The 54,073-nt window shown below is 36.8% G+C and overlaps 1 protein-coding gene across 1 annotated transcript; it reads right to left on the bottom strand.

Annotated features, from left to right (window-relative positions):
• Positions 1 to 12,651: 12,651 nt before the first annotated feature.
• Positions 12,652 to 38,237, bottom strand: LOC135195910 (hemicentin-2-like). The gene is made up of 7 exons (XM_064222770.1): positions 37,846 to 38,237; positions 24,292 to 24,412; positions 19,797 to 20,008; positions 18,753 to 18,963; positions 16,274 to 16,401; positions 15,234 to 15,408; positions 12,652 to 14,669 (listed from the first exon to the last, which is right to left on the bottom strand). The coding sequence occupies exons 2-7, from the start codon at positions 24,338 to 24,340 to the stop codon at positions 14,482 to 14,484; spliced, it is 963 nt and encodes a 320-aa protein (XP_064078840.1). The 5' UTR covers positions 24,341 to 24,412; positions 37,846 to 38,237; the 3' UTR covers positions 12,652 to 14,481.
• Between the last annotated feature and the right edge of the window lie 15,836 nt (positions 38,238 to 54,073).

Raw genomic sequence — 54,073 nt, 5'->3', positions numbered from 1 at the left:
ACGAGCGACCCGCTTCAGTCTTACAAGGTGAACAAAAGGATTTGTCAGCTGCCAGGAAACGGATTTCATCTCTTGAAATGCAGCTGGAAGTCCTACGGCGAGAAAGAACAGAACTCGCTGAAGCCCTCAGGATCCGAAATGAGGACGAGTATCAGACACAGAAACGGCTGAGGGACAAAGTGGAGGAGGCAGAGTTGTTAAAAAACAAGAATAAGGACTTGGCAGAGGAGAACGCAGAACTGAGGAGACAGAACGCCGAATTGTTGTCGGAAATGGAAAAAGTGAGGCGTTCCACAGGAGGACACCGAACGCATTTCTTTGACCGTCAAAATAAGAGGCTCCTGCAAGAACTTCAGAGGGAAAGAGACATCAATGATTGCCTGAGAGATCTCTGCAAACTACAAAAAGGTGAAATTGAGGCTTTAACGCGCCTTGCAGAGATGGCTCATAGCAGTTCAGGGACGACTCCGAAAACCAAATTGACGCAAAAGGAACGGAGAAAGCTCTTGAAGGAGGAAAAAGATAAAAGGATCAAGGAGAAGGAAATGGAGGCAAAGAAGGATCCAGCGAAGGATGAAAAACAAGGCAAAGAGTTATCTGAAGGAGTCGAAGATGATCTTTGCTCACAGCTTAATGCTACTGACGAAGATACCACTCAAGTGAAGTCATCTGATGAGAGAAAGGAAATAACGCAAGAGCAAAGCCTCTCTCGAACAGAATCACTGAGAAAGGAAACATCAATGCCTTTGGAAAACAAAGTAGAAACTGTCATCGGAGAGCATGAGGCAATTACGATAAACATGCGCGAAAGAGGAATTCATACAAGGGATATGGAGATCCTAGCCAATGCCTTGAAGAACAACATTCCAAACCTCATAAGAAAAGCCTGGTTTAAGATTTGCCGACAGATCGAAAACGCAGGCAAAAGAATTAGGAACAGATTAGAAAACTGGTATCAAGGAAAACCAGTCTCTATGTCCAGCAAACTCACGACTCCAGTGCAGTCAATAACTCTGAGGGGATGTGAGAAGAAATTCCGAGAGATGAAGAGACTACGTCAAGGGGAAAGGAAACTCGTCAAGGCTTTAAAGCGCATGAACATTCCAGTGGTCAACTTGGCCGATGTTCCTCTCTCGTCCAAAAAAATTGGCAGCGGCGCGTTTGGTACGTGCTATCGCTACCATTTCGACGACGTGGAGAAGCCTCTCGTCATTAAGGTCTTCGGGAAAAGCTGTGGGCGTCAAGCAGCTCTCCTTGAATTACTGGCAGAAGTAACTAATCTGATAGCATTAAGGAGCATCGAAGGTGTGCCCACAGTTTACGCTGTGTCCGCAGTACCACCATATGGCTTCGTCATGACCGATGCTGGTACGATGAACTTTAACGAGTGGCAATCACAAATGGCCGAACACCCGATGGAAATAATGTCAGTGTTAAAGAAGATTGCTGAGATCATCGCAGATATTCATCGTCGGGGGATAGCTCATAACGACCTGCATGTGAAAAATATTGTGATTAACAGAGAGACAAATGAGCCTACAGTCGTGGACTTTGGTCTTGCAGGCCCAATTGGTAAAAGACGATTCGGGAGCAGTGACTATGGGGAATCATTCTTCGATAAAAATCTCGTCGGGTGCCTCATCAGGGACTGTGCAAAAGACAAGGGAATGCCAAAGCCAATCCAAAAAGATTTGCTCAAAATCAGTGAATTTTGCCGCATAGGTTCTCATCCGGTTTCAAAAATTGCTGACTTACTAGGAGTCGTTTTCAACAAATATAATGACACCTACGCCATACCCAAGGAAGATGAAGACATCTAGATATCAAGTAACTACAGGATGCAGATATGGTAGGTTGTTTTTGTATGCACCGCCATCTCATTCTCCGAATTCCCCCCTCCCACCCATTGGGAAAGTTCAACCCCTGTAGAGGGAAAAAAGGCCCACACATCCTTCTCCCCCACCTTGATGGGAATAAAGTGGCAACCCCTGGAAAAGCCAGTGTTCAAAGCCGCCTAACCCACCTCCCTTTCCCCCCCCTCCCCTCCCCCTCCCCCCAAACTTGGGAATGCTGAAAAACCCCGTGTCAACCTCTGGCGCAGTGTAAAACCCAAAAGTAAGTTAATGCCCGCCATACCTCCCCTACCCCTCCCCCCCCTTTTCCCCCTCCCCCCTCCCCCAAACGGGGAAGTGGCAACCTCTGGCGCGGTGTAAAAACCCGTAAGTTAATGCCACCACCCTAATCCCTCCCCCTCCCCCTCCCCCCGGGCCCCTCCCCCTCCCCTCCCCCAAATTGGGGCCCCCCAAAAGTGGCAAACCTCTGGCGCGGTGTAAAAACCCGTAAGTTAATGCCACCTACCCATCCCTCCCCTCCCCTCCCCCTCCCCCCAAAACGGGGAAGTGGGTCAACCTCTGGCGCGGTGTAAAAACCCGTAAGTTAATGCCACCTACCCATCCCTCCCTCCCCTCCCTCCCCCCTCCCCCCCAAAACGGGGAAGTGGCAACCTCTGGCGCGGGTGTAAAACCCGTAAGTTATGCCACCTACCCATCCCCCTCCCCTCCCCTCCCCCTAAAACGGGGAAGTCCCCCAACAACCTCTGGCGCGGTGTAAAAAACCCTAAGTTAATGCAACCTACCCGTCCCTCCCCTCCCCTCCCCCTCCCCCCAAAACCGGGGGAAAGTGGCAACCTCTGGCGGGTGTAAAAACCCGTAAGTTAATGCCACCTACCCCATCCTCCCCTCCCCTCCCCCTCCCCCTCCCCCCAAAACGGGGAAAGTGGCAACCTCTGGCGCGGTGTAAAAACGCCGTAAGTTAATGCCACCTACCCATTGGGCCCCTCCCCTCCCCTCCCGCCCCTACCCTCCCACCCCCAAAAACGGGAAGTGGCAACCTCTGGCGCGGTGTAAAAACCCGTAAGTTTTAATGCCACCTACCCATCCTCCCCTCCCCTCCCCCTCCCCCCCCAAAACGGGAAGTGGCAACCTCTGGGCGCGGTGTAAAAAACCCAAAACCCGTAAGTTAATGCCCACCGCTACCCATCCCTCCCCTCCCCTCCCCTCCCCTCCCCCAAACGGGAAAGTGGCAACCTCTGGCGCGGTGTAAAAACCCGTAAGTTATCCACCTACCCATCCTCCCCTCCCCTCCCCCTCCCCTCCCCCTTCCCCCCCAAAAACCCGGGTTAAAGAAATGGCAACCTCTTGGGCGGCGGTGTCAAAAACCCCAACCATAATGTTAATGCCACCCTACCCCTCCATCCCCTACTCCCCTCCCCCTCCCCCCCTCCCCCCAAAAACGGGGAAGTGCAACCTCTGGCGCGGTGTAAAAACCCGTAAGTTTATTGTTCCAAGCCTTAAAACCCATCCCTCTCCCCTCCCCATTCCCCCTCCCCCCAAAACTGGGGTAAAGTGGCAACCTCTGGCGCGGTGAAAAATAAAAACCCGTAAGTTAATGCCACCTATCCCATCCCTCCCCTCCCCTCCCCCTCCCCCCCAAACGGGGAAGTGGCAAACCTCTGGTCGGGTGTTAAAATGCCCGGGTAAAAACCCTAAAGTTAATGCCGAAAAACCTACCACCTACCGTCCCCCCCTCCCCTCCCCCTCCCCCCCCAAAACGGGGAAGTGGCAACCTCTGGCGCGGTGTAAAAACCCGTAAGTTTAATGCCACTATCCCATCCTCCCCCTCCCCTCCCCCCCCTCCCCCAAAAACCCAAAAACCCCGAAACAGGGAATTTGGACAACCCACCCTCTGGCGAAGGTGTAAAAAACCCGTAAGTTAATGCCCGCCTACCCATCTCTCCCTCCCCCTCCCCCTCCCCCCAAAACGGGAAAGTGGCAACCTCTGGCGCGGTGTAAAAAACCCGTAGTTAATGCCCCTACCCATAACCCCCCTCCCCTCCCCCTCCCCCCAACAAGTGGGCACCTCTGGCGCGGTGTAAAAACCCGTAAAAGTTAAAGCCACCTACCCATCCCCTCCCCCTTCCCCTCCCCCTCCCCCCAAACGGGGAAGTGCAACCTCTGGCGTGTAAAAACCCGTAAGTTAATGCCTACCCACCCCCTCCCCTCCCTCCCCCCCCTCCCCCCAAAACGGGAAAGTGGCAACCTCTGCGCGGTGTAACCCGTAGTTATGCCACCCCATCCTCCCCTTTCCCCTGCCCCCAAAACGGGGAGTGGCAACCTCTGGCGTCGGTGTAAAAACGTAAGTTAAGCCTACCAAACCCTCCCCCCTCCCTCCCCCTGGGGCCCCCCCCCCCAACGGGAAGTGGCAACCTCTGGCGCGGTGTAAAAACCCGTAAGTTAATGCCACCTACCCATCCCTCCCTCCCCTCCCCCCTCCCCCCGGCGAAGAAAGCAACCTCTGGCGCGGTTGTCCCCCCCAAAACCCGTACCCCCCCCCCCCCCCCCGTAATGCCACCTACCCCCTCCCCCCCTCCCCCTCCCCTCCCCCCCCCCTCCCCCCAAACGGAAAGTGGCAACCTTGGCGCGGTGTAAACCCGTAAGTTAATGCCACCTACCCATCCCCCCCTCCCCTCCCCCTCCCCCCCCCTTCCCCCCCAAACGGGGAAAAAGTGGCAACCTCTGGGCGCGGCTGGTAAAAAAAAGTAACCCGTAAGTTAATGCCACCTACCCATCCCTCCCCTCCCCTCCCCCTCCCCCCAAAACGGGGAAGTGGGCAACCTCTGGCAAAACCCGTGTTAAAAACCCCGGGGTAACCTTTAAAAATGCCCACCTACCCATCCCTTCCCCCCCTCCCCCTCCCCCCAAACGGGGAAAGGTGGCAACCCTCCTGGCCCGCCCCCGGGTGTAACCCCTAATTTAAAAAATGCCACCTACCCATCCCTCCCCTCCACCGGCCCCCTACCCCCTCCCAAAATGGAAAGGTTGGCAATCCCCCCTCCTGGAAAAATGGAAGGTGGGGCAACCTCTTGGCGCGGTGTAAAAAACCCTTAAGTTAATGCCACCTACCATAAAAGGGCCCTCCCCTCCCCTCCCCCTCCCCCCAAACCTGGGAAGTGGGCAACCTCGGCGCGGTGTAAAAGAAACCCGTAGGTTAACCCAAAAACTGGGAAGTGGCCAACCCTCCCTGGGAAACCTCTGGCGCCGGTGTAAAAAACCCGGGTAAGGTTAAATGCCGCCTACCCATCCCCCCTCCCCCTCCCCCTCCCCCTCAAACGGGGAAGTGCAAACCTCTGGGGCGCGGTGTTTAAAAAACCCTAAGTAATGGCCACCTACATCCCTCCCCTCCCCTTTCCCCCCCCCCCCGAAAACCGGGAAAGTGGCAACCTCTGGCGCGGTGTAAAAACCCTTAAGTAATGCCACCATATCCCTCCCCTCCCCCCTCCCCCTACCCCCAAACGGGGAATGGGGGGGGGGGCAACCTCTGCGCGGTAAAAGCCGTAGTTAATCCCCCACCTAACCCCATCCCCCTCCCCTCCCCCCCCTAAACCCCCTCCCCCCCAAACGGGAAGTTGGCAACCTCTGGCGCGGTGTAAAAACCCGTATTTAATGCCACCTACCATCCCTCCCCTCCCCTCCCCCTCCCCCCAACGGGAAAGTGGCAACCTCTGGCGCGGTGTAAAAACCCCGTAAGTTAATGCCTACCCCATCCTCCCCTCCCCCCTCCCCCTCCCCCAAACAAGTGGGCAACCTCTGGCGCGGTGTAAAAACCCGGTAGTTTAATGCCGCCTACCCCACCCCTCCCCTCCCCCTCCCCCCCCCTCAAACGGGGAAGTGGCAACCTCCGCGCGGTGTAAAAACTCTAAAGTTAAGGGATTAAAGAAAACACCTCTGAAGGGATAAGGAGAATAGGATACCTGAAACAATTAAATTGCTTCTGTCAACACGTGCGACACACAAAGGACTGATCAATGTGGTGATGCCGCCAATTCTTCAGGCTTGCTTAATATAATTCTTACGTTCACTGAATTCTCTCAAAGGGCAAGAAGTGACTGAATTACTTAACAGAAAGTCATTTTATTGAATGAGAGGGTGTGAAACACAGACACCGAGTTACATTATCTCCCTTAGTAAATTATTTTAGCGATTGCTAATACTGGAAGGTCATTCAAGCAATGAGCACTAGTAAATCAGAATCAAGAGAACCACAGCTCTTAAATTAGATTAGCCTCTTAGAACAGGGGAGCACTGCTGGGGTGATAACAAGGGATAACTATGAACGTTTGCACTGACTACAAAGATGGAAAAAATACAGTAAAAGAGACAAAAGTGACTGCCAACTACACTCGTACTTTACCGTCTTTGATCGCTGGTCTCCACTTCTTAAAGGGTGCCTATGAAGGAAGGGAGATGCACTCCAATGCCATCAGGTAGGGTCAAGATTGCTGCCACATGTAACACAAAGGACAAGGGACAAGGGAGCAGCCCGTAGATACGGGGAGCTCTGAATTTGGCTGGGTGTAGGGAGTGTCTGAGGGCGCTACTCTTTCGGTGACCTCTTTTATTTACTTCGTATGCCCTCCGGCGGCTTCTTGATTAATTCTCGGCTTTAGGGAGCTGGTGCTGGCAGTTCAAGTTCTGAAAGACGGGCAGGTGGCAGAACAGGCGAAGAGAGAGAGAAGCTCAGATCGAAGAGAGAGGGAAAGATTTCCATTACGGAGTGCCAATATGGGGAAAATATATAATGATATATATTTATATATTTGTGTATTTTGTATATGTATGTATGTATATAGTATTACTGTGTATGCTTTGTAGAGCGAGAAGGAAAACTTATAATAATAGAAGAAAAAAGATCACGGCTAACTTGTTACATTACTCAAAAGGCTGATTTTGATAACCTACGTTGAATTGTTCTTAATTTTTTTATTAGTCTCTGACACACCTTTCTTGAGCAATAAATATTGCTGAAAAAAATACCAGCTACGAGGAGAAAAAACATAATAACCTTGTGAATATTAAAAGTAGTTGTAGCAAAATAGTTGTTCCAGTTTTGGTTACATATTGAAACTGAATTAATTGAATATTTAGTGATATATCTTTCAATTATGACGGTCAAGGTGAAATCATTCGTTCATGAATTAGGAATATATTGTATCAAACAAAATATGACCTCCTTATGAACAAAAGTATTTAGTCTGAATCATTTTTTAGAAACTATCTCTTGATTTATAGCTTACCATTCCGGCTTAATGTTACCTGTAAATTTAAATGTATATCAATAGCGGCTGCTCGAAAATAAATAAATGACTGTGAATGAGTGAAAAAGGGGAAACAATAAAGGTTGGAAAGGGATGAAAACATAAAAAAAAATAGCTACCCGGCTACGCCTGAAAATGAACATCCATCATGCTGAGAACACTCGAAATAGAGCGAGTAATATTGCGCGCTTTATCTTCCCACTGCGTTAATATAGTAGCTACTATATACGTATATAGCCTGGGAACTTCTGGATTATAACGTGACTCACCGCACACTTCTCAAGGGGAGAAAAACATGTCTCTTTCACCATTTCGAGGTCTGCAATTTTATATACATACATATATACATACATACATACACACACACACACACATATATATATATATATATCATATATATATCTATATATATATATAAATCATATATTATATATATATGATATATATATATATATATAATATATATATATAATATTTTACTGTATATATATATATATTATATATATATATAGTATGTATATATATATATATGTGTTATATGTGGCGTATGGGTGTGTGTTCTGCTTTATTTCAAGGTGGGCATTTGTATTTTGCATATATATACTGAAGTGATTTAGTATGCGTATATTTTATTAGTTTCTTTAAATAGGAACGAAGGTGAATTTAGTATTTATTTTTTTTATATTTATTGTCAAATTATTGATGTATGCATGTATATATCTCAGTATGTACTTGTGCGCGTAGTGTCGAAATATTTATGGCAAAAATAATTTCGGTGAGTTTTCCGATTTTAGAAATATGTTTGTATATTCGTATAAGAAAAAAAACCTGTGAACAAATACATGGGTATGTAATGAGAAATATTCCATTACAGTATCAATTTATGGAATGTTATAAGTAACCTGTTTGTGTGAAAAATGAGGAAATAAGGTAAAGCATGAATATGAATAGGGAAACACAACCAGGGCATATGTGAAATAACCAATTCGCTTATGAGCATTTGATCCCAGAGGGCCAGTACTAAACACGGTGAAACAGGGATTCATCTACACTATTTCGCCGTGTTTGGTACTAGTCCCTTGGTGTCAAACGTATTACGCCAAGTTTAGCACTAGTATAGTAGATTCACATCAGCCGTGCATTTGATGTCTAGTCCAGTCCCTTACGACCCTCCTGATTGGCTGTTGATAAGCCAATCGCAGGGCTAGAAACTCTGTCTCTCTCGAGAATTTACATAGGCAGGATGTATGTTCCACCTCTCCTGAAAGACGTATACCTCAGGAGAGGTGGAACATCGATCCTACCCATGTGAACTCTCGAGAGAGACTGAGAGTTTCCAGCCCTGTGACTGGCTTATCAACAGCCAATCAAATGCACGGCTGATGTGAATCTACTATAGCTCCTGGGGGATCGAATGCACTTAGGGACATTTGATCCCCTAGGGGCTAGTACTTAACACGGCGAAACGGTGTAGATGAATCACTGTTTCTCTGTGTTTAGTTCTAGCCCTCTGAGTTCAAATGTTCCTAAACGAATCGGTCATTTCACATACTCCCTAGGGATTCCGTGAAATCCATGATTTCACGTAATTCCTGTAACATACAAATTTAAAAAAGCACACACACGGGCAAGGAAACAGAAATTGTGTTGGGGAAACTATTCAACCAGTATTGACTCCTAATACATAATATGTAGGTTTGTTCTAAGAGAGATTATTAGGGCTATATCTTATCAAAAAGCAAATATACCGAAGCATTTAACGCTAGTGAACACCATCTCAATCTCACTTCTCTCGTATCTAGAGTAATATTCCGTGAACGCAATGCATAACCTGTTAGCACTTTGGCGATTAAATAAAAACATCAGAGCTCTTGTCACATCCGTAAAATATAAGTGTTTATAAAACAATGTACGTTTATTGAAGATTAACTTATGTTGAAAATGAAGTTTTCTGAAAATGAGCATGTGTCCTGCGTAATTGGATGATGTTATTTTATCTTATAGGCGAGCTCTATCTGGAGGTTATTAACAATAGCTCCTTTACATGTACGAAGTATGTCAGGTGAGATCATTGTTTAAAAACAGCTGTACATTAATTTTTTAACTGGTTTTGAATATTTTTTTATGGTCTTTTTTCATACACGGTACATGACAAGGCTCATTTTCGTGTGACAGACCCATTCATTCAGGATTCGTTTATGAAAACCAATCATTGGAACATTTTTTGTTTCATAAAATTATAAACACAGAAAGAATACTTGAGCATAACAATCGAAATGGCAAATAAAAAGATAGATTTTTCTTACAAGTTGCTTGAATATATCATATGATTTTGTAATCACTCTAAATTTAAGCCATAGATCTTTTTTTTATTCATGATGTTTCATTCAAAAAATCCGGAGCTATGCCCTATATTCGAAAATGTTCCTGATTTTAAGATTGGGGAACATTTTCTGACTAGGAAAAACGCTCATGGGGAGAAACGCTTAGGGATAGTAAAGCACTTAGGTACCGATACAATATTTTATTTTTTCCTTGGACACTGTAACTTGAATATTCATTAAAATATACACAATTCTCATCCTTGAGAATCTGATATACAAACTTTGATTTACACAAAAAATTCACGTGTCCTCTCCATAATAATTCTAGATAATATGAACAACACATATTTAAAACTATAAATTGGGTCTAAACTTAATATCTATCCGACTCTTCTATTACACTAACATTCTGTAACATATTTAAGTTCCATAAACAAAACATCAGACGAGTATATTAGTTTTAATGAAGAGCAGTTACTTCGAAATGTGGCACATAGCCTGTCTAATAACTTGACTCGGTAGCCAACAGAAAGTAAAACAATATAAGAACATTTTCTAATCTTCTTTTTTATGGAAAATATTGGTGAAGCTACAACTCGGTTAGTTAAATATGTTAATATTTCTGAGTTTCTAGTAAATGTTTACTTCGAAAGGTAGAACTAAACCGGAAAAACTCATTTACTTTGCTGAAGAATTATGCAATAAAGATAACATCCTTAATGCAATGCCTAATTCCAGTGAGTCATTATGTATGTATTATAAACATAATTAGGAAAATATAGGCCTTATTTGGAAAATATCTATTTATATATTAGTTATTACATGCATTCTTATGTCCCCTAGTACACAATGATATCAAACTTACAGCGTAATTTCTTTGAAAATTAGTTCTTTCAATAAGGTTAGCCTAGGTATTCCACACATAAACACGCATACACGTATATATATATATATATATATATATATATATATATATATATATATATATATACATATATATATATATATATATATATATATATATATATATATATATATATATATATATATATATATATATATATATATATATATATATATATATATATATAAAACCATTAAACTACAGTTGTCCTTTAATATCTAATTCACTCTACTGTGGAATTGATATATTTTCATCTATGTTAACCGAAGAGGAATTTTTAGTTAATAAGAAATTCGTCGGCTCATGGGCACGAACCACGGAACTAAGAATTCAGGACGTACAGTGAAGCTCTTTATCTATGCTTGTGGATAAAGAGCTTTACTGTACGTCCTGAATTCTTGGCTCTGTGATTCGCGCCCATGAGCCGACGAATTTCTTATCAACTAAAAATTCCCCTTCGGTTAACTGATATAAAAATATGTTAACTCCGAGGTAGAGTGAATTAGATATTAAAGGACATTTGTAGCTTAATGCGTATATGTGAATCACGATGATGTCTTAAGACACACACACACACACACACACATATATATATATATATATATATATATATATATATATATATATATATATATATATATATATTACACACACACACACACACACACACACACACACACACACATATATATATATATATATATATATATATATATATATATATAGAGAGAGAGAGAGAGAGAGAAGAGAGAGAGAGAGAGAGAGAGAGAGAGAGAGATATATATATTCTACTCGTCACTTTTCACCAGATTCATATGTAGTTGTAATAACCCCGATACCCTCTTAACTTCTTGAATTCTTTACGCTTTTTGGATACGTTTGTGACTACAAAGCCTGAGGTCTAAATACAAGAACATGTAGATGGTATGCTATGAACATCAGAATTCCTTATTATTCTTGCATTTGGACCTCAGTCTTTACAGTGACGAGCGTATCCAAAAAGTGTGAAGATTTCGGGAAGTTAGGGGCATTGTGGTTATTACCAAGGTAAAGAGAGCTCTTCACCTTAGTTATTGCAAATACATACACATACATACATACATAATACAAACACACACACACACACACCACACACATATATATATATATATATATATATATATATATATATATATATATATATATACTACTTCCATCATCATCATCATCATCATCATCATCATAAAGAAATGAGGCATATGGCATGAGTTTGAACACGGATAATTATACATCACTGACCGTAATTTTAAATGAAAACTATTCACATTCATACATTACATCAGTACTTTCGAACATTGAATGTGCACATTTATGAATAAATCTGCTTCACTTCTCTCAGAATTTCTTTCATTTTCCCGTCTTCATACTACTACTCCGTTTACTAATTGCCGTCATTAATCCCCGGACCCAGGTCCCTTTTGTGTGGTGGCTTAATCCTCAAGTTCTTTGACAATTTGTTCTATCTTGAGTCACATTCGTTTATATTTCAGTTTTGGCTTACTAGAGGATTTTAATGCTTAATCAAATATTCATGTTACTAAATTGCTACTGATTAATGTTTCATTTCAAAGCAAATGTTAATAACTCACGTCAGTTTTACTCTTCTACGTCATTCTGCCCTTCTCTCCTCAACATGTCGCTTAATAAGAAACATGATTAGCAAGCATACATAGGTACATACATGCATACATGAATACATACTATTACCAAGAGGTATAAAAACGGAAAATTTACTGAGGTTTATTTATATTACACTAAAATGTCAGTACATGACACATCCTACATACATGACATGACAACTTGACCATCTATGAAGAAAACTACTGATCCATAAGAAATGTGGAAGAAGTGTAGTTGCGTAAAGCACAAATTTTTATTGAAAGATTAAGGAGCTTTTCACCCGTCATTTATGAGAAATTACCTATTCTCATAAAATCCCTCTCTTAGATTGAGGTTTATTTATCAGTAGACCCCGTATCGACTTTATTTTTCTTAATACAGCTACATACGTTAATTTTAATATTTTTTCGAATGTGGAGTCCTCTACTTATATATATATAATATATATATATATATATATTATATATATATATATATATAATATATTTATCTATATATTATATATATATATATATATTTATCGTCATCTATATAAATATTATTATATATATGTATATATACTCTTATATATATATTATCTATATATATTCTTATTTTTATGAAATCTCCCAAGCGACCTTCTCCTTGTGGAGGCAGTGTTCATTGATAAAAATGGAAGGAAGCGTTTCCTTGATATATTTTAAAAGTCTGGAGTCAACAAGAGACAAACGGCTGTTTATTGGATGCTAATGATAAGTTTGTGCATACATGTCTGAATATATCTACACACATACATAGTACAAATATATGTTCATTTATGCATATACATGACATATCCAAGAATATTTATTTATAAGTATAGTTATGTGTATATGCTGAACACCACATAATGAATAGCAGGGCACATTGGAAATGAAAAAACCTCAACCCGTTTTGCTTGAAAGTAACGAAGTACAGATGGAATTGGGGTTATTAAGTCATCAGTAAACGAAAACGAATGAAGTTACTTGCAAGGAAATACTAGCAAGTTCCGTGCATTAATTAAGGATTAGGATACAAATAAAAGGATCTTAACACTCGGATAAGGACCCCTTGAATTATAAATATTCTAATTATTCACTAAAATTCCATCTGTGAATTTGTTAGGTCAGTTCATGCAATTATAAGTATATTTTTTCTCTCCCGAGTATTATCGTTATTGTTTCATTTTCAAAAGTAATTGACAAAATTATCTTTTCTGCTCATGATCTCGCATGCTTCGTTTTTGAAGACAGCTAAGTGATATTACAGTTGTTGGGTTTCCACATCATCATACCCCAGTTGCTACCATTGAATGTCAAAACAATGGGCCAGTTTCAGAGAAACAGATGAAATTAAATCATTTAAAGGATGCGGCATCAAAATCTCTCCATGTAAGATTGTCATATCTCTCATCATTCGTTCATCTTTTGTAAGATGAAATCATTACAAATTTGTGATCTGGAAGGGAATGCCCATAGCAAACACAGAACCTGGTTCTGTTTGATTGAATTTATATATTTTCTATGCTTCCATTCATATAGGCTAGCGACAGTACATTCTTTTACAACCAAAGTTTTCAGTTCTTCCTGAAATCCTTTGCTGTTAATACAATCGTTTTCCTGACTCTGACACTCCGCAACATAAGAAGGAATAGATAGTACTTGGGTGTTCATTTCTTACGTATATTGTGGTTAAACTCGAGGTGTTACTTTTTAATTTGGTAAGAGTTTATCACGTACTTCAGATGTAATTTATTGTAAGCAGGTGATAGCTGAGGACAAAATGCGTGTACATATTTAAATGATGACATTAATATCCCCAATTAACTATTAGTCTTGCGAGAGCTCATGCTAGTACGTTCCAACCACTTTCTGTATACATAGCATTTGGTGACAATTATTCACTGTATTTCTTATGCGACTGAATATTCTCGTTCATTTGTCCTAAGAACGGAAATGTCTCTTTTCCGGATAAAACACTAAACATTTAAGGACTCCAGTACTGACAGATAATCACCAGATGAACACTTTGTTTCTAGTAATGTCTTCCTCCCATTTTGTGAATAGATTATACAACATTATATGGAGATATGTTACTACCTTAACACTAACATAAAGACAGAGCTCCGTCAGAAACTGGAAGATGCCATCTATACTGTGCTTTCGAGCGCGTCATTCTCAGATTGTCATAATCAACGTGGTCCAAAATTTCTTGTAAGGAAAGGCTCAGTCGATTGTAAAATTACGTCCAAATTCTTCTCCAGTGGAAATCTCCACAACTTGAGTATTTTACTGATCTCGTCATTATTATCTGTATAAATCCAGAACCAGTAACTCCCGACACTAAATTGACGGATCGGAGGCAATTGTGATGGAAGTGATCGGCGATCGCAGCTAACAGCTGCATCGAAGTGAAAGGAAAAGTCTGCACGCGCTTAGCCTTTATCTGTTAGTGAAGAGGGAGAAAAGACGAAAATGGAGGCACCACGGGACCACTTTGTAGAAGTTGAGGTCGTCCTTCGATGAGGTGAGGAGACAGAAGGCTGCAGCGGTCATGACGCTAAAGATTAGATTATTGTGGGCTAAGGCATCTCCATTGCTCGTGGTTTTCATGGCTTCGGGAGTTTCACCTGCGAAACAAGGGGAGGAACATCTGTTGTCAAGCAAGGCAACGAGAAAGTGAGGTCATGGTAATTGCTGACATTCAAGTTTTCATTGAAAGGAAATCATTCATTGTTTTTTCTATTGAATTTTGTTGACTATAGAGTATTCTAGTGACTGACAAAAACGATGATAATTCTATTTTGGCTAATCGAAGATGAAGATATTCTACTTTGGCCTATGGATCTCAAGATAAGGTAAACTATGAAGATGTGCTTATAGTTCTATGCTGAAGGATAACATTTTGTGGAAGGCACATGACCACTGATGAAAGGAGAGAAGCAGCTTTTCATGAAGGAATAGATAGTACCTGGGTGTTCATTTCTTAGGTATACTGAAGAGAGGAACGTTTGAAACAACAGAGCGCTATGCAACCCGAACTTGCAAACTGACTTTATTAGAAACTTGACCAAATGATAAAATTGGAAAACAATGCCCCCCCCCCCCCCCCATCCATCTCCAGGATAATAAAGGATCGAGGAATAAATGAACAATGGGGCCAGAGGCACTACCCAAAGCGTAGAATATCTTACTTTGTAGAACATGCACCACAACGGAGACTTTTTTGGCGTTGGCTGGTTTGCAGGAATATCTGCCGGAGTCAAGTAACGTGGCGTTGTACACCAAGAGAGACGATCTGGTCAGTTCGCCCCTGTGCTCGGTGACCACCTGGATCTCACGTCCTCCCCTCCTCCCGTAGTTTACCAGCTGGAAGTTAAAATGATCACTCATCAGTGAGGATGTCATTTAGCTATGATCTTCAGCCTAGAACAGATAAGATCAAAATCACTAACCCCCTCAACTCCCATGTCTATTAATGACATCAAGGAGTAGCTGGAATATATTCCCACTAAAGACATAGTATAATTCGATGCATGCAAATATGGTGATGTCATTATTTAGGTACCGGTCAGTTGGAATATTGTTATTGATATTTAGTGATATTTGAGAGAAGTAATAATATTATTATCTTGGTGATGATGTATGAGACCTTTTACTCGTCGTTAAATAATGTTCTTGTTAATCCCAGATACACACTACATATATATATATATATATATATATATATATATATATATATATATATATATATATATATATATATATATATATATATATATATATATGTGTGTGTGTGTGTGTGTGTGTGTGTGTGTGTTATATATATATATATATATATATATATATATATATATATATATATATATATATATATATAATATATATATATATATATATATATATATATATATATATATACACGAGTATATTTGCATTTGTTCAACCGTATGTACAAGTGAGAGAAATCTGAATCTAACCAGTAAATCTGCTAATTGTTATGATTAATGAGATGCAGAAAATATTTCTCCATTCTTACTCCCTTGTACATAAAGGTTCATTCTACAAGTTATATTTTAATAACATTTCTATTTATAATTAAGATAATAGTAACCACGAGAAAAGTGAATCGCAATAGAAATAAAAACAACAAGCAATTGAATATGGCCAAATTATAGAATCATCTAGTTTAGAACTGCGGTAAAACCATTCAGGATGATAATGAGCGCTTTACCTTGTCTCTGTGATACCACAAAATGAATTCTGGAGGTGTCGGGCTGAAATGGACCACGCACGTGAGGTTCAGGGTGCTCCCCTTGTCGAGATAGACACTACCGTCTCCGAGGAGTTCTGCTGAGGGCACTGGCAGGAAGGGAAGGAAATTACTCTTTAATTAATATCTTAACTGAGCACACGCACTGATCACAACACACACACACATGCATATACACTTGCACACGCCAGTACATACATGCTCTGAAATGACTGCCTAACGCATTGATCCAAAAATATTAACAAATTAAGTTTTTTCGAGGAAGACACTAATAGTGCTCTTTTAATTACTTTTACGCCATAGTAGGTTCCAATGCAAAATTCAAAGGGATCCCTACTAGACTGACTTGAATTTGTTTCACCAATGGTGAAATTTGTTCTTATTTAGACAATTAAAGATTAGGTTAGAGGTGACAAAGAACTGGTTATTCTTTAAACGGGGGGGAAAAAAATTTGGGTGGTAAGACCTGAATAGAAGCAGCGAAGGTCAGAGGTCGATACAACTTAAAGCACAATCAATGAAGCTCTTCCCACTAAACAGAGGCGTTTTGAAAGCAGTATAGAGAGTTGAAAAGCACAGAGAGAGAGAGAGAGAGAGAGAGAGAGAGAGAGAGAGAGACCTTAATTGATAGATAGATCTCGAGACAGGAAATATTATGCTGATCAAAAGTTATGTGCAATTCAGTGAAGAGGAAGCTGAATATCGTTTAAATTAGAGTAAAATTCACCGTTTGGAGAACTAAAGAAAGCACTGAATGTCACTGGAGTGTGAAGGCGATAAAAAAAAAAGAAAAAAGAAATACCGCGGCATGTGATGGTAGCGTCGATGAATGTATATAAGCATCAAGAATTTGAGTATGGTGTTATCGAAACGGTTGAATGTTAGCATAAAAGGAAAAGGCATGTGATGATTGGTGTTACGATGACAGTCAGTGTTTGTCAACGACCATGTGGAGAAAAGAACGAACTTGGAACCGAGATGAGAACGAAGGAATAAATAAGAGGTGTATTTCGAGATTAAGAAATGCTGAAGAATTGAGAGATAGTAAACTGCAACGAAACAAATTGTGAGACGTTAAGAAGGATGGATTATTGACGCTGTTGTTGTTTTAGACATGTGATTGTGAAGAAGTGTATTTGCCGTATTAGATTAATTTTGAGGACATTTACGTCTTAGAGCTGATGAATGTACAAATGCCCACGAAACACAACGGCGTGGGCAAAATAGAAAACTGACTTACTGAAGTAATTTATGTGGCAAAAGGACTTTTAGTGACTAATGTGTCCCTTTGACTAACGGCTAAGAATCCGGTAATTTTTCTACATGAGTTCCTAAGATTTTTATCATGTGCTGTATTTTTCCAAGATTGGTCATGGGAGGGAAATTGACTATTTTCTTATAATTAGCAAAGAAACTTTACCTCGATGGTTTTATGAAACACGTGGATGTACCCATGTATTCTGCTATGGGCACAAAAAACTAATGTAAAATAAAAATGAGGCAATTATAAAGATGGATCAATACGCTTTATCTTCATGGTTTGAATATTGATCAGGAGATGTAAAGCTTTTCCGATATAAATGGAATAAAGTATAAACATGAAATGGGTTTATGTTGTATTTCACAAACAGTGCAAGTCCAAAATTGCCGATCTATTGTTCACAGTTCATTTTCCTTGCTTATCAAACCTAAAAGTAATACATTTTCGTCACAAAGTTTAACTGTCTGTTGGTTAAAATGTGTATCTTCTCATTTGCTTGGAATCATATTTTACAAGTATGTGAAAAAGCAACCCCAACACACAAACATACACACGAAAACGCACATTATGCATATAAATATGCGTATAAAATATAGGTGTATAATTCCATATATATATATATATATATATATATATATATATATATATATGTGTGTGTGTGTGTGTGTGTGTGTGTGTGTGTGTGTGTGTATGTATACATTGCTTATACTCGTATGGGTGGTTTGCGACATGCGATAAGTAATGATATAACTGCAAAAGTGTATTGACCGTCCTAACTAAATAAAGCAGATTATTTTTTAATATTTTGATGAATAGATAGATAACATTTACTGTTTTGCCTCAAATAGGGCATAGGCAAGAATCGTAAATTCTATGATAATTACGGATTAAAGGTAGCGTTTCGTGATTGAAGATTACGAGTCTATCAGAATTCTCAAATAAATCGTGCAGTAACGGGATGGAGCGCTGAATTCACAAGTAAATGAGTTATTCTTTTATAAAGAAGTGAAAGGATAATGATAACAAAATCAAGAAAAATGTACAACTCACTGTTTAGATTGAAAATCATGTCCAATAAATGTTTTAGAAGTTAACCATTGACACAAGTATTAGTATTTTCTCTCTCTCTCTCTCTCTCTCTCTCTCTCTCTCTCTCTCTCTCTCTCTTTGCTCACTCACCAACGACTTCGAGTTTGACGCTAACGGCGGTCACAGGCTTCGTGGAGATGGAACATTCGTAATAGCCGGAGTCGGAGGGCTGTGGGTGCCGAAGGACGAGGACCCAGTCTCCTGACGAAGGGTCTCGATGGGCCGAAAACCTCTCATCGTTAGTGAACGTGAAGGATCCCACAGTAAGGACATGTAGGTCCTTGTGCCTTATCCATGATACCTGAGATGACGGGGAAAGAAAGCAAACACAATAGCACATTATAAGTCATTAATTGCCTCACCCCCCCCCCCAAAAAAAAAAAAAAAAAAAAAAGCTTTTCAGTAGAGTTTTTCTGAAATGTTTTCAGTTATTTTTAGTATTTTACTGGTAAACCTACAGTAAAGTACATAATTTTCTAAAATGTTTATCAAAACATTGAAAATTGTCAATGCAAAAGTCAGCAATGATAAAGTGCTGAACTGTCAGCAGTAACTCGGGGACCACTAAATACTTAATATGAATAGAGCGCTTGATGAACTAGACCCTTTTTTGGTTTTCCGGTTATCAGTTAGATTATAGGCTAAATGAATAATTTCCCCTTCTTTGAAAGTACTGATAAAAGTGTTCCCCCCAAAACAGTTCTCAGTACACTGTGAGTTAATTTGAGTAGACGTAAGCCTGAAATTATAAACGGTTTTCACTGCCTTTGAAATTTCCCCACCGTAATAATAAGCTAAGGAAAACGTCCAAGTTAGGAATTGTCTCCACTTTTCGGCTAAAAACAAATGTTGCAAATTTCTCAAAATGTCTCATGTGTCCCCGTATGGTCACATGTAATGAACTGCGCCGTCGAAAGTTATCCTCATATCGATGTGATTTTTCATAGGCTCCATTACGATTACTTGTTGCAGCCGCTACAGTCTCCAGTACATACCATTATTTTCTTCCCCAGTATTCATTAATATCATACCTGGGCCATATCCCCTTTCTCTAAGAATAAAAATCTGACTTTTGTATGGACATCGTCTAACTTTATTTTGTTTGTTTGGTTTAAAAATAGCACTAGAACTTACAGATTTGGCTCCGAGGTTTCTTGCCTTGCAAGGAATGTGAGCTGGAGCCCCGACGGCTGCCAGGACCGACTTGGGCGTGTCTTTGGCAAAATGCGGCCCCCTCGGAGGAGGAGCGTTGCCCCCCTCCCCCCAATTCCCCCCACTGTCCTCAGAGTCAACTTTATTCCTGTTGGGTTTTCCACGAACTTTACTATCGACGACCAAAACGTCAGCTGTAAAAGGGAGAGGTAAATTAATTACTAAGATAATTTTTTTATGTAAAGGAGGTAAGATGAGGAGTCATGATATACTCTAGGACTGGAAGGAAAAGGAAAAATAAAAAGGAAGGTTAAAGAACTGAGCATGTTGTAGAATGTCATTTGACACCAAAGTGAAGGAGCGGGATAACTTCGCTACGAGGTAGATGAAAAATGTTGTTATAGTAGCTGGTGCGTAACATTACATTGGATGTCAACTCTTTGAAGTACCTTTTAAAAAACGTAATCTGTTCTGATAAAACCTACTGTTAATATGCAACACGACACTGCAGATACTCCAAAAGCATGCATTTTGCTCCTCTGCGGCAACAGGTTCAATTCTCAGCGCCTCGTAGTCAACACCGTTGTAGGAATTTGGATAGATAACTCTAGATTCAAAACCCAAAATTATGAGCAAGATATATACTAGATGGAACTTTTGTCATTGTGATACCCGAGGACCTGAACTTAAGGGTAAAACTGTCTAGTAATTCAAGACACCAATTTCAAAACATTATCATTCTCAAGAAGTCCTCTGAGCAGCCAATCTTGGTATATTCATGAATATCAACTAATTACGCATAACAAAAGAATTATGAAAACGCTGGCGCTTTCCATTAAACGGACATATTCTGTTTTTATTGGGGAACACAAGGGAGATTATTATGAAAATAAAACGGGTTCTTACTACTAATGATTGTTTGAAATAAGATAGTTAGCTTTGAAAATGATGGGCAACGGTTATGGTAGAACAATTTCCTTGAAGGATATAGAAGTAACGCACATACTTGCATCACAGGGTTTACTTGTCTATGGAGGAATATCTCACTGAAAAATTATGGAACCAAAGAAGCCTTACCTGGAGTAACACAAGAAGACATCATTTTGAATTCTCTAAAAGAATAAGAAAATCACTCTGTTGCCTGACTAAGAACATGCAGCAGTAAACTCCAAAATTGTTATGCTGGAGGTGACTTGATAAAAAAAATTCCCGTAACTGACCTTCGCGAAAGAACAATTTAAAATAACTACGGGCCCAGCATCTGGTAAAAAACGGGAAAATTTTGCAAAATGTTTTGCTGTAAGTCACAATAATTTCACAATAATAACGAAAAGATCGGCCCTCAGAAAATTTTACAAATGTATTGTCGTTGTATATATCACTAGTTGTGTATTACAAGTCCACATTGGTGCTCGACATTTTCTTATATAAGATTTTGTGATGATTACAAAAAATGTTCACATCCGTAGAGTTTTCGGAAAGTTTGTACAATTTAACCAAGCATTACAAATCGATTATCAAGAATGCAATCAGTTTTTCTATCACATGAATATGTCATTATGAAACTAATGCTTTATTTCTCGAAAGAAAAGCTGTCACATGAAGTTTTATTTGTTTATCTAAGTATCCCCCTACTTTCTAACAACTATTCCGTTAATTACATACTAGGCGTTCCAAGCGACTCTCGCATACTCTGTGTTAGCTATCTTCCCTGATAAATTTGCGCGGATGGATAAGAAAAATGTAATTTTGTACTATACGGAGAGAGACACAAGTGGCTTTGGTAAATTTTATATATATATATATATATATATATATATATATATATATATATATATATATATATATATATATATATATGTGTGTGTGTGTGTGTGTGTGTGTTTGTAAATAAATTCTTTTGTTTTTCTCAAGTATAAAAGGCCCATTAAAACACTCTGGTTTAAAGCTTAAGGACCATATTAATTTTTGCTGGACTGACTCCCACCCTTATGAAGTAATAAATGACAAAAGAAGTTACATTCGCAAAATATATAGTGGGAGATATGCCTTTAGGTCATGCCTGGGGTCACAGCTAGGCTGACGTTGGTTCTGTCAATTGTCTTAATCTGCTTCTTTGTTGCCTTAAGGAAGATACTGTCTATATGGTTAGAGTCCCAGGCTCCATTGGAAAGGTTGTTTTATCAGTGAAAATTCTACCATCTGACATTTGCGTTGACAGCTGCTTTTGTATAAAATTCGGGATGAATTCCAATCCGTGGTATGGTTCGTGTTATTTATATGATGGAAAATTGCCAAACAGTGTTGTCCATACCTAACTGAGAGCTTATGTTGAATTAATCATTCCGAGAGAGGTTTTCCTGTGAATCCGTAGTATGACTTATCGCAATCCTTACAGGGGATTTCAGACCCCTATGTCTTAAGAAACTGGTTTCTGTTGTACGTTAATTAAGAATTTCCCCAATGTATTCAGATAAGTGAAGTGGTTTATGGTGGCCTAAGGTTCATGTGATCTCTTGTAAATTAGCCACGTGAGGGATTATGATTTTGTTTGTGAATTTTTTCTTTTCTTAGTTTTCAGTGGAGTTGTAAAAAAGGCTCATAGCTTCATGTATTGCTTTCTCTATTATGTGCTTGGAGTATTTTAACAAGATAAGCTGATTTTTTTTATTGTTTCAAGTTCTTTATTAAGAAAATCTGGAGAGCAAATTCTTAGGACACTAAGAAAAAGTTACTTTCTATGCCGAGTTTACCTGAAATGTCATGATCGCTGTAAAAATGTATGAAAGTGAAAATGCTACTTTCCTGAAGACTTGAATATATATATATATATCTATATATATATATATATATATATATATATATATATATATATATATATATATATATATATATAGGTTTTAGTCTTCCTTTTCCCGAAGATAGATATATGAGGTTGTTTTCCACAGGGGAGAAGAGAAGCTGAAATTCCTTTTAGCTCAACAGTTTCGGCCTCCATTGGCCCTTTTCAAGAGCTGTTTATTAACTAGCGCATAAGGTTTACAGTACATTCAAAGTAAAATATAAGAAACAGAAAAATAAAAATAAGCAGTTAGATAAACATTGGCCATTGAAATACAGGAAAGTCAGTTACTGTAACAACCTATCTAGAATGATTTACAACCAGTTCAAAGGTTTCAAAACAAAAATATCTGTTAAAACAATTCATCTGGCAATTACAATATGATCTTAGCGAAAGGACAACATTGCTTAGTTTGCAACCCCATGGCAAAAGGAGCCGCTCGACAAAGGCGCCTCATACCACAGCAATCAGGCATAACACATATAAATTGAAACAATCCTCTTTTTTTTAACGATTTATAGCCATTCAGTGGTTTCATAACATAGAACAACGCTTCAAACACGTTTACAGTGAAAAGAAGTCTTTGTTTAGTTTGTACTGTCCATGAACTATACGTAAGAAAAAAGGATATGTTTTAAAAACCCCTGAATGATTATTAAAATTGTTGTAATCACTTATGTCAATGCGTGCAGCACTTTCAAGTAGACATCTCTCTACATAATTATTCCGCCTCAGCAGTACTCGGGAACAATTCCACAAAATGGCGTCATTTCATGATTGATTATGGACATTAATGGCATTGCTACTATCATTTCTCCTGATACTATATTTGTGCTGACCTTTTCGCACCTCAAGTTCTTTTTTCGACTGTAGTACTTCTTACATGAACATGGGATCTGATAAATAATACTGAATATGATGAAGGCAGACGTTTACTTACTATAGTTTCTTATTTTTAAATCATGTTTTGTGAGATTGTTATGGAGCTTGGCAGGAAGGTACCACACGGTCTATTGATTATTTTACCCACATGAATGGCCCAGACTGAATTTCAGAGTCGCGAACTAACAATTTGGGAAAAATTGTCAAAAATCGGATACAGATATTGTTTTAATATAAAGATTTAAAAACCAGTTTTCGTGTACTTTCATTTGTCTGTTAGTATCCAATCCCCTCAAACCAAAGCCTTAAAGCAACTCTTTGGAAAAGATAGATTACATAACGTGTAAATTTTGATTTCATATAATTTCCGATAAACTTTACAAAGGAGGGTGACATTCTTTGTGCTGGCCAGTTCAACTTATCTAAAGAAATGCAAACCCATAGTAACGTTATCCTGTCTTTTTCGTTATTTATTTAGAACAGTTTTTTCCGTATTTAGAACATTTTAAGCCGTAAATTTTGGTATCATCAAGATAAAGTTTCCAAAGTACTGAAGTTATTGTCCAAAAAAACAGAAAAAGGAAAATAAAAAAATGAGAGATGCTTGAAAAGAATTTGCGTCATACAGACGGATCGTACAAATTCATTATCTATATTTAGTGTAAATGTACACTAAACTAGACATCATTTTAGCCTTGCGTTTATTTCATAGATTAATGAGAGGGATGCTAGAATGGGACCCACGAAACTCACCGGCAAAAAGGAGAAGAAAAGCTGTATGGAAAAGCTTTGAGCTTAACATGTTGACGTCGCCGACCTCTATGGTGAATGATTATTTGTCCTCAGGCTTTGAGCTTCCAACGTCAATAGTCACCTGCAAAAGAAAGATAAACTGTGTCTTAGTACAAAAACAAAAAAGGTAATCTTACTCTCTTTGAAAGTGGGCTTTTACTCAAAACTATAAAGATTTTAGATTATGGCAACATCCCATAAATCGCGAAACGGTCCAGAGAGAGTAAGAAAAGAAACCTATTTTTGTTGCAAGGGTGTTTATTAGGTATGCCAGACTCTCTAGAATAATAAGATAAAGGTTTTCTACTACAAGTAAGTGTGTAGTTGCATTATTAGATTTAATATGTATATTTAAAGTATGCCCAAGTTAAAATATCAAATGCTATTCTCCAAAAGGAAATGTTTTCAGGGAGAATGAAGATATTCTGTCAAAAGCTTCTAATCTGATTCCTTTTATGGCGTGATCATTTAGAGCAACGTGGATTGTCAGCAGCGGACAAACCCAGACTGCAAACTGTACACGCAACCATGAAAAAAATAATTTAGTTGACATTGTTACCTTCACAGCTAATCACTGTGAAGCATCCATGTTAATGCATCGACTTTTGTTGACGAACAATGCCTCGCAGTGGAGATAGTGTGCGTTGTGTTCGTTAATTTACAAGTCATATCTCATTATATAGAAAAGCAGTGTGACCATCCTCCACTATCTGGTCGAGGTACTTAACAGCAAACGTTTATTAAAATTGAACTTTTATTTTGCATTCCCACCATTCTGAAAAGGATGACAAATACCGTAACAAGAGACTGCGGCTGAGCGCTTTCATGTATTTCTCCGATTATTCGGTTCATATGGTTTTATCACAGAATACCTGTAAAGAAATTAAGTTATTGATATTCTCTGGCAGGCCTTGACTTCATCATGTGGTCGTATTTTGAAGTATAATTGGAATATCTAGTTTTCATACCTCTCTATGCCCGTAGCAGCTTTGGTTACCGAGTTCCGAGAAAAAGGAAAAATTCAAAGGATCATCTTTAAATTGTTTTCCCTCAACCAAACATTCCCCGAATACTGTGTCTGCCTCACCTCTGGGCGTTTCCGAGTACCGGCCGGCCACCCATTATCTTTTAACCAGGCTTTGCAAAAGAGTAGGTATTTAGTCAGCCTGACAGGACTACCAGAAAATTCGAGTCAGTATAATTTTCCTGGAACAAAGTATTTCTTCTTTATTTCTATGACGTTTCCCTTTGCGTTTTCTTTAGTAATTTCTGCTGGCTAGTATGAAGACGATACCGATCACAAATCTTCAAAATTCTGTCTTCATGTTGATAGTTGAATTTAGCCATGATTTTTTTTTTAGTTAACTGTTAGAGTTTGAGATCGCAAAGAGGTATTTCTACACTCATATTATGGTTATGTAGTTCGGTTACCACTATTAGAATTACAATTCTCATGGATTAGGAATACGTATCTTAATAGTCGTTACAACCTGAACTTCAATTGTTCACAGGGGGCTCCCCCCCCACCTCTCTCTCTCTCTCTCTCTCATTTGTGGTGTTCTGATGAATCTCTGTTACTAGCTGAGAAATGCCGGCTGGTTCAGCTAAACAAAATTTCGGATACACGAAAAATGTCAAAAGTTTTGCACTGAAATAGGTTACCTGTTAATAATTCCATATTTGAAATTAATATTATTATTACTCCATTCTTTCACTGAGCATGAAAAGCAGCAAATACAATGAAGCTTATTTGTGTAATACTAGGTCGTTTTATTTTATTTACCTTTATTTCTGAAACATGAAAATGGAAAATCTTATCTTACAATAACGTTGAATATACTGAAGACTTGCTGCAATTTTTTTTTCTTAATTCGTTCATGAACCTTTATTTTTACTAGAGACGGTTTTACTGTAACTATAGATCTGGTTTTGTATCTAGACCAGGAAATTAACTTTCATTCCCTTTTCTATTTAATGTGCAAATCTTCCAGGTAGAGGTAGTTCAGAGATGCTTGTATTTTGGAGCTTATTTGTCGAACACTAAGAATTTATGTTGATGTATTTGTGGACTTGCTAAGTCTGAAACATTATACATGCCTGAATTTCAGTTGTATTTTTACAGTCATCCTCTAACCATTGCTTTCATCTTTTTTCTCATAAGTTTCGGCTGGAACAGGTGCAGTCATCTGAACTATTGCTGAATGAGCTGACTATAATCTCTCTCCATAGTTAAACTATTATTTGTTTTATTAAGTTCACGTCAATATCTGGCTGGATTTTCAATTGGCTTCCATGTCATCATCTGGTATTTCTCGATGGTCCACAAACCACATAGTAATCTACAATCAGCGTTGCTTAAATTTGCCTATGGATTAGAAGGTAAAGTTTTTAGCCCTATAACCATATATGTCTCCACGGATGATACGCGGTTTATTTTGCTAACAGCAGTTTACACACAGACACACACACACACATATATATATAACATATATATATATAATATATATATATATATATATATATATATTATATATATATATATATATGTTTATAAATATATATTATATATATACATATTGTAAAAATATATATTATTCTTAAATATGATATATTATATATATATGTATATATATATCTATTTAATATATTATATTATATATATTAATATTAATATATGACTATTATATTATCTTTTCTTTTAGAATAAACAACTTACGTATCATGTTCCCTACGAAAAGTACCTTAGACAATAATGAGAACCCTTTGCAGATATATATGGGGAGAGGAGGTGCTTCTTGATACATGCTATTGCTTTGTCTCTGAAGATGGTTGCAGCGTCAGATTTCATACACATACTCTTCTAAACTATTCTTACGCATTTGCCATGTTTATTCTCGGCTATGACATTTACATATACATGTATATATAGTATATAAATATGTGTGGGTATCTATATATTTACGCGTTAGTGAGTGAGTGAGTCTGTGCATTGTTTGGTCATCTGTCTTCTCGAGATTACATACTCAAGAAAAAAGGCTTATATTTTGCTGCATTTCTCAACTTTCAAACACATCTTTTAGTGATATGGCGTTTAGATATTTTCACTTTTCGTTAGGTCAAAGGTGACTATATAGGCACATTGAGAAGAGCTTTCTTTCAAACTGTGAAAATAAGGCATTTTCGGGCTTATCAGAATTAGTTTTAGGAAGGAGTTCTCGTATTTTCTTTTTTATCTAATATTATGCTCTTCAATAAGATTTCCAGCGTAATAAGAAGAGTTGTATTTATACATTCAAAACCAAATCAAGATTTTTTCGAGATCTGCAAATTATAATGTAATATAGATAAACATTTATAGACTAATCGATGGATTATGAGTGAAGTAGGATCCTAATGATAACAGTTCTTGTGTGTGTGTGAAATTTTCACACAGTTAATATAAACAGCCCCGTCTCCCAGAACCCCAAATCTATAGAGACAACTATAAGAATAAACTCTAAAGATAACAATCGAGAAAACATGATAATAAGTTAATCAGGAGGGTTCAGTCTGGTGATAAAATGGGTTGAAATTCTATAAAATAAAATAAGAAAAGAAGAATTATAAGAACTGGAGCGGGAAAAAGGGAAATAACAGTATCGAAGTAAAAAGAAAGTAATGGAGGGCAATGAGGGCAGATGGAAAAACCTGGGCAGTGAAAGAAACGTATTACAGGGTTGGAAAAGAAAAAATAATGCAGTAAAATAAAACATAAAGAAATAAAGCCCATTTTTAATTGCATCTCAATTGGATGGAAATTGGCTGCTTGAAAGGCAAGGGATAGGAGATGCCGACAGGAGTATTAGTAACAGAAGAGATAGTAAAAGTAGTTGTCATTGTTGCTTTTCAGTTTTAGCTGCTTCCATGAAATAACAATTAAATATAGAAGATAAATGGCATAGTGAGCTTAAAGGTGCAATTTCCAAAAACTAATTATGGGTATGAAACAGAAAACGTAAGCTTCGTTACCTTGCTGTTGAAAAAAATGGAATAAAGGCAACATTGCTAAATAAATACATTGCCTTGATTCGGCTATTTCAAGGCTTGAAAGAGAATAAGATAAGGAAAAAACGAATCACTTTAAGAAATGGATATCTAACTAATATAAGTCCATTACTGCATTTTAGGAATATATTTACAAACCTGAATTATATACCATCGAATACAAGTTTGAATTCATCTTCTTAAGATAGCAGACAGAACAAAGGTTAGGAAGTGTCTGTTAGAGCTATGGGACTTTATTGTAAGTTCGGATCCAGGTAGAATGAATGATACAAGATGGTCATCAGTCAATGGCGGTCATGGAAGGTCGGATCTTTGGAAAGACGATTAACATGGATTAGAGCAAAAAGTCTCAAGGTTTGATAGAGTTTTCAGGAACACACCTAGACATCGGCAGGGAAACACGTTTTGTCGTAAAATGCAACATGTGCACAGAAAAGAAGAATGAATTTATTTTACATGTTAAAATAAAGACAACCAGAACTTTCCAAAATATGTCAAATGTCATTGATGTTTCTAGCTTAGCGACAGAAGAATCTTTCTGCATCTGGATTTATATAAAGAGAAAACTAAAGATCAGAAAAAGGGAAAGCGGGGTCGAGTCTTGCAGATGGTGTTCCGAAGGAAAAGAGTTCGAGTCGAGGTGGTAGAGAAAGAAGACGCTGTGTAAGTTTTAAAACTGGTTGTCTCAGAATACTTCAAAGGAAGGAGAGTGTACGTAGTTTCGAGTGACGAACTGCTGTTCTATACAGAAGTGAAAGAAGCAAATAGTCGTTTCATAAAGCTATAAAGAAGTTACTTTTTCTCGAAATTTCTTAAAATTCACACTAGACTGTTATCCAAGCAGATTTTTCACAGATAAATTAAGTAGAGAACAGAATGGGAAGCACAGACCCATTAAAGGTGCGAGGGAGAAGTAGGGACAGACTAAAATGATGAAAAGAAAGTTAATACCTGAGGGAAACTGTTCTGAAAAATATCAGGTGGATTAAAAGCATCATTATTAGAAGGAAAAATATTATGAGAAATATAAAGAAAATAAAATTATTCTGAAAATATCACAGGAAATTTTGTCTTTTCAGTAAGCATATAAACTGTAAATCTATCGGATACAGACTGATGAGAGTACAAAGTGACGAAAATATCCGGACTTTTTATTCATACTTGCGCAGAGAAACATTCCTCTTCAAATGAAAAGAGAGATAGCCCTGGCAGTATGAAATGGATGAGGAGTAACAACAGGAGGTGCGAGAAATGGCTAACGCGCTCGCTCAGATCTGTAGCTGATGTAATAACTAATATTAACACTGAGAGGCGATGTGACAAACCTCAGCCACCAAGAGGATATCCTCCTCAAGATATATCGATATGGTCTCCCATTCACATCCACTGTAGCAACAATGTCCCGAAGAAGTTGTAGATATGACAGAAAAATAAGACACCTGTAGCATTACCGAGTATATTACCTGTATTTCATATGGTAAGAAGAGCAACATCTGTACCGTAATAACATTCAGGTTATTGTATATCATACGTTTTACCCTGCTGCTTATTTTGAGCGTACGGTTGGCCTCACATTTATAGGTCGACTAATATACCCGATATTAGTTAAAATCATAAAAATTTACTCAGAATTGGGGGGTCGACTTATACGCCGAAATATACGGTAGTTAAAATTGAGATAAATAAAAGATTAAAATTATTACTTTTACGGTTCTAACGACAGCGAGTGTGACTTCAATGGGTATGACCACTACCATTTTCTCACGCTCTAACTACAAGGCACTCGTCATTTCCCACCGAAAACGTACGTAAGGGTATGACTTTTCCAGGTGGAAAGAACAAGAGAATGGTCGTCTGATGTGTTTTATCCACTGATATCTGAAGGAAAATATCAGGAAATACTTTCTCCCTGTCACGTCCATCTCTCTCCTACTGCCATTTACAATTGTCTGCAAAGATGGTGAAATCAGGTATAGAATCTGTCTCAAATCATTTCTGCGCAGATTACCAGATATCAGGTTGTAGGAGAGGAAGGGACAAAACAAAGCAGAACTGGCCCGATGATATCAAGAGGAGAGAAAGGGAGGGTATGAAGAAATACTTGAGAATCGAGGAAACATTTTAGAAAAGTAAGATAAAAAGAGAGAGGGGCCGGGGGAGGGCATATAAAAACAAATTCAGTACACACACCAAACCAACGCGTAGCCGGTAATGAAGAACTGACACCTCCCAAAATCCCCATTTATTTATGGTGTGTGTTTGTCTTTTAGCAAGGTATTTCAGGAACGAGAGAGCAGGATTTAATAGGACGTGGCATTTACATTCTTTAAGGTTTGAGTGGCTTAACTTCTGGTAGATCTCAGCTAAGATGAGGTAGGCATTTAGGTAATAAATCGTTTACTTGAATGGGATCATTATCTCATGAAAGTGTCCCAACAGACAGAGAATTTGAAGAATTACATTCCAGTTTACAAAGATGGAAATTACCTATTAAAAGAACAAAAATGAAAGACTCGAGACTCGGCAATGGCAAAGACCGAATTTAATCAAAAGAGGTCACGGGACGGGGTATCATGTCAGTGAATGATAAACAAATGATGGAATGAGAGATACAACAAGAAGTTCGTCGAAACGGGAAGCGGAGAAAGAAAGTATCTCGGAGAAGAGGCCCAAAAGAGTCACAGGTTTTATGAGAAGGACCATCAAGGAACTGATCATTTTAGGAAATAAGGCGTATAGCCACTCATTCATGAGAGAGACCGAACAGAAAACAAAGGGTAACAGATAAATATGAAGTAAAGAAGTATGGCTAAGATGATTTGTTAAATAAAATATAGAAGAGTAATGAAACTGAGTTGAACTTAGCGTCGAAAACGCTGTTTGAGGAGGAATACTGGTAAAAGTGAGAACAGAACCTGAAAAAAACCAAGACTACAATAAAAATGAAAACATTCGTACAAAATTAAGGAAACGTCAGAGAAAAGAATTGGTGGGAGTGAAAGGGACAGAGAGGGTGATAAATCGGAAATAAAAATATAGAAATAATAAAATGGTAGAATGTACTGTATAAAAGTACATGAGAAAATGAAGTGTAGGAATGACGGTGAGCAAGACCTAAAAAGAAGGGGAAGGCAGAAGGGAAATAAGAGGTGAAAAGTGAGAATGGAATGTTGGCTGAAGTATTAAAAATCTAGACATGAAATAAATGAAAGAAGGCAGGAAGACAGAAAAAGAGGAAAAGTAAATAACTTTTATTAAATATAGATGTAAACAAGAGAATTTGGCGGAGGACAGAATAGAATTCATGAGAGTAACTGGCAGTTGATAAAGAAAGGAAAATTATAGATTCTTGGCGGAAAGGTACTTAACGTGGTAAGAATATTAGCAAACAAACGAAATAGACTGAATTATTTTGGTAGATAAAGAATTTCAATAAAGACCTAAATGTGAAAAAAAGAGAAATATAATATTTTCGACAGGAAGAAAATATATATGAATGGATATGGAAAAATGTAGCAATAAACATTAAAACAAACACGGTTAATGAAAAGAAAGAAACCTTGGAAGACGTACAAGACCTTGTTTTTATATTTCCTGACATGCCATCACACTGTTGAAATATGCCCAAGAACACCTTTCATTCACGGTTACCATATAATCAATGTCTTGGGTTAAATTGCCCTTCTGGTATGAAGACTTGACACATACACAAGAACTAAAGAATCAAATCTTTGATTTGACTAATTTAGAGGAATCTTCCTTTTTCATTTCGTAGGGAAAATGCATTCATTATTAACAATTTCGGTCTGCAGACACATAACAAGCAGAAAGTAACAAGGAAACTCGTGGTCGATCGAATGTTCTTTCATGAAACACAGCACTGCTTTACCCTAACAGACACAAACGAATGGAAATTCAGGTAGACGATGGAGGATCAATATCCAGGGTAAATAATGGGAGATGTGAAATAGACTACAGAGTAGTATAAGAGTGCTGTTATTGAAAAAGAAATACTGCAGAATGAAGGGGAGAACTGCTATTCCACGAGAGATACAGAAAGAACTTATTGGAGGGGAATAAGGAAACAAATTACACGAGTATAAAAATAAACACATTAGTTGTGATCTAAAATATTTAGAAAGTTCTGTGAATGCAGTCGCCAAAAAACTCATGAAAAAACATTTTAGAAAATAATTTTATAATGAGTAGAATAATGCATTACAAAAGTTCGCTTATCCATTAGAGTGTGAATGAAGGTATGTATGTTAGATATTCAAGTACTGAAAATTATTTAGCACAAGAGGTTATTCCGGTGAGTTTCCCAGATATGATTTTAAGTCATATGAATTGGATTGGAGTTGCCCAAGTAATACCTCAAACCCATTCAATGTAATACTTATCCTCTTTTTACAACTAAGAGGAATTTTGGTGATGCCAAAATTTGTAGTGCTCTGCTTGAGAGAGATTTTCTTGCTTTTGCAGCGATGGATTCATTTGTGGAATTTCACGTTTTACAGGTAAACTTTATTTTGATAAAAGCTCCAGTTGATCGATTGAAGGGCATAAGCATACTTCATATTATCTTGCTCTTGATCCAAAATTAATATTGTATTGTGAGTTTCCAGATCCGGCTCCTGACTATTTTTGTGATAACTGGGGGTCATGTGACCTTTGAATAAGTCACTGTCAGAATCGCTTCGGTCTGATAATTTCAAAAGACGATGGGTCACCTTCCTGTCAATTCGAAAGACGGGATTTGAAGTAATAATGATACAGACGAAAACGAAAACACGAAATTTCGCTATGATAATGAACTTTTATATATATCATTAATTATAATAAAAGACAATCTTTCTGATACCTTCAGTATTATTATGATACTGAAAAATCCATCTGGTAAGAATCTTGAGCTCACATTCGTGTGCACACCACACACACACACACACACACACACACACACACACACATATATATATATATATATATATATATATATATATATATATGTGTGTGTGTGTGTGTTTGTGTGTGCGTGCGCGCGTCTGTGTGTATGTGATGAAATTAAACAACATCAGGTAACATTAATTTTCACAGATTTTTATTGAAACTTATGATTATATATATATACATATATATGTGTGTGTGCTTACACATATATAAGAATATATTCATCAATATTTGTATAAAAACTCTGAGAAAAATAAATCTGTTAACAGATGTTGTCTAATTCCACTGTTAAAGCATTAGTGCAATACATCCTAGTTGGTCCATTATGGAAATCCTTTCTTCCACATGATGCAAAATATTTTCGTTGGCGATTAAAACATTTTGGCGGTGAACTGCATAAAGCTTTTTGAGGAAAAGACTCGTCATTTAAATTTGTTATTTGTTTGGTGAGAGAAATGGGAAAGGTAATGGTGTTTCATTTTTATTCAGTTGAGGTAGAAAAGAACGTCTGTTTGGATTATATCCACGAGGAAAATTAGAAAAGACAGGAATTTCTTAATTTCCTTTATTTCTAATCCTGGATTTGATATTTCGAACTAAAATATCTGTTTCAAGATTACTTTCTTTTATTTCAAATTACTTTTCCGTATTTCCTCGGTAAATATGCAAATATATTCATTCTTATATTGACGGCATTTTTTTCACATCATGTACATGAAAACATTAATGAATTTCGTAACGATAAAATACTAAGAAAGAAAATGTAATACAAATTTAATAGGCAACTGTGTTTTTGTATAACTAAGTATTATAAATTAAAAAGAGCTTAGAATATTATGGCAAAATTTCTGCTAACAGTGCGATATGAATTCATTCATATCATTAATGACGTAATTACGAGCCATTCCTTTGATAAAACCAGGAGTGGTGAATTCTCGCTCTCTCTCTCTCTCTCTCTCTCTCTCTCTCTCTCTCTCTGAAAAAAGTACATACAAAGATTATATATACATATAATAATATATATTATATATATATATATATATATATATATATATATATGTGTGTGTGTGTGTGTGTGTGTGGTATATATTATATCATATAATATGAATATGCATATATGCATGTATGTATGTATGTAATCATTGACGATATATTGCATCATCTCTCTGACAACTGCCCAAAAGCATTGCAATTTGTATCCTCTTTTTTAATAATAGCAAATTTTCCGTTAGAAATATGGGACCTATAATTTTAATTTTTTAGGATGCTGTAGTGACCGTTGTTTTTGTTGTTCTTTAGAATTATATATATATATATATATATCTAATATATATTATATAAAGTATAATATAAATATAAATAAAAATATATATATTCATAGGTGAATATGCCAAAGCGTGACCGAAATAAAATCACGCCGACATAAATTATAAGGGATTGAGAGTTCTTCGTGATTAGCCTGCAATTTTCAGTGCAATGTCATGGAGTGATATCATATAACTCTTCCATGTAAATTGCTTTACTGAGCAATTTTTTTTTGTATTTGAAAGAAATAATTCCTATAACTCTTCCATGTAAATTGCTTTACTGAGCAATTTTTTTTTGTATTTGAAAGAAATAATTCCTAATATTAAGGAAAAAACGGACTAGACAGTAAACTATACCCAAGGAAAGGGTCTTAAAATCTCCCTGTGTATCTGCAAAAAAAAATAAAATAAAATAAAAAAAATAATGAAAAAAATTTAAAAAGAAAAAGAAAAAAGTAGCAAAATCAGTTTCTACTTGATGGTTTTGTTTGTCCTCGATGTCACACCATCATAAAATGTATGATATTATTTGGCTGGCGTAATTATACAGTTCCATCTATGCTTTGAGTTAGATATTTTTTATAGCGAAACTTCTCAGTGTTTGCATATAAGCGAAAAAAACGGAAAGATAAACGCAGCCCTTGATGATTTGAAATCACAAAGATTTTTCATATTTAGGTTGTCAGTTTAACTCTGTTTCCTCATAATTACCGGAATGATTAAATCCTACGAAATGAAAAGTTCAAATAGAAGCCCACGTGTTTATTCACTCGATTTTATTCTAGCTATGTATTTTGGATTGATATGTCAAAAGTGCTCGCTGTTCTCCGACTGTTTTATTCTAATGTTGGAAACATTCACTGCAGATGAATTAATGGAAAATGTTTGTGGATGTATTTCAAAGATATTGTTGGCTAAATAAAATACAGCCTTAAAACGTTCACTGTATTTAAAGTGAAAGAAAGCGCCCAGTTCTATAAAACAGCACTGTAGATTTCTGTATGACATTAGCAGTTATTTATATTGAAAAAATGAATAGGTGTAAGAAAATCTTTCCCGTTTCGTCTTGATGGGGGGACGAACTTAATTTGTGCACAACAGAACAAAGGGAAGGTCTGCAATTCATTGTGAAAGAAAATAAATAGAAAACAATTTATTCCAAACTAGAATACTAATGAAAAGGGACAAATTCTGGTACACAAAAACATTACAACAACCGCTCATACTCATGATATATAAAATAACACCATACATTACAGAACTAGCGATTAAACGAAGGGAAAAACAACACGGGAAACATAGTATGTACATCTAATAGATAAAGAGACAATAAAAGCAATTTGTGAGTGTAAAATCGTTTTGCCATCCTTTTAACGAGAATATTAATCGTTACTTTTCATGTTATTGCCGCAAATTTTTTGGTATGTACATTTATTCTATTCCTCATTCAGTATGTGCGCTCATAGATTTTAGATTTGATTTTTTCATATTTCATTAATTTTACCTGTTCAACATTAGTTTTATTACACTTTTTACAGAATAACTATCAGCTGAATTTCTAAAGTCTATATAATTTTTGGCCTTCGTCTGTAGCTTTAATATGTGATTTTAGCCAGAAAGTTTTCCATATTTGAAATTTTCCATTTATTGACATAAAATTCCGACAACGGTATAGTCTCTCTATCTTTCGAGATCATCTCCGAATGAAGTTAGTAGTTCCATGGTCTTTTCCCTACCTCCAACAACGATTCACGGTAATTAATTAAATTAGGAATAATGCTTTTTAACAAAGCAGAGCCTGTACCCATCCGACTTGCCCAGGATTCATACCTGGGCACTCTCAGTAAAGACCCGAGGATGCTAACAATCATAAAATAAATTTGTCTCAGCATTATTTAATCCGTGGCCTTCATTTCCTAATTTCTTCTATAATTTATAGGTATCTTTTGTAAACGTGAGCAAAAACTTCTTGAACGTCCTAAGCGCAGGTAGTTTATATATCAAAATAACACCAACATTGGTTCATCTATATGATTTGTACCTTAGTAATTAATAAGTCCTTGATAAAAGTTGGTAGTGAGTGAGAAATGATTAAACTTTGCCAAAGGGAGAGGAATGTAAATCAAACTAATCGCAGTGTATGACCGCCAGGTAGACTGGGTTAATGAACTATATTTCCAGGTTCCAGGGTTCATGTATCCTCTCTCTCTCTCTCTCTCTCTCTCTCTCTCTCTCTCTCTCTCTCTCTCTCTCTCTCTCTCTCCGCCTTCATCATTGATCATAGGATGAATATATAGCTTCAATATTATCATTTATTCTCTCGTCATTATATCTTATATACTCTCTCTCTCTCTCTCTCTCTCTCTCTCTCTCTCTCTCTCTCTCTCTCGTCTCCATCATTGATCATAGGATAAATGTATAGCTTCAATATTATCATTTATTCTCTCGTCATTATATCTTATATGCTCTCTCTCTCTCTCTCTCTCTCTCTCTCTCTCTCTCTCTCTCTCTCTCTCTCCCCGGCTTTATCATTAATCATAGGATAAATATATAGCTTCATTATTGGCATTTATTCTCTCGTCATTATATCTCGTATGCTCTCTCTCTCTCTCTCTCTCTCTCTCTCTCTCTCTCTCTCTCTCTCTCTCTCTCTCTCTCTCCTGTTCTTTGTTGACAATTTGAATGAATATCCATGAAGGTTGCATATGTTCAGGTTGTATTTGCAAATAAATCCGCGGCATCTGTATACAAATTGTGACGGCTTCTGCTGTAATGAGATGATCAAATATCACTTTGATGAACCGGTCCTTTGTATGAGTTCTATGTTATGCCTTCGGTCGTGAGTTGATGAGAAGTGTTAGAGGGGCAACTAGGTATTCATGATATTATAGGTGTCTTCCCTGAATATATATATATATATATATATATATATATATATATATATATATATATATATATATATATATTCAGAACTTTTGTCATATGTGTCTTCACCAGCAAGGACCTGCAGTTTTTTTCTTCCTTTCTTTCTTTCAATTATCATGAATGTCATACCTTAGGACTGACTCAGATTTCGAGAGCCACTCTTCCGAACTTAAGCATTTTTATGCGCATATATAAACATATATGTTAATCAATTTTCATGTTTTGAGAAACTATTTGCTGGATAAAATAAAAGACCTTAACAGTTCTTCTCCTTGATCCAGTTGTAGCTTACCTGGCCTTTCTTGGTCGTTTTATTTTTTGCTCAAAAAGTTTTCTTTAACATGACAAATTATGGGTTCTGGCTGAGTAAGTCACTGAAAGGCGTTAATGTACGTATACACGGTTCTTTCCACATGTTGCAAAATCATCTTAGTGATAAGTACCATGAAGTATGAAATCACGATTTCGTCAAGTTTTCCTCAGCATTCGTTTTCATTCTATTGCATTATTCATTTTCAGCACAAAGCGTGATATACTATTGCCGTCAAAACTCCTTCATTTTATTGATGATCAAAATCTATTGTTATGCACTGTTTTACGTTGTAGGTAGAACGAAAGTTTGGGCGACGCGAGACTCGAGCGCCACAGTAAACATGCGAGGAACATCAAGCACGAGCACGAGCAAATGCCAGAAGAACAGTGAGACCCACTGACAGGAGATTGCTGACTCTGGCAACAGGAACTCCACACCCAAATCGTACTGTTCATTTCTTTTGTTCTGAGTAATGTAGTAAATCTTTTAACTTGATGTCAATAAAACGCGTAAAGTTTTTCCATATCAATAAAGTCAAACGAGCAACTATGGTCAAGGACGCGATTTAAAAAAATAAAAATAAAAAGAGTTAAATGTGGTATCCTGTTATCGTAGAGTTTTCCTCGTCTGGCAGCCCACGCACTCTGGCACTCGGGTTTGATCAACGCACGAACCAACTCACGCATAAAGAAGCACCTCCTGATGAGAAAGGTAGCAGACAGTTTCCGCTCTTCGCAGTAAAATGCTGTCTGCACACAGCGATGAAACGATTCTCGAGCTGATTTTTTCCTTTTCGCGTAATTAACCTGCTAAGTCTTGAAGTCGTATGGGATCTCTTAGGTCAAAGCTAACACAGCACTTCGGTTGATTTCACTGGGTGTCTGAGCAACTTTATCCAGATAGAATGTGTGTGTGTGTTTGTGCTTTTTTTCTAGATAAGTATCATCATTGCCATTATCCATATATTTTTGAAAAATAATTTGGCAACAATGAGAATACTTTGTGTAAAGTAAATAAGCAACCCCTACAATATGTTTTCTTCCTCTAAACATTGGCTATCGTTTGGGGAGTCAGAGATTTTTGATGGCTTATGAGATCAAACCATGGAATGAAATAGATAAACTTCGATCTGAAAGGCCATGGGGAAAATTTGAGTCTCTCTCTCTCTCTCTCTCTCTCTCTCTCTCTCTCTCTCTCTCTCTCTCTCTCTCTCTCTCTCTCTCTCTCTCTCTCCCCGTAGACTGCTAATGAGGGTGGCAAAAATTGGTAAAAAGAATAAAAAGCCTTAGTCTGTAAACCGTTCATGTAAGCGTATAATTATTTGAGTTTTCACTAAGTAAAATACGTGAATTTATAATATTTTTATTTTTCGTGTCTTCAAACTGAAACTTCTGAGGAGTTGAACGGAAGACATGAAATAATAAATAAGATAAAAGAGGAAATTAAATTTCTAGATCTCGATCCAATATTACCTCCAGGACGTCAGCATCTCCGCTAGTGAAATTCAGTAAGCGCTGACTCAGAATGTATCGAGCCGAAGGATGTATCACACGGCCCAGGTCTATCTTGAAGTTGAACCTCCAGTCTTTTACTTAAGAAAAGATATTGACGAAACAAGCATAGCCACGTATAATTTAATATTGCCAAGTGTTTTTTTTTAAATTTATTTGCTTTCTATCAAAATCGCCTAATTTTTTTTATTCCTTTTATAATGGTGTGAGGTTGGTGTGTCTGCATACAAAACACTGATTTTAAAGTATCTTTAATACATTGAAACCCGATCATGATATGAATATTTTTTCTTTATTGTCTTTCCATTTTTTGCTGGGTAAAGGAAATGTCAAAGGATTCATCGTTAAAATGCTCAACATCTATTGTATATTTTGTATACAGACAGCTTTTACTTCTGTTCTTTAACATTTTTAGTCCATATCATTTGTTTAACGTCACCAATTTGTGTTTCATACATATATATTTCAAACTTATGTACACCATGTTGTACTATAGTTGCAAAATTAGTGCACAAAAGCCCTTTAAATCATGTTATTAGTTAGAATGGCTATTTCAAAAGCATAGACTTTGGATATGAAAGTTGCATAGTGCTGACCTTAGCCAAGTATATGACAAAGTATTACAGTTTTATACGCCTATGTTACTTTAGATAGTGATATAATAATATACGATAATCGTATCCATAATACATCCGATGTTATTCTTCTTGACTTTCTCTTAACATTGTAAAACTTGATACCCAAGTAATAGGTAAACAGATGATAAAATAAGTATCACCGGTAGTTCTTGTTAAATGCAATGGATATTGGTATTCCTATCAAGTCAACGATTATTTTTTATAGTATAATATAATCTTTGTGCTTGAGGTATGGAATAAAAAAAAATTGGATGTATAGCAATGAACATCGTAAGTAAATTGAACGTTAAGTGTTTTTTTTTATTTCGTTTTGTGATAAAAAAGGAGGAAGCGTTTTCGCTCTCATCGTGCTAGATTTAATGAAACTATCCACGCAGTGTATACAGATTTCCTCTGTACAGAACAACAGCCTATGATTGAGAAGACAACAAAAAATAATGGAAGTAATTAAAACTGAAGAACAACACAAGGCCAGTAGTATTACGTGAACTTTAGCAAAAAGCAGAAAGTAATAACAGTAATTGGAAGGAGACTGTTCTGCCAAGGCATCAGAGAGAGGGAATTTAAGATTCATAAGTCTACTACTGTCGTGCTGATGTTACATAAAGCACAGATCCCATCGTTGGGACGATTCTCCTTAGAGATCCAAAACCCTTCGCTTTCAGATTTGACGTATTAACATCCTACTTATATTTTGTTGTTTATCTTATTGAATTCATTGCAGATTCTCTTGAAAACTAAAAGGAGATACATAGAAAATGCTTCATATGTCCATTGTACATATATTTACTTAGTTATACATACAAATCAAGATATTAAGCTTGTTAGGTTAGATCAATAGAGCTTTATCTATAGCATTGCTAATTCCGATTCAATTATTACTATCATAATATCAAAATAACCAAAGGTAATTGTAGGTAATCAACACTGAGCCCAGAAATGAGCAAACTTCGTTGTCAAAACTCTCCAAACACAGTCTTTAATTTCAATATAGAGTCAGAAAGACGTTAATGTCTGTTAAGGGTTACTTTGGTTATTATTTTTTAATATGTTCAAATGATGCCAGGAATGAACTCGACTCTATGATCAGAAAGCATAACCTTTAACAATGAATAGATAATGCTCAAAGTTCAGCTCTCTTATTATCTCTCTCCGAAAGGTGCACTGCAGCATTCCAATTGAAACTAGGAAGGGGTCTGATTCATTCTTGCTGGGAGACTGTTTATGCAATTGTCTATGTGTTTTCCTTAAAGGAGTGGCTTCAGATTATGTTAACCTCATGTTCTTTTGAGGGTAAGGTTTCTCGCGACCAACCTGAAGTTCAGTGGTATGTAAAAACCCTGTGAAATTGTCTAGCTAAGGCCTGAAGAAAGCAAGAAAAGGGAGTGGAACAGATAAAATGAACTTACCCCAAAAGGGGAAGGTTTTGAAAGCCACTTAAACAGAATCAGGAAGAGTTTCAAAGTCTGGCAGCTGCAGGAAAAAAAAAAGCGTCTCCCAAATTAAAATCTCCACTTTGCAGAATTCAAAATTGCTCCAGCCTTACAAAATTATGTTTCATAATTGAACTTTAGTGTCCATCTTCTTAAGACGATTTCCATTTTTATAATGCCATATTATCTTCTGTTAAAAATAATAAGACCTCTTGGTGTGAGAGCCTAAGATCTTTTCCTCAAAAGACGAAGCACCCTTTGTCAGTAGCATATCATCTCCCCCTTCCATTAGGAAAGGCTTTCCAAATGAATGGACACGTTTGGGGAGGGCGTCAATGACGAAAGGTTGATTATGCCTCTGTGCTAGAAATAAATTATTCTTAACAGTTCGGGCATTAGATTAGAATGGCCGTTTTAAAGAAGAGGTACCATAATTTGGTGACTTGAAAGGATTTCAATATCTACCAAAATTGGTTCTATATAAAAACAAACTAATCTTTAGTGGATGTTAGCTTGTTTCTATCCCAGTTCCTTTTTCTTTTCCCAAGGGTTATGACATATGATAGCATATAATTAGTTGCTGCGTTCTATGTCCATTGAGATGGTTCTCAAATTCTTTTGCCATAAGCCTCTTCAGCATAAATCCATAGCAGTTTGCTCGTAATTAGCAAGACCACCAATGGTAAGGAAACCACTCTACATCTACAATAAAGGGCGGGATCGCATTCCAGTTTTTTTTTTTTTTTTGACAATTATCATTTCCAAATACACTGATCTGTAAGAAAGAGTAATAAAATATGAAGTGTAATGAGTAATTAGATCAAAAGAAAAGAAAGATGTAGAAACTGTAAAATTGTAAGATGTATTAGAAATTAAAAACTATGTTGCAGGTGCATACGAGTTGGGAAAAAAATTGGACATGCGAAGCATTTATTCCTTAACGAGAGATTGATTATGAAGACCTTCTACTTTCATCTTATAGTTTTCAAAAGAATCTCAGCTGAATTTACTAGCACTAATAGAACAAAATATGATTAAGAATCTAGTAAAAGGGCCTCCCTGCGTGGATCCCACAGACCTTCTGGACGCAGAATCGATAAACACCCAGGTACTTTAAGGATTACTCTGTTATTCTCTCTTTAGACACATAATTCCTCGGGGGATCCTTTAGAGTGTCGTCCTACTAAAATACATATTCATAGCCTAATAAGGCTCTCTCTTCCTCTGTCCCCTTTCTCGGTCTATGTCGCTCATTTGTCGAAAACCTAGCTTCTCTGCAGTACCAGAGAGAACCTTCCTTCTTACTTGGTCATAAGAAATAAAAGACGACAATATCGCTTATGAAACTGGACTAATAAAGTTCCGTCACTCACAGATACACTTCAATAAATATGAAGCGCTCTTCGGAAATATTCATACTTACTAACTCATCCAAATAATATATTAGCATACACACACATGAATATATATATAATTTGTGTGTGTGTGAAGTGTTTCTTTGGGGCTGTTTAGTCTCCAAAAAGGTATATCTCTAATTTATTTGTCAATTACAAAACTTATGTAGTACCACTGTATAAGCGATTTGCGGATGAGATTGCTGGCCCCCTCCCAGGCCCCTTTTTAAGCTTGGTCGCCCAGAAAGCTTGGGCCCACTTGCAGCTGGATGGTCAGGTGTGCAATAGGATTGGAGTAATCCATAGGATTATTGTAGATTCACATCAAGCGTGCATCTGATGTCTAGGCCAGTCCCTTACGACGCTTCTGATTGGTTGTTGATGAGCCATTCACAGGGTTGGAAACCCTCAGTCTTTCGAGAGAGTTCACAGAGGCAGGATGTATGTTGCCACATACATCCTGTCTATGTGAACTCTCGAGAGTTCCCACAGAGGCAGATGATGTTACCACAACATGCACTGTCTATGTGAACTCTCTCGAGAGACTGAGAGTTCCCAGCCCTGTGATTGGCTTATCAACAGCCAATCAGGAGCGTCGTAAAGGACTGGCCTAGACATCAGAGCACGCTTGATGTGAATCTGCTATGGCAAACACGAGCCTGGCTTAACTGCTCAGCCAGGTGGTTAATCGTATTATCTTCATGGGAGGGCAGTGGTTCGATGGTTAAAACAAAACTAATGTTTTGCAAATCACTTTATTACAGAAAATTAAAAAAAAAAGTAAAGTACATGCGATTACTCTACTAGGTGGGATTTGAATTACAAATGTGAATATATATTTATAATTGGCTAGACGAAAGAGAGGAGATAGACTCCGGTTACTCATAGTTTAAGACTGCTTTACCAACGAGGGAGGAAGGAATGGAGCACGAATGCGTACGAATTAGTTATACGTGTCAATATGGAAGACGCTGAAAACTGAGGGAAGAGCACTGATTATTTTTGACGGACGTTCTGGGGCATTTGGACTGATGAAGTGTGACGGGAAATTGTACAAAAGCTCATCCCTAGAAGAGAGAGGTCATTGGAGATCGGCAAAATCATCAGCAAAGCTGATATTTAAGAGATGAGAAAGAACCCTTTCCTTCAAATGAAACTGTTGTGGAAAGCCAGTCTTATTTATAAAAAAAAAATCCACTTATCCTGGAAGACATCCAATAGCAGTATTTTCGAGGTGATGTGAAGTTTTAATTACTCTGCATAACGAGATGAACGAAGAAAATTAGAATAAATATAAATATAATCTAAAAACACAGGACAATGTAGTGCCAAGAAAAGGTAGGTAAATGAAGATAGAAATGCTATGGATAGTAGTACCGTGTTGCTGAAAAGATTTGGTTTGCCTGATATGCAGTGAAGCAATGTTGAAGGGTAAGGGATACGTAATTGAAATATTGAAGATCTATATTTAGTAGAAGGCCGGTGCTAACAGTAGTAGTGCAGTATCTTCAGCAAATTTTTATGCTGGTTAAAAAGCAATTGATGAATTTTATGAAAACCTAAAAAGGCCTATTCTTTGTCATAGTGCTAAAGGTGAACTTGTATCAGTCATGTTAATTATAATAACTGTCTAATTGACAATATCTTAGTATTCTCATATAGTTAAAAACGGGTTTAAAAAAACATAAAACAAAGGAAACAAATCCCTTCCCAAAAGGAACAAAACATAAATAACTTTATAGAAGTAAGAAAGACTCAAGTTATTTTTAGCGAAAGGTGACTTTCTGGATGGTCTTGATTGGAATTGGAGTGTAAAATGTAGACCAAAGGTCAAGCGCTGGGACCTATAAGGTCATTCAGAGCTGAAAGGGAAATTAAGTCAAGAAGGTTTGAAAAGGTAACAGGAGGAAGACCCCTACTTACGATGTGTTAGGACAGAGGGGAAATTAAGGTGGAAGAAAGATAATATCAACGGAGGCACAGCGACAGGAACGAGGGGGTTCCAGCTAATCGACAAAGGAACGCTCAAAGTACCTTAAGTAATGCCTACAGTGCACCGCGCGAGGTGCACTGCTGGCACTTCTCCTGAACGGGGTGATTTCCTTCACAATTATGATATTTATTCGAGAAAGGAAGCGCTTTGATTATAACTTTGCTATTTGTTTGTCAACTGATAAACTTCGATGTTTACATGCAGTGCACAATAAGGATTCAGCATTTAATCGGACGTGGGTACCAAAAGTCGGGTAGCATTTGGGATTTTTGCGCATTCGTCCATTTTATGCTGACTGTATAATGTGAAATGAGAGTATTGCTCACGGTATGAAAACAGACCAGCTCTTAAGCTGTCTCGTAGCGATCAAACTCGAGATAGGAACAAAGAGTGCAGTTCTACTTGAAATGCTTCGCCGGTCAGGCGCACCTTCATGCACACACACAAAAAAAAAAAAAAATTATTATATATATATGTGTGTGTGTGTGTGTGTGTGTGTGTATGATATATATATATATATATATATATATATATATATATATATATACATATATATATATATTATATATATATATTATATATATTATATATATATATATATATATATGCACATAATTATATATGTATGTATGTTTGTATGTGTGTGTGATTTTTTTCAAACGTAATTTGAAATGTGTACGGCGAAGAACGAGAGGTAAGTTTGGAAATAAATCCAAAATGGAAACAACTCGAAATCTTGTTTCTGTCGAACTCTTCAGATATTTCAGTTAGATATTGTATTTTCATATCTCACTTGTTTAGATAAAAAATTTTCAGAATAAATACTTATGCTAAATATAAAGAAAATATCCTGTTTCCCTTTTTTCGTGTTATATAGCATTCCTGATATTTTCAGTTAGGCAGAAAACATTTCGTATATGCAGAACTTAACGTAACGATAGACCTTATACGTACAGTTGGCCACTTATAAATAATGTGTAGTCATATGTGAAAAGGGTATCGGTAATCGAGAACTAGGAGGCTGATCCATTCCCATCGTGAGTTTGATTTTTTTTTTTTTTTTTTTTTTTTTGTGGGCTGTGGGGGCGGGGGTGGGGGATGTTTACCGTCTCTTCAAAAGCCAGCAATAAGAATTTCGACGAAACTCTGGTCAGAAATGCCTTGAGGGTGAGATAACAATACCATCATTACTTTCAGAAGTTGAGAGGGAGAACTGGAGTGGTTGTGCAAAGAGATGCTTCAATGCCTCCGCAATGGTTCACTGTTCCTCCAAGATTTTCGAAAGGCTTCCGGTCGATGCCATCGGCCAGCTTCAAAGCTCGAGTGCTTTCCCTTGAACAAAGACTGAATTTCAAATCTTCTTGAAGACGAAATGACTTCCCGTATTAAGTGGGAGGTACAGTCAAGGGTTTTCTGATCCGTGTGTGTGTGTATAAACTTCAGAACGAAATACCTGGCTTCTGGGTTTTACTGGTTTCCTTTCTCACAAGTTGAAATAGAAAATACGTCATTGTTTTCCATATACAAATCGGTTGGTCAAGAAATGTCCGTAGAAATTAAAACAAAATTAACGCTTTGAGACCTAGTCTTGCCCTTCAATTTCTTGAGATTTCTCTAAAACATTCAGTATAAACTATGAAGTTCCCTTTCAGTCATTTCGGCAATGGTTTCAGCATAATTGATTGGTTACCATTTTCTGAAACATTTTCATTGTTTTACAGCACTTAAGTGTTCATAACCCTCGTCCCAAGACCTGTGGAAAAATTGGCCACTCTCAAAATTCTAACATGTCAGTGTCGAAAAAGCAATAATAGATTTTAGTGCTCACGAAACATATAAGGGGAAACGGACTAATACGCCGCTCTCTCTCTCTCTCTCTCTCTCTCTCTCTCTCTCTCTCTCTCTCTCTCTCTCTCTCTCTCTCTCTCTCTCTCTCCAGCAAATCATTACGGTTTTTTTCGTAAAATTTCCCAGGTGAATTCTCACTCCCCGAAAGCACTCTGCAATGGAACTCATTAGCTTTCAAGACCTCCTTTAAGGTAACGACCAATCAAAAGAGGACTGATGCAAGAATTTTGTTGATGAAAACTTTTCTTTTTTAACTTTACTTAAAATCTCTTCCATTTCCTAATAATGCTCAAAGCGAACTGGCTTTAGTTTCCACACCAATCTTTCATCAAATCTCATTTTAGGTCGGTGATAAATATATATATATATATATATATATATATATATATATATATATATATATATATATATATATCAATAGAGGGATCCACAGTAATATCCTTGTTTATCGAGATATAATATATTTATACAAAGCTTAAAGCTTTCGTCCATCCTCCTGTGGACTTGATCACTAAGCAAATGCATGTATTTTTGCATAATATATATATATATATATTTATATATATATATATATATATGTGTGTGTGTGTGTGTGTGTGTGTGTGTTTGTGTGTATGTATATATATATATATATACATATATATCTGGTTATGCTTTCGTTACTAGAAACCTTCAGTCAAGGAGAACAGGATTGCCGATAAACAATGTAACATTATAGACATTATTATTAATAAAAAAATCATACGCAGGCACCGCTGAACTTTCCGGAATTCATAACTTTTCTCACCATCAGGGTCACTCATCTATAGAGTGACGTGATATAAAATGAAACAGTAAGAAAATTGGACTGATTGACAAGATCTAAAAGTATAATGACAACACTTTAAAATACATGACTGTGGGAGAAAAAGTATGAATAAAATAAACGATAGTATACAAAAGGAGAGATAAAAACGAAAATTAACTGTAAGTCAAAACGGATACAAAAGCAATGACTAAGAAGAAATTGCAAAGTAATCAGAAATAATGATAATAATAATGTAGTAAAAATATTAAACATGAAAACCGACTGTTCATTTCTGTTGTTAACATATTTCTGGCCGAGTTATGACTTATGAGTAGACACTGGGTATGGAAGAGGGTGAAATTGTGTGGTTTTAAAAACTATGCAATCTACGTAAAGTTGAACTAAGGTAGTTTCGCTATTGAGTATTGGTGATTGTCGTTTGATTTGGAGGGACTAAAAACGGAAGGGAAAAACATTGTTTTGTTTGTCCAAGAATTTTAAAATTACTATATTCTATGTGATGATGGCACAATTTTTCATGGAGTCTGACGACACCTTTTTTTTCTTCTTCTTCTTCTTCTAAGGTAAGCCTGGTCAATGGCTGATACCCTTTTGAGGAGATTGGTGCAGCCCACGTAAGTCTGGAAAGTACAATCTGGACGCTAGAAATTGTAAACTATGCAGGTATGCATCAACTCTGGGAGAGTGTCTTTCGTGCGAAACAAATCTTTCGATTGTATGAGGGTTATTGAAAGAAAGTTTGAATCAACATATGCATACAGATGGTGTAAGAGTGGCAATAATTTGCATTTGATTAAGACAGAATAACTAGTGGCTGGTAGAGAAACACATCTCTTTGGGTACGGTGCAAACCACAGTTTTTGGCTTAAAAATAGTCTAAACTTCTTCGATAGTTTTATGGAACAAGTTCAGGGGATTGCAATTATTCCTAGAGTACCTATCTAAAAATCTCATTTCTAAGTGAGAATCCCGTAGGTGGACCTCATGCGGTGCACTAGGCATTAATTAAGGTTCTTTGCAGCGTGCCTTCGGCACCCTAGCTGCAACCACTTTCCTTCATTTTGCTGTACCTCCTTTCATATTCTCTTTCTTCATCTTACTTTCCACCCTCTCCTAACACTTGATTCATAATGCAACTGGGAGGTTGTCCTTCTGTTACACCTTTCAACCCTTTTACTGTCAATTTCCATTTCAACGCTGAATGACCTCATAGGTCCCAGTGCTTGGCCTTTGGCTAAATTCTATATTCATTTCAGTTCAGTTCAGATTTCTAAGTGAGAGTTACTCAAGTTAGAGCAAAGGGAAAAGTTCCTATTATGAGAGTTCTATAAGAATAAGCTTTGAAAATCAAGGGACAACAACTGAATAAGGTCAACCGAAGACCGGTAAATGTTGTCTTTCTAAAACTGCCAATCACAAAGTTGCCCTCAGAACGAGAATGCAAAATTTCCAAAAAGGAAATGCAACAATTACATTCTTTTGCTATAGTGAAACTAATATTGTGATGAAAGGAGTTAATAAAACCTAAAAACAGTTGGCCACAACATTCTTCAAAAAAAGTAAAAACATGTTTGCTACGTATCATCCTTAATATATGGGTTTAAAACTATTTGGGCACTGATTAAAATATTACTTTTCTAAATGACTCATAAAAACATTAACTAAAGAAGATTTGTAGGGGGGGGAGTGTCCATGTATTTTCCAATGCTGGCAGTGGTTTATAGCTGCTCTAATACTTTTAGATCTATTCAGACCGTACGGATTTCTTGCTGTTTCATTTTATTTCATGTCATCCTATAGATAAACAACCAAGATATTGGGAAAAGTTATGTACTCCCGAAAGGCCGGCTGGGCTTAAATATGATTTTAGAAATTACGTCTACAATGTTACCGCGTCTTCTGGCTATCTTGGCCCTCCTCATATATATATATATATATATATATATATATATATATATATATATATATATATATATATATATATATATATATATATAAAATATACAGAGCCCCAATTAAAGTTGGAAGAAGAAGTAAAGTATGAGATATTCTGCTTCAAAATTCTCCTTGAAACACCCGTTAAAGTTTTATATGAAATATGACGTCGTCTAAAGATCCTTTGTTTTCATTAGGTATCTCTCCGGGATGAGAAATGTTTCTTACACTGTCGTTTTTTCACAGCATGAAATAAAGACGGAATCTCGAAATGTCTTTATAGATAGCCGCAAAAAACGTGCTCCGCATTTCAGCGATGACTCTGGACTACAATTCATTTGTTCTTTTTCGGCTTTAAAATTGATGTAACTCGTCTATGCGAGTCATCCATCATTTCCAAACAATAGACGCGACATTTATCTGGGCGCAGATAAATGGTGGCGCTGGTGGACGACAATGAAGGATTGAATTTCGAGTTCAAACAAATTGAGTGATCAGAGGCCCCTTTTTTAACCAAACGTAAACGTTCACAGTAGAGCTTTTACCATTCAATTTCTTTTAATGTTTCTCATTTGTTCTCGATAACAATAACTACATTCTTAATATCGCCATGATAGTGAGAATATAAATATAAAAAATTGAAAGTTAAAGATGACGTACTTTTCAGCGTGTCGAAACCTGGTTAATCTATCAGAAGTTTTTACGCAAAGATATTGAGTCAGGAGAAAATTGTAATGAAAAGCATTCAAAGACACGAACGCTATACATAGAAACACACACACACACACATTATGTGTTTATGTGTGTGTGCAAATATATATATATATATATATATATATATATATATATATATATATATATATTTATATATATACTTACATAGACACACACACACACATATATATAAATATATATATATATATACTAATATATATATATATATATATATATATATATAAGTCATATCACATTACCGTGATTCATATACATACATCGAGCTACAATGTCCTTTAATATCTAATTCGCTCTACCTCAGAATTAATATATTTTCATATATGCTTAATCGAAGGGGAATTTTTTACACGATAATAGATTTGCCTGGTCCCAGGCACGAACCCAAGAAGCCATTCAAATCCAGGACGTCAGTGGAATCTTTTACCTACCCCACCACCGCAAGAGGCTATAAGTTTATGTCGTCTCTCACACTCAAATATCTTTTGCTCTCATGTAATTCGTTGGATTGGAAACAACATTAACCCACCTCGACTCCGGTAGCGTTGTAGTACTTATGACAGCACGTAGCTATTATATAAGTCATATCACATTACTGTGATTCATATACATACATCGAGCTACAATGTCCTTTAATATCTAATTCACTCTACCTCGGAATTAATATATTTTCATATATGCTTAACCGAATGGGAATTTTTTACACGATAATAGATTTGCCTGGTCCCAGGCACGAACCCAAGAAGCCATTCAAATCCAGGACGTCAGTGGAATCTTTTACCTACCCCACCACCGCAAGAGGCTATAAGTTTATGTCGTCTCTCACCCTCAAATATCTTTTGCTCTCAGGTTATTCGTTGGTTTGGAAACAACATCAACCCACCTCGACTCTGGTAGCGTTGTAGTACTTATGACAGCATGTAGCCATTATATAAGTCATATCACATTACTGTGATTCATATACATACATCTGGCTACAATGTCCTTTAATATTTAATTCGCTCTACCTCGGAATTAATATATTTTCATATATGCTTAACTGAAGGGAAATTTTTTACACGATAATAGATTTGCCTGGTCCCAGGCACGAACCCAAGAAGCCATTCAAATCCAGGACTTCAGTGGAAGCTTTTACCTACCCCACCACCGCAAGAGGCTATAAGTTTATGTCGTCTCTCACCCTCAAATACCTTTTGCGCTCAGGTAATTCGTTGGTTTGGAGACAACATTAACCCACCTCGACTCTGGTAGTGTTGTAGTACTTATGACAGCATGTAGCCATTATATAAATCATATCACATTACCATGATTCATATATATACATCGAGCTACAATGTCCTTTAATATCTAATTCGCTCTACCTCGGAATTAATATATTTTCATATATGCATAACCGAAGGGGAATTTTTTACACGATAATAGATTTGCCTGGTCCCAGGCACGAACCCAAGAAGCCATTCAAATCCAGGACGTCAGTGGAAGCTTTTACCTACCCCACCACCGCGAGAGGCTATAAGTTTATGTCGTCTCTCACCCTCAAATACCTTTCGCGCTCAGGTAATTCGTTGGTTTGGAGAAAACATCAACCCACCTCGACTCCGGTAGTGTTGTAGTACTTATGACAGCACGTAGCCATTATATAAGTCATATCACATTACCGTGATACATATACATACATCGAGCTACAATGTCCTTTAATATCTAATGCGGTCTACCTCGGAATTAATATATTTTCATATATGCTTAACCGAAGGTGAATTTTTTTACACGATAATAAATTTGCCTGGTCCCAGGTGCGAATCCAAGAAGCCATTCAAATCCAGGACGTCAGTGGAAGCTTTTACCTACCCCACCACCACGAGAGGCTATAAGTTTATGCTGTCTCTCACCCTCAAATACCTTTCCCGCTCAGGTAATTCGTTGGTTTGGAGACAACATCAACCCACCTCGACTCCGGTGGTGGGGTAGGTAAAAGCTTCCACTGATGTCCTGGATTTGAATGGCTTCTTGGGTTCGCGCCTGGGACCAGGCAAATCTATTATCGTGTAAAAAATTCCCTTTCGGTTAAGCATATATGAAAATATATTAATTCCGAGGTAGAATGAATTAGATATTAAAGGACATTGTAGCTCGATGTATATATATACATATATAATATATATATATATATATATATATATATATATATATATATATATATATATATATATATATATATATATATATATATACTATAGTATATATATATCACACCAGGAAAACCATGAATATATAAAGGAAGAGGTGTCCAATCAGACGACAGTCATGTACATGCATTTTATTACGAAACATTTCATGTTGTTACCAGCACATCATCAGTCTGCAATTGAAGTTCACAATTAAAGTAAACTTAAAAATTACAATTAAGTTTATTTAATTTTTATTGTAATTCTTACGTTTATTTTAATTACTATATGTATATATAGTAAGAGAGATAGATATGTAAACACACACACACACACACACACACACATATATATATATATATATATATATATATATATATATATATATATATATATAGTATATATATGTGCGTGTGTATGTGTGTGTGTGTGTGTGGTGTGTTTATGACTGTTCATCGACGTGAAATATCTTGTTACAAACCTAAACCATAAAATCCTTAGCGCCCTCTTGTTATGAAACTATGTTGCTTTGACTGAACAAGAGAAAGATCTTGAAACCGTAGAAGCGACAAAAAATTGTAAAAATAAGTGGAATTCAAGTTTATATTTGGAAAGAATAAGTATTTTTTGAAGCTCAAAATATTTTTTTAAACTGAAAAGAAATGTCTTGTTGGCGTGAGAAAAGATGTATTAAAGTAATGCAGTTTCCCTGACGGACGGCACAGTTACTTCAGATCTAAATGTCAGAGATTATTTTAATTTTGTTTTATTGGAAACTTCCTGCTGATCAATTTTAACTTACATGATTTGTTTTCATTCTCTTATGCGACTTTGAACATTTGTTATCACTTTATTTTGGATGTTGAATTCTTGCTCCCTTGATCCTTGAAAAAAAATCAGATTGGACTATTTTGATTTTTTTTTTTTTTTTTCATTTTTACTCTTATCGGATGCTTTGAATTATTTTACCAGAACTAATTTTTTTGAAGAACATAGGACACGTTTATTAAGGTTCAATTAATTTACCTAAAAAAATAAATAAAAAAACAGACTACATAAAGTATGAGCTATGATAGTAGGATGAACAGGAAAACTGAAAGTAAAGATCATTTTGAACAAGACCTTATCTATGGATTAATTGCAAACATTATTAGGTATTATCGAATTAATAGAGAATCGAATAAAATACATGTTAATAATGTTTTTGTCAATTAATGGTTGTTTCGAATTTCAAAACCTTGTAATTGACCTATAGAATGGAAGATATATTAAAAAATGTAAGTCTGCGATACTTCCACAACATACCTGATTTTCACTTTTTTTTCCGTCAAAACTGAGCATTATTTTTGAAAATTAAAACGAAAGCAGTATTCACTTTTTCCTAAATATTTTCGATTCTCTCACTGTTCCATCCAGCTCATGGGAGAGGCCTGTTCTCTCTCTGACCTTAACTTGAGAGTTATGCCTTAATAAGGTTTTGGCAGCGTGTATCGTGTCTTTGTAACGTGTGAAATTCAGTCTCTGATACCATGGGTACAATTTTGGAATAACCTCTCTGCCAGAACGATGCAAAGCCACTCCAACTTTCGACATTTTCACTTGGAATGGTTTGCTGTTTCTGTTCCAACCACAAGTCTTGCACGCTGAGACTTAACCAAAACGATTATTGCACATCAAGAATACAATGAATAGCTAGTGAAACATGTCTTATTATTATTCCTACCTATAGGTTATCCTAGTAATGCAAATC

Source organism: Macrobrachium nipponense, chromosome 11 (genome assembly GCF_015104395.2).
Source record: "Macrobrachium nipponense isolate FS-2020 chromosome 11, ASM1510439v2, whole genome shotgun sequence".
NCBI classification, from domain to species: Eukaryota; Metazoa; Arthropoda; class Malacostraca; order Decapoda; family Palaemonidae; genus Macrobrachium; species Macrobrachium nipponense.
Note: the sequence above shows the minus strand (reverse complement) of the source record. Positions and strands in the feature narration are given on the sequence as shown.

Bases quoted from the DNA above. Each gene is read 5' to 3' on its own strand.
- LOC135195910 (XM_064222770.1), bottom strand. From the start codon at position 24,340: ATGTTAAGCTCAAAGCTTTTCCATACAGCTTTTCTTCTCCTTTTTGCC. The intron at 20,009-24,291 runs GTGAGTTTCGTG...TCCCTTTTACAG, and splicing joins TTTTCTTCTCCTTTTTGCCG to CTGACGTTTTGGTCGTCGAT. The intron at 16,402-18,752 runs GTGAGTGAGCAA...CCTTCCTGCCAG, and splicing joins CGTCAAACTCGAAGTCGTTG to TGCCCTCAGCAGAACTCCTC.